Source organism: Tenrec ecaudatus, chromosome 15, assembly GCF_050624435.1.
Source record: "Tenrec ecaudatus isolate mTenEca1 chromosome 15, mTenEca1.hap1, whole genome shotgun sequence".
Lineage (NCBI taxonomy): Eukaryota > Metazoa > Chordata > Mammalia > Afrosoricida > Tenrecidae > Tenrec > Tenrec ecaudatus.
The window spans coordinates 71,125,484-71,197,572 of NC_134544.1; positions in this window are offsets into that span (position 1 = coordinate 71,125,484).

Consider the following 72,089-nt stretch of genomic DNA (forward strand, 5'->3'; position numbering starts at 1 on the left):
GCTGCCAATTTTTTGCTGCCCTTCTACAGTACCAAGATTTGTGTCTTCCTCTAGGGCAGGGGTTCTACATCTTCCTAAAGCAACAACCATTTCATACCGACCCTCATGTAGTAATGATCACCCAAACATTAAATTATTTTCATTGCTACTTCAAAACGGTAATTTTCCTACTGTTAGGAATGAGCCACCCCTGTTAAAGCATCATTCAATACCCCGAAGAGGTTGCGACCAACAGGTTGAGAATTGCTGCTCTAAACTAATAGGAGTTTCACTTAAGGTCTTCTGCAGCATATTATTAGAAGAACAAATCCTTTTGTTGTTGTTGTTAGGTGCTGTCGGGGGCGCGGGAGGTTACTCATTGCAGCTCTATAACCAATATAATGAAAGGCCACCTCTCCTCTGCCATCCTCGCAGTGGTTCATTTGCTTGCACTCATTGCTCTAGCCACTGTGCTATTCCATCTCATTGGGACTGCCTCCTTTTTGCTGCCCTTCTACTGTACCAAGCTTTCTGTCTTCCTCCAGGGCAGGGGTTCTCTTCTTTCCTAATGCCACGGCCCTTTCATACAGTTCCTCATGGAGGGGTGATCACCCAACAATAAAATTTTGTTCATTTCTACTTCATTAACTAAGTTTCTACTGTTGTCAATTGGCCCACACTTGTGAATGGATCATTAGTCCCCCCAAAGTGGTCGCCGCCCACAGGTTGAGAACTGCTGCTGTAAACTAAGAGGAGTTTTTCTTAAGATATAGTTCAGCACTTTGTTAGGCGCATAAGTCATTTTGTTATGGTTTTTAGGTGCTGTCGAGTGGGTTTAGGCTCATAGCAACTCTGCGTACAATACAATGAAACACTGCCCCATTCTGTGCCATTCTCACAGTGGTCCTTTGCTTGCGCTCACGGCTGCATCTATTCCATCTTATAGGGGCTGCCTAAATTTTGATGCCCTTCTGCTGTACCAACATTTGTGTCTTCCTATAGGACAATGTTTCTCAAACATCCTAATTCCATGGCCATTTCATACAGTTCCTGGTGTAGTAGTGGACCCCAATCATAAAATTATATTCTTTGCTATTTCATAACTGTAATTTTGCTATTGTTATGAATCAGAGCATCACTGTGACAGGGTGTTTCTACACACTCCCCCACCCGAAAATGTTCGCGACGCAAGGTTGAGAACCCTGGTGTAAACTGAGAAGAGTCTCTATTAAGATCTACTTCAGCATATTGTTAAACACATAAGTCCTGATGTTATGGTTATTAAATCCCATCGAGTGGGTTTTGGCTCATTGCATCTCTATGCACAATATAATGAAACGCTGCCCAGACCTGTGCAATCTTGACAGTGGTTCTTTGCTAGTCCTCATTGTTGGAGCCAATATTGTAACCATATTTTGGGGTGCTGGCTCTTATTTGTTGCCTTTCTACTCTACCAAGATTTGCATCTTCCTCTAGGGCAGTGGTCCTCAACCTTCCTTTTGCCACGACCCTTTCATACTGTACCTCTTATAGTGGTGACTGCTAAATCATAAAATTATTTCCATTGCTACTTCATAACTCTAATTTTTCTACTGTAATGACTGGGCCACCACTATGAAAGGGTCGTTAATCCCCCAAAGGGCTCATCACCCACAAGTTGAGAACCGCTGTATTAAACTAATAGGAGTTTCTCTTAAGGTCTACTTCTGCATATTGTAAGAAACACAAGTCATGTTGTTTTGTTGTTAGGTGCTGTCGAGTGGGTTTGACTCATAGCAACTCTATGCTCAATATAATGTAATGCTGACCATCTTGTGCCATCTTCACAGTGTTCCCTTAGCTGTGCTCACTATTGCAGCGACTGCTATTCCAATAATTCGGGCTGACTATATTTTGCGGCCCTTCAACTGCATCAAGATTTGTGTCTTCCTGAAGGACTGTGGTTTTCAACATTACTAATGCCATTACCCTTTCATACAGTTGCTCATGTAGTCTTGACCCCCAACCAAAAATTATTTTGTTGCTACTTCACAACGTAACTTTACTACAGTAATAAATTGGGCCACAGCTATGAAAAGGTTGTTTGGCCCCCTAAGAGGTCATGACCCACAGGTTGAGGACCACTGCTCTAACTAAGAGGAGTTTCTCTTAAAGTCTACTTCAGCATATTGTTAGAAACACAAGTACTGTTGTTATTGTTGTTGGGTACTGTTGAGAGGGTTTTGCTCATAGCCACTCTATGCACAATGCAATGAAACGCTGCCCCTCCTCTGCAATACTCACAGTGCTTTATTTGCTGGTGCTCATTATTGCAGCCACTGTGCATATCCATCTTATTCGGGCTGGCTCTCATTTGCTGCCCTTTTACTGTACCATGAACCCTTCATACAGTTTCTCATGTAGTGGTGAGCCCACAAATGTAAAATTATTTTCATTGCTCTTTCATAACTGTAATTTTGCTACTGTTATGAATTGGGTCATGCCTATGTGAGGGTCACTTGACCCCCCAAAGAATTTACAACTAACAAGGTGAGAACCGCTGCTCTAAGCTAAGAGGAGTTTCTCTCAAGGTCTAGTTCAGTATATTGTTAGATGCATGAGTCCCCTTATTGTTGTTCGGGCCGTCGAGTGGGTTTTAGCTCATAGCAACTCCATGCACAATATAATGAAACCCTGGCTAGTCTTGCGCCATTCTCACAGTGGTTCTTGCTTGTGCTCACTGTTGCAGCCACAGAGCTAATCCATCTTACTGGGGACTGCCTCTCTTTTGCTGCCCTTTTCCAAGTTTTGTGTCTTTCTCTAGGGCAGTGGTTATCAACCTTCCTAATGTCAGAACCCTTTAATACCATTCCTCATGTAGTGGTGACCCCAATCATAAAAGTAATTTCATTGCTACTTTATAAATCTTATTTTGCTCTTGTTATGAATGGGCCACACCTGTGAGTGTCGTTCAACCTCCAAAATGGTTGTGACAGAGTTTGAAAATTGCTGCTCTAAAAGAGAAGTGTTTCTATGAAGATGTAGTTCAGCACATTTTGAGAAGCACACGTCCTGTTATTATTTTTAGGTGCCTTCGAGTGGGTTTTGTTTCACAGCAAACCTGTGTACAATATAATGAAACACTGGTCAGGCCTGTGCCATCCTCACAGTGGTTCTTTGCTTGCAGTCATTGGTACAGCCATTGTGCAAATCAATCTTGTTGGGGCTTCCTCTCTTTGGCTGCCCATCTACTGTTCTTGTGTCTTCGTCTAGGGTGGTGGTTCTCAACCTATTTCTATGACCCTTCCATATATTTCCCAATGTGTAGTGGTGGTCCACAAATCATAATTTTTTTCTACTGCTATTTCATAATTATAATTTTGCTACTGTTATGAATCCATCCACCGCTGTGAAAGGGTCGATCGACCAACCAATGTGGTCACGACCCACAACTTGATAACTATTTCTCTAAACTATGAGCAGTTTCTCCTATGGTCTAGTTGAGCATATTGTTAGATGCACGGGTCCTGCTCTTACTGTTGTTAGGGGCTGTCGAGTGGGTTTGGCTCATAGCAACTCTATGCAAAATATCATGAAATGCTGTCCTGTCCTCTGCCATGCTCACAGTTTTCATTTGCTTTCACTCATTGTTGCAGTCACTGTGCTAATCCATCTTTTAGGGGACTGGCTCTCATTCGCTGACCTTCTACTCTACCAAAGTGTTTTTTCTTCCTCTAGAGCAGTGGTTCTCATCCTTCTGAATGCCACGACCTTTTCAGACTGTTCCTCATGTGACTCCCCAGTGATAAAATCATTTTAATTGCTTCTTCATAACTTTAATTTTGCTACAGTTATTTACTTGGCCACCCCTGTGAAAAGGTTGTGTCCCCAAAGGGGTCGTGACCCATAGGTTCAGAACAACTGCTCTAAACTAAGTGGAGTTTTCTTAAGATATAGTTAGGCACATTGTTAGATGCACAAGTCCTGTTGTTATTATTTTTAGGTGCCCTGGAGTGGTTTTCGGTTCATAGCAACCCTGTGAACAATATGATGAAATGCTGCCCAGGCTTTGGACAGCCTCTCAGTGGAACTTAGCTTGAGCTCATTGTTGCAGCCACTGTGCAAATCAATTTTCTGGGCTTACTCTCTTTTGCTGCCTTTCTACTGTACTTGTGTCTTCCTCTAGAACAGTGGTTCTTAACCTTCCTATTTCCACGATCCTTCCGTACACTTCCCAATGTGTAGTGGTGGTCCCCAAATCATAATTTTTCTATTGCTGTTTCATAAATGTATTTTCTATTGTTATGAATCTGGCCACCGTTGTAAAAGTGTCTTTGACCAACCTTGGTGGTCAGGACTCAGAGGTTGTGCACCACTGCTCTAAACTAAGAGTAGTTTATCTCATGGTATAGTTCAGCATATTGGTAGATGCACAAGTCCTGTTCTTATTGTTGTTAGGGGCTGTCGAGTGGGTTTGGCTCATAGCAACTCTATGCACAATAATATGAAACACTGTCCCATCCTATGCCATCCTCGCAGTTTTCATTTGCCGTCGCTCATTTTTCCAGTCAATGTTCTAATCTACCTTTTAGGGGACTGCCTCTTGTTTGCTGCCCTTCTACTCTACAAAGATTTCTTCCTTCCTTTAGAGCAGTGGTTCTCAACCTTTCGAATGCCACGACCTTTTTAGACTGTACTTCATGTATTGGTGATCCTCCAGTAATAAAATCATTTTCATTGCAACTTCATTACTTTAATTTTGCTACAGTTTTGAACTGGGCCACGCCTGTGACAAGGTCGTTTTTTCCCCAAAGGGGTTGCAAACCACAGGTTTAGAATTGCTTCTCTAAATTAAGTGGAGTTTTCTTACGATATAGGTAGCCACAGTGATCGACACACAAGTCCTGTTGTTAATTTTAGGTGCCAAGGAGTGGGTTTCGGTTCATCTGCAACCCTACGCACAATATAATGAAACGTTGCGTTGGCTTGTGCCATCGTCACAGTAGTTCTTTGCTTCTGCTCATTGTTGCCGTAACTCTGCTAATCAATCTTGTAGGGGCTCCCTCTCTCTTGCTGCCCTTCTACTGTACTTGTTTCTTCTTCTAGGACAGTGGTTCTCAACCTTCCTCTTTCCACCACCCTTCCATAAACATCCCAATGTGTAATGGTGGTCCCCAAATCATAAAATATTTTCTATTGCTACTTCATAACTGTGATTTTGTAATTGGTATGAATCTGGACACCACTGAGAAAGGGTCATTCAACCAACAAAGTGGTCATGACTCAGGTTGAGAACTGCCGCTCTAAATGAAGAGTAGTTTATCCTGTGGTGTAGTTCAGGCCATTGTTAGATGCACGAGTCATGTTCTGATTGTTGTTAGTGGCTGTCGAGTGGGTTTGGCTGAAAGCAACTCTTTCAACAATATCATGAAACGCTGTCCCATCCTCACACTTTTCTTTTGCTTTTGCTCATTGTTGCACTCACTGTGCTGACCCATCTTTTTATGGACTCCCTGTCGTTTGCTGACCTTCTATTCTACCAAGATTTCTTTCTTCCATTACAGCAGTGGTTCTCAACCTCCTGAAAGTCATGACGTTTTCAGACTGTTCCTCATGTACTGCCGACCCCGGTCATAAATTTATTTTCATTGCAACTTCATAATAGTAATTGTGTTACAGTTTTGAACTTGGCCACCCTTGTGAAAAGGCAATTTGTCCAACCCAAAGTGGTCACGACCCACAGGTTCAGAACTGCTGTTGTAAACTAAGTGAAGTTTCGCTTCAGATAGATTTAGACACATTGTTAGATGCATAAATCCTGTTGTTATTATTTTTAGGTATCCTGGATTGGGTTTCTGTCCATAGCAACCCTGTGAACAATATAATGAAACGTTGCCCCGGTTTCTGACATCCTTGAAATGGTTCTTTGCATATGCTCAATGTTGCAGCCACTGTGCTAATAAATCTTGCAGGGGCTTGCTCTTTTTTGCTGCCCTTTTACTGTACTTGTGTCTTCCTCTAGAACAGTGGTTCTCAACCTTCCTGTTTCCACAATCCTTCCATACCCTTCCCAATGTGCAGTGCTGGTCCCCCAAACATAATTTTTTCTATTGCTATTTCAAAATTTTAAATTTGCCACTGTTATGAATCAGGCCATCCCTTTGAAAGGGTTGTTCGACCAAACAAAGTGGTCTAGACACACAGGTTGAGAACCGTTGGTCAAAAAAAAGTGTAGTTTCTCCTATGATCTAGTTCAGAATTTTGTGAAGTGCACAAGACCTGTTCTTATTGTTGTTAGGGGCTGTCAAGTGGGGTTGGCTCAAAGCAACTCTATGCACAATATCATGAAATGCTGTCCAGTCCTCTGCCATCCTCAGTATTTTCTTTTGCTTTCACTCATTTTTGCATTCACTGTGTTGATCCATCTTCTTGGGAACTGTCTCTCATTTGCTGACCTTCTACTCTACTGATATTTCATTCTTCCTCTAATGCATTGCTTCTCAACCTTCTGAATGCCACGACCTTTTCAGACTGTTCCTCATGTATTGGTGAACCCCAGTCATAAAATTATTTTCATTGCTACTTCGTAACTAATTTTGCTATAGTTTTGAATTTGGCCACCCCTGTGAAAAGATCATTTGTCCCACCCCACCCCCCACCCAAAGGGGCCGCGACACAGAGGTTCATAACTGCTCCTCTAAATTAAGTGCAGTATTACTTAAGTTATAGTTAAGCACATTTTTAGATACACAAGTCCTGTTATTATTTTTAGGTGTCCTGGCGTGGGTTTTGGTTCATAGTAACTGTGCACGATATAATGAAACACTGCCTGGGCTTGTGCCATACTCACAGTCGTTTTTGGCTTGTGCTCATTGGTACAGCCACTGTGCAAATCAATCTTGTTTGGGCTTCCTCTCTTTTGCTGCCCTTCTACTGTACTTGTGTCTTCCTATAGGACAGTGATTTTCAACCTTCCTATTTCCATGATGCTTCCATAAACTTCCCAATATGTAGTGGCGGTCCCCAAATCATAAATGTTTTTCTATTGCTATTTCATAACTGTAAGTTTGCTACTGTTATGAATCCGGCCACCCCTGTGAAAGGGTCAATCGACCACCCAAAGTGGTCATGACACACAGCTTGAGAACCGCTGCTTTAATCTAAGAGTTGTTTCTCCTATGGTCTAGTTCAGCATATTGTGAGACACAAGCGTCCTGTTCTTATTGCTGTTAGGGGCTGTCGAGTAGGGTTGGCTTATAGAAACTCTATGTGCAATATCATGAAACACTGTCCCGTCTTCTGCCATCCTCACAGTTTTCTTTTGCTTTCGCTCATTGTTGAAGTCACTGTGCTAATCCATCTTCTTGGGGACTGCCTCTTGTTTTAGGACCTTCTACTCTACCAAGGTCTTTTTCTTTCTCTAGAGAAGTGGTTCTCAACCTTCCGAATGACACGAACTTTTCAGACTGTTCCTCATGTATTGGTGAGCACCCAGTCATAAATTTATTTTCATTGCTACTTCATATCTGTAATTTTGCTACAGTTATGTACTGGGCCACCCCTGTGAAAAGGTCATTTTTACCTCCAAAATTGTCGCAAGCCACAAGTTCAGAACAACTGCACTAAACTAAGTGTAGTTTTTCTTAGGATATATTTAGGCACGTTTTTAGATGCACAAGTCCTGTTGTTGTTATTATTTTTAGGTGACCTGGATTGGGTTTCGGTTCATAGCAACCCTGTGCACAATGTAATGAAATGTTGCCCCGGCTTCTGACATCCTAGCAATGGTTCTTTGCTTATGTTCATTGTTACACCCACTGTGGTAATCAATCTTGTGGGGACTTGCTCTCTTTTGCTGCCCTTTTACTTTACCTGTCTTCCTCTAGGATAGTGGTTCTTAACCTTCCTATTTCCACAACCCTTCCATACACTTCCCAATGAACAGTGGTGGTTCCCCAAACATAAAAATTTCTCAATTTCTATTTCATAACTGTAATTTTGTTACTGCTATGAATCCGGCCACCCCTGTAAATGGGTTGTTCGAGCAAACAAAGTGATCTAGACACACTGGTGGCAACCACTGCTCTAAAATAAGAGTAGTTTCTCCTATGGTCTAGTTCAGCATATTGCGAAATGCAAGAGCCGTTCTTATTGTTGTTAGGGGCTGTCGAGTGGGACTGGCTCTAAGCAACTCTATATACAATATGATGAAACTTTGTCCCATCCTCTGCCATCCTCACAGTTTTCTTTTGCTGTCTCTAATTGTTGCAGTCACTGTGCTAATCCATAGTCTTGGGGCCTGCCTCTCAGTTGCTGATCTTCTACTCTACTGAGATATCATTCTTCCTCTAATGCAGTGCTTCTCAACCTTCTGAATGTCACGACCTTTTCAGACTCTTCCTCATGTATTGGTGAACCCCCAGTCATAAAATTATTTTCATTGCTATTTCATAACTGTAATTTGCTACAGTTCTGTACTGGACCAACCCTGTGAAAATGTTGTTTTTTCCCCCCCAAAAGTGTCACGAGGCACAGGTTCAGAACTGTTGCTCTAAAGTAAGTGGAGTTTTTCTTAAGATATACTGAGGCACGTTCCTAGATGCACAAGTCTTGTTGATACTATTTTAGGTGACCTGGAGTGGGTTTCAGTTCATAGCAATCCTGTGCACAATATAATGAAACGCTGCCCTGGCTTGTTCCATGTCACAGTGGTTCTTTGCTTGCACTCATTGTTGTAGCCACTGTGCTAATCAATCTGTTGGGGTTTCCTCTCTTTTGCTGCCCATCTACTGTACTTGTGTCTTCCTCTAGAACAGCAGTTCTCAACCTTCCATTTTCACAACCCTTCCATACACTTCTGAATGTGTAGTGGTCATCACCAAATAATCAATTTTTCTACCGCTATTTCATAACTGCATTTTGCCACTGTTATGAATTCATACTCCCCTCTGTAAGGGTCGTTCAACTAACCAAAGTGGTCATGACTCACAGGTTAAGAACTGCTGCTCTAAACTAAGTGGGGTTTTTCTTAAGATATAGTAAGGCACATAGTTAGACGCACACAAGTCCTGTTGCTATTATTTTTTAGGTGACCTGGAGTGGGTTTGAGTGATTAGGACCACTGTGCACAATATAATGAAACACTGCCCTGGCTTGTGCCATCCTCACAGTGGTTCCTTGCTTGTGCCATAGTTGAAGCCACTGTGCTAATCAATCTTGTATGGGCTTCCTCTGTTTTAATGCCCTTCTACTGTACTTGTGTCTTCCTCTAGGACAGTGGTTCTTAACCTTTCTATTTCTACGACCCTTGCATATACTTCCCAATGGGTAGTGGTGGTTCCCAAATCATAAGTGTTTTTCTATTGCTATTTCATACCTGTAACTTTGCTACTGTTATAAATCCGTCCACCCCTGTGAAAGGGTCATTCGACCAACCAAATTGGTGAGGACTCACAGGTTGAGAACTGCTGCTCTAAACTAAGAGTAGTTTCCCTATGGTCTAGTTCAGCATATTATTAGATGCAGGAGTCCTGTTCTTATTGTTGTTAGGGGCTGTCGAGTGGGTTTGGCTCATAGGAACTCTATGCACTATATCATGAAATGCTGTCCCGTCCTCTGCCATGCTCACAGTTTTCATTTGCTTTCATTCATTGTTGCAGTCACTGTGCTAATCCACCTTTTTCGGGACTGCCTCCTGTTTGTTAACCTTCTACTCTACCACATTTCTTTCTTCTCCTAGAGCAGCAGTTCTCAACCTTCTGAATGCAATGGTTATTCAGAGTGTTCCGCATGTATTGGTGAACTCCAAGTCAGAAAATTATTTTCACTGCTTTATAGAATGTAATTTTGCTACAGTTTTGGACTGAGCCATGCCTGTGAAAAGATCGTTTGTCCCTCCAAATGGTCACACCCCACACGTTCAGAACTGGTGCTCTAAACTAAGTGGAGTTCTTCTTAAGATATAGTTAAGCACATTGTTAGATGCACAAGTCCTGTTGTTATTATTTTAGGTACCCTGGAGTGAGTTTAGGTTCATAGGAACCCTGTGCACAATATAATGAAAGTCTGCCAAGGCCTGTGCCATCCTCACAGTGGTTCTTTATTTGCGCTCATTGTTGCAGCCACTGTGCTAATCAATCTTGTAGGGGCTTCCTCTCTTTTGCTGCCCTTCTACTGCACTTGTGTCTTCCTCTAGGACAATGGTTTTCAACCTTCCTAATTCCATGACACTTCCATACACTTCAAAATCTATAGTGGTGGTCCCCAAATCATCAGATTTTTTCTATTGCTATTTCATTACTGTAAGTGTTCTACTGTTATGAATCCGGCCACCCCTGTGAAAGGGTCATTTGAACAACCAAAGTGGTTACAACTCACAGGTTGAGAAACACTATTCTAAACTAAGTGTTGTTTCTCCTATGGTCTAGTTCAGCATACTGTGAGACACAAGAGTCCTGTTCTTATTGTTGTTAGGGGCTGTCGAGTGGGTTTGGCTCATATCAACTCTATGCGCGATATCATGAAATGCTGTCCCGTCCTCTGTCATGTTCACAGTTTTCATTTGCTTTTGCTCATTGTTGCAGTCACTGCGCTAATCCATCTTCTTGGGGATTGCCTCTCGTTTGCTGACCTTCTAATCTCCCAAGGTTTCTTTCTTGCTCTAGAGAAGTGGCTGTCAAACTTCTGAAAGCCATGACTTTTTCCGACTGCTCTCATGTATTGGTGACGTCCTAGTTTAAAATTCTTTTCATTGCTACTTCATAACTGTAATTTTGCTACAGTTTTGAACTGGGCCAGCACTGCGAAAAGGTCATTTGCCCTCATAGCAGTTGCGACTCACAGGTTTGGAACTGCTGCTCTAAACTAAGTGGAGTATTTCATAAGATATATTTAGGAACATTGTTAGATGCACAAGTCCTGTTGTTATCATTTTTAGGTCTCCAGAAGTGGATGTCGGTTTATAGCAGCTCCGTGCACATTATATTGAAAACTGCCCAGGCTTGTTCCATCCTCGCAGTGGTTCTTTGTTTGCACTCATTGTTGCTACCACTGTGTTAATCACTCTTGCAGAGGCTTCCTCTCTTTTGCTGCCCTTCTACTGTATTGTGTTTTCCACTAGGACAGTGGTTCTCAACATTCCTATTTCCAGCACCCTTCTATTTACTTTCCAATGTGTAGTGGCGGTCCCCAAATCATAAATTATTTTCTATTGCTATTTCATAGCTGTAATTTTGCTATTGTTATGGATCAGGCCACCCTTGTCAAAGGATCATTTGATCAACCAAATTGGTCATGACTCTCATGTTGAGAACAGAACAGCTGCTCTAAACTATGTGTAGTTTCTCCAAAGATCTAGTTCAGCATATTGTTAGACATATGAGTTCTATTGTTGTTAGAGGCTGTCGACTGGATTTGGACATAGCAACTCTATGCACAATATCATGAAATGCTGTTCCATCCTATGCCATCCTCACAGTTTTCTTCTGCTTTCGCTCATTAATTCATTCACTGTGCTAATCCATCCTTTTGTGGACAGCCTTATGTTTGCTGACCTTCTACTCTACCAAGACTTCTTTCTTCCTCTAGAGAAGTAGTTCTCAACCTCCTGAATGCTACGACCTTTTCAGACTGTTCCTCCTGTATTGCTGACCCCCCCAGTCGTAAAATTATTTTCATTGCAACTTTATAACAGTAATTTTGCTATGGTTTTGAACTGGGTAACCCCTGTGAATAGGTCGTTTTACCCCCCAAGTGGTCGTGATCCACAGGTTCAGAACTGCTGGTCTAAACTAAGTAGAGATTTTCTTAAGATATAGTTAGGCACATTGTTAGATGCACACGTCCTTTTGTTATTATTTTCAGGTGCCTTGGAGTGGGTTTCGGTCCATAGCAACTCTTTACACAATATAATGAAACGCTGTCCAGCTTGTGCCATCCTCGCAGTGGTTGTTTGCTTGCGCTCATTGTTGCAGCCACTGTGCAAATCAATCTTTTTGGGAATTCCTCTCTTTTGCTGCCTTTCTACTGCACTAGTTTCTTCCACTACGACAGTGGTTCTCAACCTTCCGATTTCCAACACCATTCCATATACTTCCTAATGTGTACTGGTCGTCCCCAAATCTTTAAATTTTTTTTCTACTGCTACTTCATAACTGTAAATTTGTAAATTTTATGAATCTGGACACCACTGTGAATGGGTCGTTTGGCCAATGAAGTGGTCACGACACCCAGGTTGAGAACCGCTGCTCTAAACTAAGAGTAGTTTACCTATGGTCTAGTTCAGCATATTGTTATACACAGCAGTCCTGTTCTTATTGTTGTTAGGGGCTGTCGAGTGGGTTTGGCTGAGAGCAACTCTATGTACAATATCATGAAACGCTGTCCCGTCCTCTGCCATCCTCACAGTTTGCTTTTGCTTTTGCTCATTGTTGCACTCACTGTGCTAATCCATGTTTTGGGGGACTATCTGTCACTTGCTGACCTTCTGGTGTACCAAGATTTCTTTCTTCCTCTAGAGCAGTGGTTCTTAATTTCCTGAATGCCACGACCTTTACAGATTGTTCTTCATGTATTGCTGACCCCCCAGTCCTAAAATTATTTTCATTGCAACTTCATAACTCTAATTTTGCTACAGTTTTAAACTCGGCCACCCTTGTGAAAATGTCCTTTGTCCCCACAAAGTGGTCGCGACCCACTGTTTCAGAACTACTATTCTAAACTAAGTGGAATTTTTCTTAAGATATAGTTAGGCACATTGTTAGATGCAGACGTCCTGTTGTTATTATTTTTAGGTGCCCTGGAGTGGGTTTTGGTCCATAGCAACTCTGTGAACAATATAATGAAACGTTGCCATGGCTTGTGCCATCCTTTCAGTGGTTCCTTGAACCACTGTGCTAATTGTTGCAGCCACTGTGCTAATCAATCTTGTAGGAGCTTGCTCCCTTTTGCTGCTCTTTTACTATACTTATGTTGTCTTCTAGGATACTGGTTCTCAACCTTGCTATTTCCATGACCCTTCCATACACTTCCCAATGTATAGTGGTGGTCCCCAAAACATAAAATTTTTTCTATTGCTATTTCATAAGTGTGAGTTTGCTACTGTTATGAATCCGGCCACCCCTGTGAAAGGGTCATTTGAAAAAACAAAGTGGTCTAGATTCACAGGTTGAGAACTGCTGCTCTAAACTAAGATTGGTTTCTCCTATTGTCTAGTTAAGCATATTGTGAGATGCACGAGTCCTGTTCTTATTGTTGTTAGGGGCTGTCGAATGGGTTGGCTCATAGCAACTCTATGCGCGATATCATGGAACGCTGTCAAGTCCTCTCCATTCTCACACTTTCTTTTGCTTTCGCTCATTGTTGCACTCACTGTGCTAATCTATCTTCAGGGGACTGCCTCTCATTTGCTGACCTTCTCCTCTCCTGAGATTTATTTCTTCCTCTAGAGCAGTGGTTCTCAACCTTCTGAATGCCATGACCTTTTCAGAGGGTTCCTCATGTATTTTTGACCCCTAAGTAATAAAATTATTTTCACTGTTACTTCATAACTGCAATTTTGCTACAGTTTTGAATGGGACCACTACTGTGAAAGTTCGTTTATTCCCCCAAAAGGGTCCAAGACCCACAGGTTTAGAACATCTGCTCTAAACTATGTGGAGTTTTCCTTAAGAGATAGTTAGGCACATTTTTAGATGCACAAGTCCTGTTGTTATTATTTTTAGGTGCCCTGGAGTGGGTTTCAGTCCATAGTAACCCTGTGGAAAAGATAATGAAACACTGCTCAGGCTTGTCCCATCCTCGCAGTGGTTGTTTGCTTATGCTTATTGTTGCAGTCACTGTGCAAATCAATCTTGTTGGGGCTTCCTCTCTTTTGCTGCCCTTCTACTTTTCTTGTGGTTTCCGCTAGGATAGTGGTACCCAACCTTCCTATTTCCACAACCCTTCCCTACATTCCCCAATGTGTAATGGTGGTCCCCCAAATATAACTTTTTTCTATCACTATTTCCTAACTGTAAGTTTGCTACTGTTATGAATCCGGCCACCCTTGTGAAAGGGTCATTCGACCAAACAAAGTTATCTAGACTCACAGGTTGAGAACCGCTACTCTAAACCAAGAGTAGTTTCTCCTATGGTCTAGTTAAGCATATTGTGAGACACACGTGTCCTGTTATTATTTTTGTTAGGGTCTGTCAAGTGGGGTTGGCTCATAGAAACTCTATGCACAAGATCATGAAACACTGTCTTGTCCTCTGCCATCCTCAGTTTTCTTTTGCTTTCGCTCATTGTTGCAGTCACTGTGTTAATAATTCATCTTCAGGGGACTGCCTCTCATTTGGTGACCTTCTACCCTACTGAGATTTCTTTCTTCCTCTAGAGCAGTGGTTTTCAACCTTCTGAATGTCACGACCTTTTCAGACTGTTTCTCATATATTGCTGACCCTCAAGTCATAAAATTATTTTCTTTGCTACTTCACAACTGTAATTTTGCTATAGTTTTGAACTAGGTCACCCCTTTGAAAAGGTCGTTTGACCACCCCCCCCCCCGCCCAAGGGGTTCCGGCCCATAGGTTCAGAATTGCTCTTCTAAACTAAGTGGCGTTTGTCTTAAATATAATTAGGCACATTGTTAGATGCATAAGTCAAGTTTTAAATTATTTTTAGGTGCCCTGGAGTGGTTTCTGTTGATCACAACCCCGTGCACAATATACTGAAGTGCTGCCCAGGCTTGTGCATTCCTCGCTGTGCTTCTTTGCTTGCGCTCATTGTTACCTCCACTGTGCTAATCCATCTTATGGGGAATTGCTTCTCATTTGCTGCCCTTCTACTCTACCAAGATTTCTGTTCCCCTAGGGCAGTGGTTCTCAACCTTCCTAATATCACACCAGTTTCATACAATTCCTAATGTAGTCGTGAATGTCCAACTATAAATTTTTTCTTTGCTATTTCATAACTGTAATTTTTCTACTGTTATGCATTGGGCCAAGACTGTGAAAGGGCCATTCGCCCCACACACCGCCTCCCACCCAAAGGTTTTCGGCCCATTGTTTAAGAACTACTGCTCTAAACTAAGAGGTGTTTCTCTTAAGGTCTCTGTCAGTATATTGTTAAAATCACAAATCCCTTGTTATTTGTGTTAGGTGCCCTCGAGTGGGTTTAGGCTCATAGAAACTCTATGCTCAATATAAGGAAACGCTGTCCCCTTTATGCCATCTTCACAGTGGTTCTTTGCTTGCGCTCCTTTTTGCAGCCACTGTGTTAAACCATCATTCTGGGGGCTGTCTCTCGTTTGTTGCCCTTCTCCTGTACCAAGATTTGTGTCTTTCTCTAGGGCAGTGGTTCTCAAATTTTCTAATGCTATGATCCTTTAATACCTTTCCTCGTGTAGTCGTGAATGCCCAGTCATAAAATTATTTTCATTGCTACTTCCTAAACCTAATTTTGCTACAGTTATGAATGGGCCATCCCTGTGAAATTGTTGTTCGACCTCCAAAAGTTTGTGTCTCAGAGTTTGAGAACCGCTGCTCTAAACGAAGAGGTGTTTCAAGTAAGATGTAGTTCAGCACATTTTGTAAAGTACAACCTGTTGTTGTTAGATACCGTGGAGTGGTTTTTATGCATATCAAACCTATGCACAATATATTGGAATGCTGCCTCATACTTACCACCCTACTATGATTTTTTGCTTGCTCTCATTGTGGCAACCACTGTGCTAATCATTCTTGTCAGGTCTGCCTCACTTATGCTGCCCTTGAACTGTACTTGTGTCTTCCTCTAGGTGAGTGGTTCTCAACCTTCTTATTTCCATGTCCTTTTCATAGAGTTCCCAATGTAATCATGATACCCTGATGATAAAATTATTTCCATTGCTATTTCATAACTGTGATGTTGCTACTGTTATGAATTGGGCTATTCCTGTGAAAAGGTCATTTGACCACGCCAAGTGGTCACAACTCACGCGTTGAGAACCGCTGCTCTAAACTAAGGAGTTTCTCTTAAGGTCTAGGTCAGCATATTGTTGGATTCATGAGACCGTTTGTTATTGTTGCTAGGGGTCATCGAGTGTGTTTGGCTCACAACAATTCTATACACAATATAATGAAACGATGCCCCGTCCACTGCCATCCTCATAGTGGTACCTTTGCTAGTGTTCAGTTTTGCAGGCGCTGTGCTAATCCAACTTTGGGGGGCTGCCTCTCATTTGCTGCCCTTCTACTCTACCCAGGTTTCTGTCTTCCTCTAGGACAGTGGTTCTCAACCTTGCTAATGCCACGACCCTTTCATACCTTTTCTCAGGAGTGCTGACTGCCAAATCATAAAATTATTTCATTGCTACTTCATTACTCTAATTTTTCTACTGTAATGCACGGGCCGCCGCTGTCAAAAGGTCATTTGTCTCCTGAAAGGGGTCACGATCCACAGGTTGAGAAGCGCTGTTCTAAACTAAGAGGAGTTGCTTTAAGGTCTATTTAAGAACAATGTCAGAAGCACAAGTCCTTTTGTTTTTTTGTTAGGTGCTGTCGCGTGGGTTTGACTCATAGCAACTCTATGCAAAATATAATGAAATATGTCCCTTCCTCTGCCATCCCGACAGTGGATCTTTGGTTTCTCCTTACTGTTGCAGCCACTGTGCTATTCCATGTTGTTGGGAGCTGTGTCTCATTTGCTGTCCTTCTACTCTACCAAGACTTCGGTCTTCCTCTAGTGGAGTGGTTCTCAAACTTCCTAATATCATGCCTCTATAATGCAATTCATAATGTAGTCGTGAATATAGAACAATGAAATTATTTTTGTTGTTATTTCATAGCTGTAATTTTGCTACTGGTATGAATTGGGTCACACATGTGAAAGGTTCATTCACCCCTACCACGAAAGTGGTCACGACCCACTGGTTGAGAACCGCTACTCTAAACTAAGAGTATTTTCTCTTAAGGTCTTCTTCCGCATATTGTTAGAAGCACAAATCCTGTTGTTATTGTTTTTAGGTGCCATCATGTGGGTGTTGGCTCATAGCAACTCTATTCACAATATAATGAAACACTGTGCCGTCCTCTACCATCCTCTCAGTGGTTCTTGGCTTGCGCTAACGGTTGCACCCACTGTGATAATACATATTTCTGGGGGCTGCCTCTCTTTTGCTCCCCTTCTACTCTACCAACATTTCTGCCTTCCTTTAGGACGGTAGTTCTCAACCTTCCTAATGCCACAACCCTTTAATACCATTCCTCATATAGTGGTGACCACCCAATCATAAAATTATTGTCATTGCTACTTCATAAATCTAATTTTGCTACTTTTATGAATGCGCCACCCCTTTGAAAGTGCCTTTTGACCCACAACAAGGTTCATAACCCAGAGTTTGAGAACCGCTGTTCTAAATGAAGATTTGTTTCTTTTTTTAATTTCATTTTTTAATAAATCTTTTTATTGGGGCTCATACAACTTTCATCACAATCCATACATACGCCAATTGAGCAAAGCACCCTTATACATTTGTTGCCCTCGTCATTCTCAAATTTGCCTTCCACTTGTGTTCCTGGAATCAGCTCGGTTTCCTTTTTTTCCAGCTCTCCCCTTCCCCCTGCTCCCCTAATAGTTTATAAATAATTATTTTATCGTATCTTACATTGCTCGGCGTGTCCCGTCACCCACCTCCCCATTGCCCATCTCCCAGAGAGAAGGTTACACATAGATCTCCAAGATCGGTTCTCCCTTTATGCACCTCCCTCCCTTCTGATGTCGCCCCTCCCACCGCTGGTCTGTCCTAGATTCCCTGTGTTTCCAGATCCCTACTGCACCGCTGTACATCCTCTGGTATAATCAGGTCCACAAGGTAGAATTGGGGTCATGATAATTGGGAGGGGAGGAAGCGTTCAAGAACTGGAGGAAGGTTTTGAGTTTCATTGTTGCTACACTGAACCCTGAGTGACTCATCTCCTCCCCGCTACCCTTCTGCAGGGAAGATTTGTTTCTTGTAAGATGTGCTTCAGCACGTTTTAGGAAGCACAAGTGCTGTGTTTTTTGTTGTTGTTAGGTGGCATCGAGTGGTTTTCGATGCAAAGCAACTTTATGCACAATATAATGAAATGCTGACACAATCTGTGCCATCCTCACAGTGTTTCTTTCTTGTGCTCATTGTTGTAGCCACTGTGCTAATCAGTCTTTTGGGGGCTGTCTCTCTTTTGCTGCCCATCTATTGTACTTGTGTCTTCTTCTAGGAACGTGTTTCTCAACCTTCATATTTCCATGACCTTTCACACATTACCTACTGTGTAGTGGCGGTCCCTCAATCATAAACATTTTTCCCTTGCTATTTTATAATAGTAATTTTGCTACTCTTATGGATCTGGACACCCCTGTGAAAGGGTTGTTCCACCAACCAAAATGGTCACGACTCACGCGTTGAGAACCACTGCTCTAAAGTAAGAGGAGTGACTCTTAAGGTCTAGTTCAGCGTATTGTTAGATGCACGAGTCCTGTTCTTATTGTTGTTAGGGGTTGTTGATTGGGTTTGGCTCATAGCAACTGTATGCACATTATCATGTGCATCCTATGCACACTATCCTCTCCTCTGCCATTCTCACAGTGGTTCTTTTGCTTGTGCTCATTGTTGCAGCCACTGTGCTAATACATCTTTTTGGGGACTGCCTCTTGTTTGCTGCCCTTGTACTCTACCAAGATTTCTGTTCATCTAGGTCAGTGGTTCTCAATTTTCCTATTACCGTGCCACTTTCATACAATTGCTAATGTAGTCATGATGTCGAAATATAATTTTTTCATTGCTATTTCATAACTGTAATTTTGCTACTGTTATGAATCTGTTCAACCCTCTGAAAGAGTCGTTTACCCACACCCACACCCACCTACATCCCCGCCCACCTCCCACCAAAATGGGTTTGCGACCCACTGGTTGAGAGCCGCTGCTCTATACTAAGAGTGTTTTCACTTAAGGTCTTCTCCAGCATATGGTTAGAAACACAAATCCTGTTGTTAGTGTTGTTACGTGCCATCGAGTGGGTTTTGGCTCACAGCAACTCTATGCACAATATACTGAAGCACTGCCCCATCCTGTGCCAACAGCATAGTGGTTCTTGTCTTGCACTCATTGTTGCAGCCACTGTGCTAATTCATCTTTCTGGGGGCTGCCCCTCTCCTGTACCAACATTTATGCCTTCCTCCAGCGAAGTGGTTCTCAAACTTCCTAATGCCATGACCCTTTAATACCATTCCTCTTGTACTGGTGATTTCACAATCATAAAATAATGTTCAATGCTGTTTCATAACTATAATTTGCCTCTGTTATGAATCAGGTCACCTCTGTGAAAGGTAGTTCGACCCCCCCACCCCAAAGAGGTCGTGGCCCATGGGTTGATAACCGCTGCTCTAAACTAATAGGGTTTTATCTTATTGTCTTCTTCAGAATATTGTCAGAAGCACAATTCTGTTGTTGTTTTTTTAGGTGGTGTCGTGTCGATTTTGACTCATTGCAACTCTGTGTCCAATGTAATTTAAGGCTGCCCCCACCTCTGCCATCCTCAAAGTGGTTCATTTGATAGTGCTCATTGTTGCAGCCACTGTGCTATTCCATCTTGTTGGGTCTGCCTCTTTTTGTTGTCCTCCTAGTGTATGAAGATTTGTGACTCCCTCGAATGCAGGGGTTCTCAACTTTTCTAATGTCCTGACCCTTCCATACAGCTCCTCATGTACTGGTTACCCCCAGCCATAAAATTATTATCCTTGCTACTTCATGACTCTACTTTTGCTACTGTTATGAATCAGGCCACCCTTATGAAATGGTCATTCGAGCCCCAAAGTGGTTACTACTGACAGGTTGAGAACCGATGCTCTAAACTAAGAGGAATTTCACTTAAGGTATAGATCATTATATTGTTAGACTCATGAGTCCTATTCTTATTTTTGTTAGGGGCAGTCGCGTGGGTTTGGCTCACAGGAATTCTATGCATAATAAAATGAAACACTGACCCGTCCTCTGCCATAATCACAGTGGTTCTTTTGCTTGAGCTCACAGTTGCAGCCACTATGCTAATCCATCTTTTAAGAGGTTTCCTCCTTTGCTGCCCTTCTGCTGTACCAAGATTTGTGTCTTCCTATCGTGCAGTGGTTCACACCCTTCCTAATGCCATGACCCTTTCATACAAAATACAAATTAATTTTTGATGCTAATACATAACTGTAATTATTCTATATTAATCAGGTCACCCCTGTGAAGGGGTCATTCAACCTTCTAAAAGGGTCGAGACACAAAGGTTGAGAACCTGTATCTAAACTGCGGATTTTCTCTTAAGATCTACTTCACTATATTTTTAGAAGCACAAGTCCTGTAATTATTGTTTTTAGGTGCCGTCCAGAAGGTTTTGGATCAAAGCAACTCTATGGCCAATAAAATGAAACTCTGCCTGGTCCTGTGCCATTCTCACGGTGATTCTTTCTACCTCTTATTGTTGGAGCCACTGTGATAACCATCTTTTGGGGAGCTGCCTCTCATTTGCTGCCCTTCTACTTTACCAAGATTTGTGTCTGCCTCTAGGGCAGTGGTCCGCAACAGTCCTTATGCCATGACCATTCCTCATGTAGTGGTGACTACCAAATCCTAAAATTATTTTCATTTCTACATCATACCTCTAATTTTGCTATTGTCACAAATGAGCCACCACTATGAAAGGGTCTTTTGCCCCCCCAAAGGACTTGTGGTCCACATGTTGAGAACCACGGCTCTAAATTAATAGGAGTTTCTCTTAAAATCTACTTCAGCACATTGACAGAAGCACAAGTCCTGTTGTTTTTTGTTAGGTGATGTCGGGTGGGTTTTACTCAGCAACTGTACACACAATAGAATGAAATGCTGCCCCTTCGTGTGCCATGCTGGCCATGGTTCTTTTGCTAGCGCTCATTGTTGCAGGCACTATGATAATCCACCTTTTCGGGGACTGCCTCTCGTTTGCTGCCCTTCTACTCTACCAAGATTTCTGTCTTCCTCTAGGGCAGTGGTTCTCAACCTTGCTAATGCCACGACCCTTTCATACCATTCCTCATGTAGTGGTGATGCCCCAATCATAAAATTACCTTCATTGCTACTTCACAATTGTAATTTTGTTACTGTTTTGAACTGGGCCACCATTGTGAAATGGTCATTCATCCCCCCAAGTGGTTGTGACCCACAGTTTTATACCTGCTGCCCTAAACTAAGAGGAGTTTTTATTAAAGATATAGTTCAGCACATTGTTGATGCTATTTTTAGGTGCCTTTGAATGGGTTTCTGTTCATATTAATACTGTGTACAATATAATGTAATGCTGCTCCGTCCTATAACAACCACTCAGTGGTTCTTGCTTGCGCTCATTGTTGCTGCCACTGGGCTAGTCCATCTTTCTGGGGGCTGCCTCTTTTTTGCTGACCTTCCACTGTACCAACATTTCTGCCTTCCACTAGGGCAGTGGTTCTCAACCTTCCTAATGCCACGACCCCTTCATACAGTTCCTCATAAAATTATTTTTGTTGCTACTTCATATTGGTAATTTTGCTACCGTTATGAATCAGACAACCCCAATGAAAGGGTCCTTCGAACCCCCAAAGAGGTCACGACTCACAGGTTAAGAAACGCTGGTCTAAACTAAGAGGAGTTTCTCTTAAGTTCAGTATATATTGTTAGATGCACGAGTCCTCTTTTTATTATTGTTAGGGGCCGCTGAGTGGGTTTGGCTCATAGCAATTCTATGCACAATGTCATGAAACCCTGTCATGTCCTCTTCCATCCTCACAATGGTTTTTTTCTCGCACTTGTTGTTGCAGCCACTGTGGTAATCCACCTTTTTGGGTACTGCCTCTTGTTTGTTGCCCTTCTACTCTACCAAGATTTCTGTCTTCCTCTAGGGCAGTGGTTCTCACCCTTGCTACTGCCACGACCCTTTCATACCATTCCTCATGTAGTGCTGATTGCCAAATCATGAAATTATTTTCATTGCTACACCATAACTCTAATTTTTCTACTCTAATAAACAGGCTACTGCTGTCAATGGTTGTTTGTCTCCCAAAAGTGGTCGCAACACACGGATTGAGAACTGCTGCTCTAAACTAAGAGGAGTTTCTCTTACGGTCTCATTCAGCATATCAGAAGCACAAGTCTTGTTTTTGTTGTTGTTAGGTGCTGTTGAGCGGTTGTTCACTCAAAGAAACTTTATGCACAAGATAATGAAACGCTGACCCCTCCTGTGCCATCGTCACAGTGATTATTTCTGATGCTCATTGTTGCAGCCACTGTGCTAATCAATCTTGTGAGGACTGCCTCTCTTTTGCTGCCCTTCTACTGTACTGTGTCTTCCTCCAGGACAGTGGTCCTCAACCTTCCTATTTCCAAGACCCTTTCATATATTTCCTAATGTGTAGTGGTGGTCCCTCAATCTTAAAATTTTTTCCTTGCTATTTCATAACAGTTATTTTGCTACTCTTATGAAACCAGATACTCCTGTGAAACGGTCGTTTGACCAACCAAAATGGTCGCAACTCACAGGTTGAGATCCGCTGCTCTAAAGTAAGTGGTGTGTCTCTTAAGATCTAGTTCAGGATATTGTTAGATGCACAAGTCCTGTTCTTATTGTTGTTAGGGGCTGTTGATTGGATTTGGCTCATAGCAACTCTATGCATGTTATCATGGCACGCTATCCTGTCCTCTGCCATTCTCACAGAGGTTCTTTTGTTTGGGGTCATTGTTGTAGCGTCTGTCTTTATCCCTTTTTGGGGACTGCCTCTCGTTTGCTGCTCTTCTATGCTAAACCAAGATTTCTGATCCTCTAGGGCAGTGGTTCTCAACCTTCCTAATATCACACTACTTTCATGCAATTCCTAATGTAATCGTGAATGTTCAACTATAAACTTGTTTTCATTGCTATTCCATAACTGTAATTTTGCTACTGTTATGAATCGGGCCAACCCTGTGAAAGGGGCATTCACCCCCACCCCACCCCCATTCCACTTCCCCAACCGAAAGGGTTGCAACCCATTGGTTGAGAACCACTGCTCTAAACCAGGAGGAGTTTCTCTTAAGGTCTTCTTCCATATATTGTTAGAATGACAAATCCCTTGTTATTGTTGTTAGGTGCCCTCGAGTGGGTTTTGGCTCATAGCAACTCTGTGCTCACTATAAGGAAACACTGCCCCCCCCTACCCCCCCCAGTAGAATCCCCACAGTGCTATTTTGCTTGTGCTCATTGTTGCAGCCACTGTGCTAATCCATTTTTTCTGGAGGCTGTCTCTCTTTTGCTGCCCTTCTCCTGTACCATTGTTCATATCTTTCTCTAGGGCAATGGTTCTAAACCTTCCTAATGCAACAAATTTTTAATACCGTTCCTCATGTTGTGGTGAGCGTCCAGTCATAAAATTATTTTTGTTACTACTTCATTAATTTAATTTTGCTACAGTTATGAACAGGCCACCCCTGTGAAAGTGTCTTTCAACCCCCAAATGGGTTCGTGATCCAGAGTTTGAGAACCACTGCTCTAAAGGAAGAGGTGTTTCTATTAAGATGTCATTCAGCATATTTTGTAAAGCACAAGTCCTGTTGTTGTTAGTTGCCTTCGAGTGGTTTTGTACTCATAGCAAACCTATGCACAGTTTAATGAAACGCTGCCCCGTCCTGTGCCATCCTCACAGTTTTTTTGCTTGTCCTCATTGTTTCAACCACTGTACCAATCATTCTTGTCCGGCTGCCTCTCTTATGTTGCCCTTCTACTGTACTGTGTCTTACTCTAGGAGAGTGTTTCTCAACCTTCCTATTTCCACGACCCTTTCACACATTTACCAATATGTAGTTATGGTCCCCCAATCATAAAATTTTTCCTTGATATTGAATAACAGTTATTTTGCTACTTTTATGAATCCGGACACCCCTGTGAAAGAGTTGTTTCACCAACCAAAATGGTCACGACTCACGCATTGAGAACCGCTGCTCTAAAGTGTAAGGTGTAGTTCAGCATATTGTTAGATGCACAAGTCCTGTTCTTATTGTTGTTAGGGACTGTAGAGTGGATTTGGCTCAAAAGTACTCTATATACATTATCAAGAAATGCTGTCCTGTCTTCTGCCATCCCCACAGTGGTTCTTTTCCTTGTGCTTATTGTTACAGCCACTGTACTAATCCAACTTTTGGGGGCTGCCTCGCGTTTGCTGCCTTCCTACTCGACCAAGATTTCTGTTCCTCTAGGGCAGTGGTTCTCAACCTTCCTAATACCATGCCACTTTCATACAATTCCTAATGTACTCGTGAATGACCAACTCTAAATTTGTTTTCATTGCTATTTCATAACTGTAATTTTGCTACTCTTATGAATTTGGCCAACCCTGTGAAAGGGGCATTCGCTGTCCCTGCCCTCCACCGTGGTGAGTGCCCAGCCATAAAATTATTGTCGTTGCTACTACATAAGTCTAATGTTGCTACTCTTATGAATGTGTTGCCTCTCTGAAAGTGCCATTCAACCCCCAAATGGGTTTGTGACCCAGAGTTGTACTCTAAACAAAGAGATGTTTCTATTAAGATGTAGTTCAGCACATTTTTTTAAAGCACAAGTCCTGTTGTTGTTTTTAGGGGCCGTCAAGTGTTTTATTTATTCATAGCAAACCTAAGCACAATATAATGAAACGCTGCCCCATCCTGTGTCATCCTCACAGGGATTCTTTGCTTGCCCTTATTTTGCAACCACTGTGCTAATCATTTTTGTTGGGGCTGCCTCTCTTATGTTATCCTTATACTGTACCTGTGTCTTCCTCTAGGTGCGTGGTTCTCAACCTTCCAATTGCCACGTCCATTTCATACAGTTGCAAATGTAGTGATGGTCCAACAATCACAAAATGATTTCCATTGCTAGTTCATAAGTGTGATTTTGCTACTGTTATGAATTGGGCCATTCCTGTGAAAGGGCCGTTCAACCCCCCAAAGTGGTCACGACTCACAGGTTGAGAACCACTGCCCTAAACAAAGAGGAGTTTCACCTAAGGTTTAGTTCAGCATATTCTTAGATGCAGGAGTCCTGTTTTTATTGTTTTTAGGAGCCATCAAGTGGGTTTGTCTCAAATCAATGCCATGCACAATGATATACTGAAATGATGTCCCATCCCCTGCCAACCTCACAGTGGTTCTTCGGTTAGTGCTCATTGTTTCAGCCACTTTGCTAATCCATCTTATAGGGGCAGCCTCTCTTTGGATGTCCTTCTACTGTACAAAGGTTTCTGCCTTCCTCTAGGGTAGTGTTTGTCAACCTTCCTAATGCCACGACCCCTTCAAAAAGTTCCTCATGTAGTGGTTACCCCACAACCATAAAATTATTTTCACTGCTACTTAATAACTCTAATTTTGCTACTGTTATGAATCAGGCCACCCCCATGAAAGGGTCGTTCAACCCCCTCAAAGAGGTCATGACTCACAGGTTGGGAACCCCTGCTCTAAAATAAGAAGTTTTCTCTTAAGTTCTAGTTCAGTATATTGGTAAATGCATGAGTCCTCTTGTTATTGTTAGGAGCTTTCGAGTGCGTTTTTGCTCATAGAAGTTCTATGCACAATATCATGAAATGCTGTCCTGTCCTCTGCCATCCTCACAGTGGTTCTTTTGCTAGTTCTCATTGTTGCAGCTACTGTGCTAATCTATCTTTTTTGGGGACCACCTCTTGTTTGCTGCCCTTCTACTCTACCAAGATTTCTGTCTTCCTCTAGGACAGTGGTTCTCAGCCTTGGTAATTCCACGATCCTTTCATACCATTTCTCAAGTAGTGTTGACTGCCAAATCAAAAAATTATTTTCATTGCTACATCATAACTCTAATTTTTCTACTTTAATGAACAGGCCACCACTGTGAAAGGGTTGTTTGTCTACCAAAAGAGGTTGCAACACACAGGTTGAGAACCTCTGCTCTAAACTAAGAGGAGCTTCTCTTAAGGTCCTGTTCAGCACATTCTTAGATGCACGAGTCCTGCTGTTATTGTTGTTAGGGGCCGTCGAGTGGATTTTGGCTAGTAGCAAGTCTATGCACAATATAGTGAAACCGTGACCCATACTGTATCATCTTGACAGTGGATCTTTAGTTTGCCCTCACTTTTGCCACAATTGTGTTATCAGTCTTGGCAGCTGCCTCTCATTTGCTGCACTTCTACTCTACCAAGTTTGTATTTTCCTCTAGTGTAGTGGTTCTCAACTTTCCTATCACCATGCCTCTTTCATACAATTCCGAATGTAGTTGTGAATGTCCAACTATAAAATTATTTTTGTTGCTGTTTCAAAACTGTAATTTTGTTACTGGTATGAATCTGGCCACCCCTGTGAAAGGGTCATTTGCTCCCCCATTGCCCACTATACCAGAAAGGGTCACGACCCACTGGCTGAGAACCGCTGCTCTAAACTAGAGGAGTTTCTCTTCAGGTCTTCTTCAGCATATTGTTAGAAAAACAAATCCTGTTGTTATTGTTTTTAGGTGTCATCGAGTGGGTTCTGGCTCATAGAAACTCTGTACGATATACTGAAACACTGCACCTTCATGTGCCATCCTCACAGTGGCTCTTTGTTTGCGCTCATTGTTGCTTCCACTGTGCTAATCCATCTTTCTGGAGGCTTCCTCTCTTTTGCTGACCTGCTACTATACCAACATTTCTGCCTTTCTCTAGTGCAGTGCTTCTCAAATTTCTTAATGCCATAACCCTTTAATACAATTCCCCATGTATGTAGTGGTGATCCCCCAATCATAAAATTATTTTCATTGCTGTTTCATAACTGTAATTTTGCTGCTGTTATGAATCAGGTCACCTCTGTGAAAGGTAGTTCACCCCCCAAAGAAGTTGCGACCCATGGGTTGAGAACCGCTGCTCTAAACTAATAGGATTTCTCTTATTATTATTTTTATTCTAGAATTTTACTTTGATGTGTATCCTCCATATAAATGAATAATTGCATTTTACAGCACTCTTTAATTTCCCTGAAAACTACCTATTCGGTCGTTCAGTTTAGCTCAATTTCCTTCGGGGATCTAAGAGGGTCAGGATCTTCTTCTTTTATTTTAACTTTTTTTGGCGTGTGTGATTTGGGTAAAAGTTTATAAGGCAGGTTGGTTTTTCATACGAGTTTGTATATATTTTGTTTCTTGACATTAATCACAATAGCCACAATGTCACAGCACGCTTTCCACTTCTTCCCTGTGCTTGAATTTCCATTTGTCCTTCTTTGTTATCCCTTCCTGGCTTCTGAAGTTTGTTGCTTGGGAAATGCTGCACCTTTGATCTCCTAGAGTCAATTTTTTATGGGATGTGTACCGCCCTGTTGTTATTGTTTACCTTAGCGTCTAGGCTATTATTTGGTTTGAAGTTGAGCCATAGAGGAAAGTTCAGTGCCAGGGTTGATGGGTATCAAAAGATCATAGTTTCAGGAGTTGTGCTCTCTATCAGACCTATAAGGCTAGTCTGAGTATTTGAGTTTGGTTCCCCATTTTTGTCCAATTCTATGCAGAATCCCCTAGTATGATCCTTTTCAGAGTGGTTAGTAGTGGTTGTCTCAGGATCATGGAGACTGGAGTTTATGTTGTCCAATAGTCTTTAGACTAACAGTTGAATAGGTTTTTGATATTTTTATGATTCTTTGTTTCTGATAGGGAGAGACCAATGGTGGCAGCTCAGATGGACACTCATGTAGCAGATCAGCAGATCTTTTTTTTTTCTTGGCCATTGGTAACATTGAGTTAACTTTATTTGTTATTCATTTTCTTTTCTTTCCCTTTTTTAATTAAATCTTTTTATTGGGGCTCACACACCTCTTATCACAATCCATACATACAGCAATTGAGCAAAGCACCCTTATACATTCGTTGCACTCGTCATTCTCAAAATTCACCTTTCACTTGGGTTCCTGGAATCAGCTCGGTTTCCCTTTTTCTCCCCTACCCCTCCCTCCCCGCTCCCCCCTTCCCCCTGGTCCCTTAATAGTTTACAAATAATTATTATATCTTACACTGCCCGGTGTCTCCCCTCACCCACCTCCCGATTGCCCATCTCCCAGAGAGGAGGTTACACATAGATCTCCAAGATCGGTTCTCCCTTTCCACACACCCTTCCCTCCTGGTTTCGCCACTTCTACTGCGGGTGTTGAGGGGTTAGTCTGTCCAAGATTCCCTGTGTTTCCAGATCCCTACTGCACCGCTGTACATCCTCTGGTATAACCAGGTCCGCAAGGTAGAATTGGGTATAGAAGCACAATCCTGTTGTTGTTTTTCTTAGGTGGTATTGAGACAATTTTGACTCATAGCAATTCTATGTCTAAGATAAATTAAGGCTGCCCCGTCCTCTGCCATCCTCACATCTTTTGGGAGGCTGACTCTATTTTGCTGCCCTTCAACATATCAATATTTGTTTGTTCTTCTGGGGAAGTGGTTTTTAACCTTCCTAATGCCAGGACCATTTCATACAGTTTGTCATGTAGTGGCGAATCCACAACCCTAAAATTATTTTGGTTCATAATTATAAATGTAATTTTGCTACTGTTTTGAATCGGGCCAGCCCTGAGAAAAGGTCGTTTAACCACCCAAAGGGGTCATGACTCACAGGTTGTGAACCGCTGCCCTAAACTAAGAGAAATTTCTTTTAAGGTCTAGTTCAGAATATTCTCAGATGCATGAGTACTGTTTTTACTGTTGTTAGGGGCCATCAAGTGGGTTTGGCTCATAGCAATTCTAGGCACCATAATATACTGAAACGATGTCCTATCCTCTGCAACTCACAGTTGTTCTTTGGGTAGTGCAAATTTTTCCAGTCACTGTGCTAATCCATCTTATAGGGCTGCCTATCTTTTGCTGCCCTTCTACTGTACCAAGATTTCTGCCTTCCTCTAGGGTAGTGGTTGTCAATCTTCCCAATGCCACAACCCCTTCATACAGTTTCTCATGTAGTGGTAACCACACAACCATAAAATTATTTTCGCTCCACTTCATAACTGTAAGTGTGCTACTGTTATGAATCAGGCCACCCTTATGAAAGGGTCATTCAAACCCCCAAAGAGGTCATGACTCACAGATTGAGAACTACTGCTCTGAACTAATAGGAGTTTCTCCTAAGGTTTTGTTCAGTATATTGTTAGATGCATGAGTCCTCTTGCTATTGTTGTTAGGGGCTGTCGAGTGGGTTTGGCTCATAGTAATTCTATTCACAATATCATGAAACACTGTCCCATCCTCTGCCATCCTCACAGTTGTTCTTTGGCTAGTGCTCATTGTTGCAGCCACTGTGCAATTCCACCCTTTTTGGTGACTGCCTGTTGTTAGCTGCCCTTCTACTCTACCAAGATTTCTGTCTTCTTCTAAGGAAGTGGTTCTCAACCTTGATACTGCCATGACCATTTCATACCATTCCTCATATAGTGCTGACTGCCAAATCATAAAATAATTTTCATTGCTACTTCATAACTCTAATTTTTCTACTGTAATGAATGGGCCACCGCTGTGAAAGGGTCGTTTGTCTCCCGAAAGTGGTCGTGACCCACAGGTTGAGAAAAGGTGCTATAAACTAAGAGGAGTTTCTCTTAAGGTCTACTTAAGCACACTGTTAGAAGCACAAGTCCTGCTTTTTTATGTTGGGTTGTGTCACGTGGGTTTGACTCATAGCAACACTATGCACAATATAATGAAAGGCTGCCTGTTCATGTGCCATCTTGACAGTGGATCTTTGGCTTGCCCTCACTGTTTCAGCCACTGTGCAATTCCTTCTTTTTGGGAGCTGCCTCTCATTTGGTGCCCTTCTACTCTACCAAAACTTGTGTCTTCCTCTAGGTCAGTGGTTCTCAACCTTCCTAACGCCACGCCTCTTTTATGCAATTCCTAATGTAGTCGTGAATATCCAAGTATAAAATTATTTTTATGCTATTTCATAATTATTTTTGCTACTGTTATGAATCGGACCATCCTTGTGAAGGCGTCATTCCCCCCTCCAAAAAAAAGGGGGGGTGGCGATCCACTGGTTGAGAACCGCTGCTCTAAACTAAGAGGAGTTTCTTATAAGCTCTTCTTCAGCATATTATTAAAAGCAGAAAACCTGTTGTTATTGTTCTAGGTGCCGTCGAGTGGGTGTTGACTCATAGCAACTCTGTGTACAATATAATGAAAGACTGCCCCCACCTTGTGCCATCGTCACAGTGGTTCTTTGTTGCCCTCCTTGTTGCAGCTACTGTGCTAATCCATCTTTCTGAGGGCTGCCTCGCTTTTGCTGCCCGTCTCCTTTACTAATATATGTGTCTTCCTCTAGGGCAGTTGTTCTCAAACTTCCTAATGCCACAACCTTTAATACCGTTCCTCATGTAGTGGTGACTGCCCAATCATAACCTTATTTTCATTGCTACTTCATAAATCTAATTTTGCTACTGTTATGAACAGGCCATACCTGTTAAAGTGTCGTTAGACCCCAAAATGGGTTCGTGACCCGGAGTTTGAAAACCACTGTTCTAAACTAAGATTTGTTTCTTGTAAGATGCAGTTCAGCACATTTTCAGAAGCACAAGTCCTGTTTTTGTTGTTGTTAAGTGCCATCGAGTGGTTTTTGATTCATAGCAACTGTATACACAATATCATGAAGTGCTGCCCCATCTTGTGCCATCCTCACAGTTATTCTTTGCTTGCGCTCATTGTTGCATCCACTGTGCTAATCAATCTTGCAAGGACTGCCTTTCTTTTGCTGCCCTTCTACTTTACTTGTTTCTTCCTCTAGGACAGTGGTTCTCTACCTTCCTATTTCCATGACCCTTTCATACAATTCCCAATGTGTAGTGGTGGTCCCCCAATCATAACATTTTCCCCTTGCTATTTCATAACTGTAATTTTGCTACTGTTCTGAATCTGGCCACCCTAGTGAAAGGCTCATTCGACCAACCAAATGGTTCACGACTCAAAGATTGAGAACCGCTGTTCTAAACTAAGAGTAGTTTCTCTTATGGTCTAGTTCAGCACATTGTTAGACACCCCAGTCCTGTTCTTATTGTTGTTAGGGGCTGTTGAGTGGGTTTGTCCCATAGCATCTCTATGCACAATATCATGAAACGCTGGCCTGTCCTCTGCCATCCTAACAGTGGTTCTTTTGCTAGGGATCCTTGTTGCAGCCACTGTGCTAATCAATCTTTTTGGGGACTACCTCTCATTTTCTGCCCTTCTACTCTACCAAGATTTCTGAATTCCTCTAGGGCAGTGGGTCCCAAACTTCCTAATGCAACAATCTTTTCATACCATGCCTCATACAGTGCTGACTGCGATATCATAAAATTATTTTCATTGCTACTTCGTAACTATAATTTTTCTTCTGTTTTGAACTGGGCAACCCCTATGAAAAGGTTGGTTGTCCCCCCAATGGGTTCGCGACCCACAGGTTGAGAACTGCTGCTCTACACTAAGAGGATTTTTTCTTCAGTTATTGCTAGGCACATTGTTAGACACACAATTTCTGTTGTTATATCTAGGTGCCTTCGAATGGGTTTCATTTCATAGCAACTCTGTGCACAATAAAATTAAATGCTGCCCAGGCCTTTGCCATCCTTGCAATCATTCTTTGATTGCACTCATTGTTGCAGATACTTTGCTAACCCTTCTTGGATGGGCTGCCTCTCTTTTGCTGCCCTTGTACTGTACCAACATTTCTACCTTCCTCTAGGGCAGTGATTCTCATCCTTCTTAATGCCATGACACTTTAATACCATTCCACCAGTAGTGCTGAACGCCCAATCATGAAATAATTTTTGTTGCTATTTCATATCTGTAATTTTGTTATTGTTATGAATTTGGCCAACCATATGAAAGAGTGGTTCTATGCCCCCAAACTGGTCACAACTCACAGGATGAGAACTGTTGTTCTAAACTAAGAGGAGTTTCTCTTAAGATCTAGTTCAGTATGTCATGACATGCACGAGTCCTCTTGTTATTGTTGTTAGGGGCCGTCTAGTGGGTTTTGGCTCACAGCAACTCTATGCACAATATAATGAAATCCTGCCCCGTCAAATGCCATCCTCTCAGTCATTATTGGCTTACGCTCATTGTTGCAGCCACTGTGCTAATCCATCTTTCTGGGGGCTCCCTCTCTTTCGACGCCCTTCTCTTGTACCAAGATTTTGTCTTTATCTAGGGCAGTGGTTCTCAACCTTCCTAATGCCACGTCCCTTTAATACTGTTCCCAAAGTAGTAGTCATCCCCCATTCATAAAATTATCTTCATTGCTGTTTCATAACTGTAATTTTTCTACTGTTAAGAATTTGCCCCCCTGTGAAAGGGTCGTTTGACTCCTCAAAGAGGTCGCGACCCACAGGTTGAGAACCGCAGCTCTAAAATATTAGGAGTTTCTCTTAATGTCTTCCTCAGTATATTGTTAGAAGCACAATACTGTTGATTTTCTTAGGTGCTGTTGAGTCGGTGTGACTCATAGCAACTGTATGCCCAATATAGTCAAAGGCTGCTCCCTCCTCTTCCATCCCAGCATTCGTATTTGCTTGTGCTCATTGTGGCACATGAGCCACAATCTTATAGGGACAGCCTCTCTTTGGCTTCCAATCTACTGTACCAATATTTCTGTCTTCCTCTATCGCAGTGGTTCTCAATCTTCCTAATGCCACAACCCTTTGATACCATTCCTCATATTGTGGTGACCACCCAATCATAAAATTATTTTAGTTGCTACTTCACAAAACTAATTTTGCTACTGTTATAAATGGGCCACCCCTGTGAAAGTGTCATTTGACCCACAAAATGGTTCGTGACACAGAGGTTGAGAACCGTTGTTCTAAACGAAGATTTGTTTCTTTTAAGATGTAGTTCAGCACATTTTGAGAAGCACAAGTACTATTTTTGTTGTTGTTCAGTGCCATCCAGTGGTTTTTGACTCATAGGATCTCTATGCACAATATAATGAAACGCTGCCCCATCTTGTGTCATACTCATAGTAGTTCTTTGCTGGTGCTCATTGTTGCACCTACTATCCTAATCCATGTTGTAGGTGCTGCCTCTCTTTTGATGCCCTTGTACTGTAGCAACATATCTGCCTTCCTCTAGGGCAGTCGTTCTCAACCTTCCTAATTCCACGTCCCTTTAATGCCATTCACCATGTAGTGGTCATCGCCCAATTATAAATTTATTTTCATTAGTATTTCATAACTGTAATTTTGCTACGGTTATGAATCGGCACACTCGTGAAAGGTTCCTTTGACCTACCCCACCCCCAGCCCACCCAAAGAGGTCAAGACCCACAAGTTGAGAACCGCAGCTCTAAAACAATAGGAGTTTCTCTTATTGTCTTCCTGAGTATATTGTTAGAAGCACAATACTATTGTTTTCTTAGGTGCTGTGGAGTCGGTTTTGACACATAGCAACTGTATGCCCAATAAAATCAAAGGCTGACCCCTCTTCTTCCATCCTCACACTGGTGTTTGCTTGCGCTCATTGTGGAGCCACAGTGCTAATCCATCTTATTGGGGCAGCCTCTCTTTGGATGTCCTTCTACTGTATCAAGATTTCTGTCTTCCTCTAGGTTAGTGGTTCTCAACCTTCCTAATGCCATGACCCCTTCATACAGTTCCTCATGTAGTGGTGACCCCACACCATAAAATATTTTTCATTGCTACTTCATGACTGTAATTTGGCTACTGTTGTGAATCAGGTCACCCCTGTGAAAGGGTCGTTCAATACCACCAAGAGGTCACAACTCACAGGTTCAGAACCACTGCTCTAAACTAAGAGGAGTTTCTCTTAAGGTCTACTTCAGTACATGGCCAGAAGTATAAGTCCTGTTTTTTTGGTGGGTTTTTTTGTTTGTTTGTTTGTTTGTTTGTTTGTTTAGGTGATCTTGAGTGGGTGTTACTCAAAGCAACTCTGTGCTCAATACAATGAAACGCTGCCCCTTCCTGGGCCATCCTGACTGTGGATCTTTTGCTTTCCCTCACTGTTTCAGCCAGTGTGCTATTCCATCCTATTGGGAGCCGCTCCCATTTTCTGCCCTTCTACTCTACCAGGACTTGTATCTTCCACCAGGGCAGTACTTCTCAACTTTCCAAATGCCACACCCCCTTCATAAAATTCCTAATGTGCTCATGAATGTACATATATATAATTGTTTTCGCTGCTATTTCATGACTGTAATTTTGCTACTGCTATTAATCTGGCCACCCCTGTGAAAGGGTCATTCGGCCAACAAAACTGGTCATGACTCACAGGTTGAGAACCGCTGTTCTCAATTAAGAGTAGTTTCTCTTACAGTCTAGTTCAGCATATATTTGATGCATGAGTCCTGTTCTTATTATTGTTAGGGGCTGTCGAGTGGGTCTGGCTCATAGCAACTCTATGCACAATATCATGAAATGCTGTCCTATCCTCTGCCATCATCATAGTTGTTCTTTTGCTTGCGCTTATTGTTGCAGCCACTGTGCTAATACAACTTTTTAGGGACTGACTCTCATTTGCTGCCCTTCTACTCTTCCAAGATTTCTGTATTTGCCTAGGCCAGTGGTTCTCAACCTTCCTAATGCTAGGACCTTTTCCTAATGTTCCTCATGTATTGGTGACTCCCCTCACAATCATAAAATTATTTTCACTGCTACTTCTTAAGGTTACTGTTTTGAACTGGGCCACCCCTGTGAAAAGGTCGTTTGTCCCCCACAAAGGGGTCATTATCCAAACATTGAGAATCGCTGCTCTAAATTAAGAGGCCTTTCTCTTTAGTTCTTCTTCAGCATATTGTTATAAGAACAAATACTGTTGTTATTGTTGTTAGGGGCCATCGCGTGGGTTTTGGCTCATAGCAACTCTATGCAAAATATAATGAAATACTGCCCCGTCCTGCACCATCCTCACAGTATTTCTTTGGGTTGTGCTGATTGTGGCTGCCACTGTACTATTCCACTTTAGGGGGGGCTGACTCTATTTTGCTGCCCTTCAACTGTATCAAGATTTGTATCTTCTTCTAGAGCAGTGGTTTTCACCCTTCCTAATTCCATGACCCTTTCATACCATTCTTCATGTAGCAGTGAACCCCCAACAATAAATTTCTTTTCATTGATAATTATAACTGTAATTTTGCTACTCTTATGAATCAGGGCACCCCTATGAAAGGGTTGTTCGATCCCCCTCTGTTGTCACGACCCATAGTTTGAGAACTGCTGCTCTAAAAAAAAGAGGAGTTACTCTTCGGTCTTCTTTAGCATATTGTAAGAAGCACAAGTCTTGTCCTTTTTTGTTAGGTTCCCTAGAGTGGGTTTGGCTGATAGCAACTCTGTGCACAATATAATGAATCAATGTCCCGTCCTTTGTGATCCTCACAGTGGTTCTTTTCCTTGTGCTCATTGTTGCAGTCACTGTGCTTATCCACCTTTTGGGGGCTGTTCACTTTTGATGCCCTCCTATTTACAAAGATTTTTGTCTTCCTTTAAGGCAGTAGTCCTCAACCTTCCTCATGCAAAGACCCTTCCATCCAGTTCCTCATGTAGTGGTGTTCACCCAATAATATAACTGTACTCATTGATATTTCATAACTGTTATTTTGCTACTGTTCTGAATAGGGCATCTTCTGGGAAAGGGTTGTTCAAAGCCCAAAAGGGTTCACAATTCACAGGTTGAGTAACGCTGCTCTAAACTAAGGAGTTTCTCTTAAGGTCTTGTTCAGGATATTGTTAGAGAAAAATCCTGTTTTTATTGTTAATTGCTGTTGAGTTGGGTTTTCTCATAGCAACTCTATGCACAATATAATGAAACGCTGCATTGTCCTGTGCCATACTCACAATGGTATTTGCTGGCATTCATTGTTGCAGCCTTTGTGCTAATCAAACTTGTAGGGGCTGCCTCTCTGTTGCTACCCTTCTTCTCTACCAAGACTTCTGTATTCCTCACGGGCAGTGGTTCACAACGTTGCTAATCCCACGATCCTTTCATACCGTTCCTCATGTAGGGGTGACTGCCAAATCAAAATTATTTTCATTGCTACTTCATAACTCCAATTTTGGCACTGTAATAATCAGGCAACCACTGTGAAAGGGTCATTTGTCTTCCAAAATGGGTTGTGACCCACACGTTATGAACCGCTGCTCTAAACTAAGAGGAGTTTATCATAAGGTCTACTTCAGCACATTGTCAGAAGCACAAGTCCTGAAGTTTTTTTTGCTGTGTGCTGTCGAGTGGATTTGACTCATAGCAACTCTATGCTCAATATAATGAAATGTGCCCCTTTCTGTGCCATCCTTACAGTGGATCTTTGGCTTGCCCTCAATTCTTTCATCCACTGTGTTATTCGCTTTTTTTGGGAGCTGGCTCTCACTTGCTGCCCTTCTACTCTACCAAGATTTGTGTCTTTGCTAAGGCAGTGGTTCTCAATCTTCCTAATGCCACGCCCCTTTCATACACTTCCTAATGTAGTGGTGAATATCCAACTATAAAATTATTTTCATTGCTATTTCATAACAGTAATTTTGTTACTGTTATAAATCGGGCCACCTCATTCCGGCACATGAAAGGGTTCTCGACCTACTAGGTGAGATCCGCTGCTCTAAACTAAGAGGAATTTCTCCTAAGGTCTTCTTCAGCATATTGTTAGAAGCACAAATCTTGTTGTTATTGTTGTTAGGGGCTGTCGAGTGGGTTTGGCTCATAGCAACTCTATGCACAATATAATGAAACTCTGCCCCATCCAGTGCCATCATCACAGTGTTTCTTCGCTTGCGCTCATTGATGCAGCCAATGTGCTAATACGTCTTTCTGGGTGTGCCTCTCTTTTGCTATCCTACACCTGTACCAAGATTTGTGTCTTCCTCTAAGGCAGTGGCTCTCAACCTTACCAATGCCACAACCCTTTAATACCAATTCTCATGTAGTGGTGACTGCCCAGTAATAAAATTATTTTTGTTGCTACTTCATAAATCTAATCTTGCTAGTGTTATGAACGGGCTGCCCTTGTTTAAGTGTCGTTTGCCTACCAAAAGGGTTTGTGACCCAGAAATTGAAAACCGCTGTTCTAAATGAAGATTTGTTTCTATTAAGATGTAGTTGAGCACATTTTGGGATGCACAAGTCTGGTTTTGGTTGTTGTTGGTTGCTGTTGAGTGGTTTTTGACTCATTGAAACTCTGTGCACAAATAATGAAACGCTGTCCCATCCTCTGCCATCCTCACAGTGGTTCTTTGCTTGCGCTCATTGTTGCAGACACTGTGCTAACCAGTTGTGCAGGGGCTGCCTTTCCTTTGCTGCCCTTCTACTGTACCACATTTCTGCTTTCCTCTAAGGCAGCGCTTCTCAAACTTCCTAATCCCATGTCCTTTTAATACCATTCCCCATGTAGTGGTGACACCCCAATCATAAAATTATTTTCATTGCTGCTTCATAACTGTAATTTTGCTGCTGTTATAAATCGGGCCACCCCCGTGAAAGGGTCATTTGACCCCAAAAGTGTTCACGAACCAAAGCTTGAGAACTGCTGCTCTAAAATAATAAAAGTTTCTCTTAATGTCTTCCTCAGCCTATGGTTAGAAGCACAATCCTGCTGTTTTTGTTAGGTACTGTTGAGTCAGTTTTGACTCATAGCAACTGCATGCCCAATATAATAAAAGGCTTCCCCTCCTCTGACATCCTCACAGTCGTATTTGCTGGCACTCATTGCTGCAGGCACTGTCCTAATAATCCATCTTATTGGGGATGCCTCTCTTTTGCTGCCCTTCTACAGTACCAAGATTTCTGTCTTCCTCTAGGACAATGGTTCTCAACCTTCCGAATGCCACGACCCCTTCATACAGTTCCTCATGTAGTGGTGGCCCCACACCCATAAAATTATTTTTGTTGCTACTTCATAAGTGTAATTTTGCTCGTGTTATAAACTGGTACACCCCTATGAAAGGTTCGTTCGCCCCCCCACCCCCAAAGATGTAACAACTCACAGGTTGAGAACCACTGCTCTAAACTAAGAGAAGAAACTGACAAACTTCCTCTAGCACTTAAATGCTGCCTCCCCCCACCTATAATCATCCCAATTCTACCATGCAAACTTGGTTAGACCAGAGAATGCACAGCGGTACACATGGGAACTGGAAACACAGGTAATCTAGTCAAAATTAACCCCTCAGGACTAGCGGGGAGAGTGGTGATATCGGGAGGGAAGCAGGGATAAAAAGGGCAAACCGATCTCAAGGATCTACATATAATCTCCTCTCTGGGGGATGGGTAACAGAAAAGTGGGTGAAGGGAGACTCTGGGTAGTGTAAGATAAGATAAAATAATAATTTATAAATTATTAAGTGCTCATGTGGGAGGGGGAGGGGGAAAGGGGAGACAGGAGAAAAAGGAAAATGAGGAGCTGATTTCAGGATCCCAAGCAGAAAGCGATTGATTCGAGTGATGAGCACAATGAATATATAAGTGTGCTTTAAACAGTTGATGTGTGTATGGATTGTGATAAGAGTTGTATGAGCTCCAATAAAATGACTTTTTTTAAAAAGGTGAAAATAAAATAAAATTAAACTAAAAGGAGTTTCTCTTAAGTTCTAGTTCAGTATATTGTTACATGCATGAGTCCTCTTGTTACTGTTTTTACTGGCCATCGAGTGGCCTTTGGCTCCTAGCAACTCTAGATACAATATAATGAAACCCTGCCACATCCTGTGCCATCCTCACAGTGGTTCTTTGCTTGCGCTCATTGTTGCAGACACTGTGCTAATCCACCTTTTTTGAGGACTTCCTCTCGTTTGCTGCTCTTCTATTCTACCAAGAGCTCTGTCTTCATCCAGGCAGTGGTTCTCAACCTTGCTATACCATGATCATTTCATACCGTTGCTTATGTAGTAGTCACAGCCCAATCATAAAATTATTTTCATTGCTACCACATAAATCTAATTTTTCTACTGTAATGAACGGTCCACCGCTGTGAAAGGATCATTTGTCTCCTGAAAGGGGTCACAACCCACAGGTTGAGAAGTGCTGTTCTAAACGAAGATTTGTTTCTTTTAAGATGTAGTTCAACACATTTTGAGAAGCACAGGTTTGGTTTTGGTTGTTTTTAAGAGCTGTCGAGTGGTTTTTGACTTATAGGAACTCTATACACAATATAATGAAACACTGTCCCATCCTGTGCCATCCTCACGGTGGTACTTTGCTTGCACTCATTGTGGCAGCCATTGTGATAATCAGTCTTCTAGGCTGCCTCTGTTTTGCTGCCCTTCTACTGTACTATGTGTTCCTTTAGGGCAGTAGTCCTCAGCCTTCATATTTCCACAACCCTTTCATATATTTCCCATTGTGCAGTGGTGGTACTCCAATCATAAATTTTCCCTTGCTGTTTCATAACTGTAATTTTGCTACTGTTATGAATCCGGCCACCCCTGTGAAAGTGTCATTTGACCAACCAAAGGGGTCAAGACTCACGGGTTGAGAACCGCTGCTCTAAAATAAGAGTAGATTCTTTTACATTTTAGTTCAGCATATTGTTAGGCACACGAGCCCTGAACTTATTGTTGTCAGGTGCTGATGAGTGGGGTTGGCTCATAGCAACGCTCTGCAAAATGTAATGTAATGCTGCCCAGGCCTGTGCCATCCTCGCAGTGGTTCTTTGCTTATGCTCATTGTTGCAGCTACTTTGCTAATCCATCTTGTAGGGGCTGCCTCTCTTTTGCTGCCCTTCTACTGTACCAACATTTCTGCGTTCCTCTGGGGAAGTGGTTCTCAACCATCCTAATGCCACGTTCCTTTTATACCCTCCCCCATGTAGTGGTGATCCCGCAATTATAAAATTATTTTAATTGCTGTTGCATAACTGTAATTTTGCTACTATTATGAATCGGGCCACACTTGTGAAAGGGTCGTTAGACACCCCAAAGAGGTCACAACCCACAGTTTGGGAACCGCTGCCCTAAAATAATAGGAATTTCTCTTAATGTCTTCCTCAGAATATTGTTAGAAGCACAATCCTGTTGTTTTTGTTAGATGCTGTCGGGTCGATTTTTGATTTATAGCAACTGTATGCGCGATATAATGAAAGTTTGCCCCCTCCTCTGCCATCATCACAATGGTATTTGCTGGTGCTTATTGTTATAGCCATTATGCTAATCTCTCTTACTGGGCTGCCTCTATTTTGCTACTCTCTACTGTACCAAGACTTCCTCTAGGGCTGTGGTTCTCTACCTTCCTAATGCCACGACCCCTTCACACAGTTCCTTATGTAGTGGTGACCCTACAATCGTAAAATTATTTTCATTACTCCTTCATTACTATAATTTTTCTACTCTTATGAATTGGACCACCTCTATGAAATGGTCATTTGACACACACACACACACACACACACACACACACACACACACACACACCCCAAGGGGTGACGACTAACAAGTTGAGAGCTGCTGCTCTAAACTAAGAGGAATTTCTCTTAAGGTCTAGTTAATTATATTGTTAGATGCACGAGTCCTGTTTTTATTGTTTTTAGGGGCCGTCGAGTGGGTTTGGGTCAAAGCAATTCTTTGCACAATATAATGAAATGCTGTTTCATCCTCTGCCATCCTCACAGTGGTTTTTTTGCTAGTGCTCATTGTTGCAGCCACTGTGCTAATCCACCTATTATCTCCCATTGCTGCCCTTCTACTCTACCAAGATTTCTGTCTTCCTCTAGGGCAGTGATTCTCAACCTTGCTAATGACACAACCCTTTCATACCATTCCTCATGGTACTGGTGACTGCCAAGTCATAAAACTATTTTGATTGCTACTTCATAACTCTAATTTTTCTACTATAATGTACAACCCACAACTGTGAAAAGGTCTTTTGTCTCTGAAAAGGGGTCGCGACCCACAGATTGAGATCAGCTGCTCTAAAGTAAGAGGAGTTTCTCTTCAGCACCTTTTTCAAAAGCATAAGTTCTGGTTCTCTATGCACAATATAATGAAAAGCTGCCCCTTCTTGTGCCAGCCAGACAATGGACATCGGCTTATCCTCATTGTTGCAGCCACTGAGCTAATCCATCTCATTCATAGCTGACTCTCATTTGCTGCCTTTTTATTCTACCAAGACTTGTGTCTTCCTCTAGGGAAGTGGTTCTAAACCTTACTAATGCCACGCCCCTTCACACAATTCCTTATGTAGTCTTAAATGTCCAACTATAAAATTATTTTCATTGCTATTTCATAACAGTAATTTTGCTACTGCTATGAATTGGGCCACCCCTGTGAAAGGGTCATTTGGCCCCCTCCAAATGAGTCGCGAACCACTTGTTGAGAAACACTACTCTAAGCCAAGAGGAGTTTCTCTTAATGTCTTCTTCAGTTTATTGGAGAAATACAAATCCAGTTGTTATTGTTTTTAGGTACTGTCATGGGTTTTGGCTCATAGCAACTCTATGCACTATATAATGAAATGCTCCCTCGTCCTGTACCATCCTCACAATGGTTCTTTGTTGTGCTCATTGTTGCAGCCGCTGTGATAATCCATCTTTCTGGGGGCTGCCTCTCTTTTGCTGCCCTTCTCCTGTAGCCTGATTTGTGTCTTTCTCTAGGGCAGTGTTTCTCAACCTTCCTAATGCCACAATTCTTTAATACCATTCCTCAAATAGTGGTGAACACCCAATCATAAAGTTATTTTTGTTGCTCCTTCATGAATCTTTTTGCTACAGTAATGAATGGGTCGCTACAGTAATGAATGGGTCGCCCCTGATTTTGCTACAGTAATGAATGGGTCACCCCTGTGAAAGTGTCATTCAACCTTCAAAAGGGTTCAAGACCCAGACATTGAGAACCATTGTTCTAAACGAAGACTTTTTTCTTTCAAGATGTAGTTCTGCCCATTTGAGAAGCAGAAGTCTTGTTTTTGTTGTTGTTAGCAGCCGTCGAGCGTTTTTTTACTCATAGGAACACTATGCACAATGTAATGAAATGCTGCCCCATCCTATGCTATCCTGACAGTGGTTCTTTGCTTGCACTCATTGTTCCAGCCACTGAGCTAATCCATCTTGTAGTGGCTTCCTCTATTTTGCTCTCCTTCTACTGTACCTTCGTCTTCCTCTAGGACAGTGATTCTCAACCTTCCTAATTCCACAACACTTTCATACACTTCCCAATGTGTAGTGTGGTACCCCAATTATGAATTTTTTCCCTTGCTGTTTCAGAGCTGTAATTTTGAGACTGCTATGAATCCGGCCACTCTTTTGAACGCATCCTTCTACCAACCAAAGTGGTCATGATTCACAGGCTGAGAAACGCTATTCTCAACTAAGTAGAGTTTCTCTTAAGGTCTAGTTCAGCATATTGGTAGACGCACGAGTACTGTTCTTCTTGTTGTTAGGGGCTGTCGAGTGGGTTTGGCTCATAGCAACTCTATGCACAATATCATGAAAAGCTGTCCCATCCGCTGCCAACCTCACAGTGGTTCCTTTGCTATGACTCATTGTTGCAGCCTTTGTGCTAATCCATCTTTTGGGGGCCTACCTCTCATTTGGTGCCCTTCAACTCTACCAAGAGTTATGTCTTCCTCTCAGGCAGTGGTTCTCACCCTTCTTAATTCCATGAGTTTTTCATACTGTTTCTCGTGTATTGATGACCCCCAGTCATAAAATTATTTTCATTGCTACTTCATAACTGTAACTTTGCTACTGTTGTGAATGGGCCCCCGCTGTGAAAAGGTCTTTTGTCACACCAAAGGGCTTGCGACCCACAGGTTGAGAATTGCTGCTCTAAATTAATAGGCATTTTTCTTAAGATATCATTAGGCACATTTTTAGATGCACAAGTCCTGTTGTTATTCTTTTTAGGAGTCTTCGAGTGGGTTTGTGATCAGAGCAACTCTCTTTAAACCATATTGTAATGCTGCCCAGGCCTATCCCATCCTCACAGTGGTTCTTTGCTTGCGCTCATTGTTGCAGCTACTTTGCTAATCCATCTTGTAAGGGCTGCTCCTATTTTGCTGCCCTATTACTGTACCAACATTTCTGGCTTCCTCTAGGGCAGTGGTTCTCAACCTTTCTAATGCCACATCACTTTAATACCATTCCCCATATAGTGGTGATACCCCAATCATAAAATTATTTTCATTGCTGTTTCATAGCTCTAATTTTGCTACTGTTATCAATCAGGCCACCTCTGTGAATGAGTCATACAACGCCCCCAAAGAAGTCACGACCCACATGTTGAGAACCGCTGCTCTAAAATAACAGGAGTTTCTCTTAATGTCTTCCTCAGCATACTGTTAGAAGTACAATAATTTGATTTTGTGTTTTTGGGTGCTATTGAGTCGATTTTGACTCATAGCAACTGTATGTCCAATATAATGAAATAATGCCCCTCCTCTGCCATCGTCACAGTGGCATTTGCTGGCGTTCATTGTTGTAGGCACTGTGCTAATCCATCTTAATGGGGCTGCCTCTCTTTTGCTGCCCTACTGTACTAAGAAATTTGTCTTTCTCTACAGCAATGGTTCTCAACCTTCCTAATGCCACGACCCCTTCATACAGTCCCTCATGTAGTCATGACCCTGCATTCATAAAATTATTTTCATTGCTACTTTGTAACTGTACTTTTGCTACTGTTATGAACAACTCTACCCCTATGAGAGGTTCATTTGACCCCTCCAAAGATGTACCAACTCACAGGTTAAGAACTGCTGTTCTAAACTAAGAGGAGAAATTGACAACCTTCCTGTAGCTTTTAAACGCTGCCCCCACCCTCCTATCATCATCCCAATTCTACCTTGCAAACCTGGTTATACCAGAGGATGCACAGCGGTACAGATGGGAACTGGAAACACAAGGAATCCAGGACAGATGAACCCCTCCAGAGCAGCAGGGAGAGTGGCGATACCCGGAGGAAATTGTGGATAGAAATGGAGATGAAGGGACCAGTCCTGCCACATGACGTCGAAGACAGAGTCGAATGACACCTGGTCCGGCATCAAAGGAGCTGGACAGTGGGAGTTGGCTGCCCAAACCCACTCTTGACATGTATTTGGACTTGCGTGATTGGCCTTGCCATAATTATTTGGAGTTCTTTTGTGCAAGATTCTTAAAAAAGTTTATCATCCTTTTCCCATGTTTTTTCCCTTTCCTTATCTTGGTTACCACATAGGAGGCAGAATACAGCATCCCCCTCCAGGAAATAACCCAAAGAGAAATAGAGTTTCTGGCCCTGATTTACCTTATACAGGGACTTACAATGAAAATGGCATAAGAATAGTTAACAAAGAAAGGTGTACACATTCCTTTTAGTAGTTTAAGTTTTATGCAATGGTTAGCAAGAAGAGGGCCTCCGTAATGTTTGAAGTCCACTGAAGCAAAGCTACCTATCGTGAGGCAACTCATACCGTGGTACAGAAAGACTTTTGGGAGTTTAATTTATGGAAACTTAGTGGAAAAGTAAGAACAAGAAATGAAAGCCCTAGAGGAACAGCCCAAGAAGGAACAGAAAGAACAGCCAAAGCTTGTCAAGTATTTTTTTATTATGAAATGTAATAATGCTTTATTGATTTCCTAGTTAGAACAATGTGCCCTAGTTAAATGAAGTATGCTCAGTTACTGTTAGAAGATTTGTTTATCACCCTCGTATGAGAAAGTTTTAGTTTCAAGATGTCCTAATTTTTAACCAAGAATCATGATGTGATTAATGTAACTTGTTACGGTGTTGTGGCCTGAGAATTTCCTAATGTATGATCTTAGGCCATAAGCTTTAAGCCATAAATTGAAGCTTTGCATGAATAAAATTGGAACAGTCACCCACAACCTTTGAGTCGTGTGGTTTCTGTCTCCCACTCGTTGACACCTTACCCACCTAGCGGGGGACACAAACCCGCTGTGGCTGGACCACGGCAGGGAGAACCAATCACAAGGTTCTATATATAATCTCCTCTCTGGGGGATGGGCAACAGAAAAGTGGGTGTAGGGAGACTCTGGGCAGTGTAAGATAAGATAAAGTAATAATTTACATATCATTAAGTGTTCATGTGGGAGGAGGAAGCGGGGAATGAGGGGCAGGAGAAAAAGGAAAATGAGGAGCTGATTACAGGAACCCAAGCGGAAACCGAATGTCGAGAATGATGAGGGCAGTGAATGTATAAGTGTGCTTTAAACAATTGATGTATGTATGGATTGTGATAAGAGTTGTTTGAGCTCCAATGAAATGATTTTTTTTAAGTTGAAAAGAATAAAAAAATAAATTAAGAGCAATTTTCCTTAAGGTCTAGTTCAGCATATTGTTACATGCATGAGTCCTCTTATTAAGTTTGTTAGTGGCTATCGAGTGATTTTTGGCTCTTAGCAACTCTAGGCAGAATATTATGAACCCCTGGCCAGTCCTGTGTCATCCTCATAGTGGTTCTTTGCTTGCGCTCATTGTTGCAGCCACTGTGCTAAACCATATTTCAGGGAGCAGCCTCTCTTTTGCTGCCATTCTACCGTACCAAGTTTATGTCTTTCTCCGGGGCAGTGGTTTTCAACCTTCCTAATACCACAACCCTTTAACACCAATCTGAATGTAGTGGTGACCGCCCAGTCATAAAATGATTTTCGTTGCTACTTCATAAATCTAACTTTGCTACTGTTATTAACGCCCACACCCTGTGAAAGTGTCGTTCTCCCTCAAAAGTGTTTGTGACCCAGAGATACAGATTCAATGTTCTAAAGGAAGATGTTTCTTTCAAGATGTAGTTCCGCACATTTGCCAAGTACAAATCCTGTTTGTTTTTTAGGTGCCGTCGACTGGTTTGTGACTCCTAACAACTCTATGCACAACATAATGAAACACTGTCCCATCCTGAGCCAGCCTGACAGTGGTTATTTGCTTGCGCTCATTGTTCCAGCCACTGTGCTAATCAATCTTGTAGTGGCTTCCTCTCTATTGCTCTCCTTCTACTGCACCTTCGTCTTCCTCTAGGACAGTGATTCTCAAGCTTCCTAATTCCACAACCCTTTCATGCACTTCCCAATGTGTAGTGGTAATACCCCAATCATAAATGTTTTCCCTTGCTATTTCAGAACTGTAATTTTGCTACTGCTATGAATCCTGCCACCCCTGTGAAAGGGTCTTTCGACAAACCAAACTGGTCAGGATGCCCAGGTTGAAAACCACTGCTTTCAACTAAGTGGAATTGCCTTAAGTTCTAGTTCAGCATAGTGTTAGACGTTAAACACAAGAACACATTGGCATACCCACACTTATTTCTGACCGATGAGGTCATCAAAAAAATGATTATAGGAAGAAACCGATTGAAGAGCAACAATCCGATACTCTGTTTCGTAAGATTTCTAGAAGCAGAAAGGGGGATCCAGTGAACAAAATGACCTTTGGAAATTTCTGGGCCTGATCATTACTTCAGGAAGTGGTGGCTCAACTCTTGCACAAATGGTACTGGACCAGGAATAAATTACTTCCAACTCGGTTTTCCAGAGCCGTCATATTAGAATAGAGATATTTGTTGCTTATGAAATTATTTTACTTCACAAATAATGAAGAATTTGGGTACAAAACTACTGGTATTATAAGACAGCCAAGGAGGTTAACTGCTCCCCTTTCAAATGTTGTACTCCCAGTGGAGGATAGCGACAGGAGGGCGAGACTGGGCAGAAATTCAATAGGGCAATCTTTAAAGAGGCATACACACATAGAGTGGTACTGTGTAATCTTTGAGGATTATATTGTATCCCAGCAAAGCACCACATATTTATCCATAGAGTAGTCTCCAGTGCCTGATTGCCCTTTTAATGATATTGGGAAAATCTTCTGACTGGAAATTTTAGTCCATGGCATCAAAAAAGTTTAGATTTAACCCAAAAGGTACTTTAGACCAGCGAACAAACAGCGACACTGACTCAACATTATGCACAGAATTGCGCTTTAGTGTTCCTTGGGAAATTACTAATCCGACACTGACACTGCTCTGAGAAAGGATGACAGTGAGAAAGGTTCCGAACCTGAGCTCTGCAATGGGCAATCAGGGTGCTCTATTGTCTTTGGCTATGGATGGGCCTTCTCAACCAATATTCCCATTTACTGGAGCACCTGTTATGTTTGCAGACATTGAACACAAGAAAGCTTTGGCGTACTTACAATTATTTCTGACCGATGAAGTCATCGGGAAAAAAATGATTACAGGAGACTTCCGGGAAGATGGCGACGGAGTGACACACACCAGAGGGACTCCGCAGAATCTAGCCCAGGAGAGTTGCTCAGGGTGAAATTCAACGCCACTGGACCGCAGGAGGTGCATCATAAAGATAAGTAGGCACAGATCCACGGGGTTTTAAGGGGCTGGGGGCTTTTGGCTTACCTCAGTGGAAGCCGGCTGGGGCTCGACCGTAGTCCAGCTGCCGGATCTTCCCAAGGCGGGACCATTTGGAGCCTGTAGCAGGGCTTGGTCTCAGCACAGCCACAGTTTTCCCCTGTTTGCCTCAGGGCAGGACAGGATGCTTGCGGCTCCACTGGCAGGGATAGGGGTTCAGCTACATTGTTGCTTCTGTTTGCTTCTCTGCTTTATATTCCCACACAGCCTTGGAGGGCTGCGCAGGGTCTTTTTCAAGGCACAGCCGCAGCCGCACCGCGTGGTCTGAGCAGGGACTAAAAACAAACCCCCACAGCTCCATAGGCAGGGATCAAGCTTCAGCTACACGGTGGCGTCTGTTAACATCTCTGCTCTCTGTCCTCTGGGGGCGGCTCAGCAGTTTTCTTGCGACCCTTCTTGGGGCTCAGCTGTGGACTACCGCTGGGGCTTGAGGCAGGGAGTAAGCCCTTGTAGATCCACAGGCAGGGAGTGGGGCTCAGCTACATCGTTTCTTTTGCTTCCTTCGCTTACCTGTACCCCTGCACAGTCTAGTCTCACTTTTTGATTTTTCTCCCCCCCTTGTTCCTGCCCAGCTCTCTCACACTCCATTGCGGACTTACGGGGCACTCCCATTGCCCTAGGGCATTTGCGCCTGGGCCACACCCAGCTAGGTGAGCTCCACCCTGCATAGGTAGCCCAAGGCTAGGGTAAGGCCTGCTTGCTCTCCAGGGGATACTCCTCAGACTTCTCACCAGGGAGTTCCTGCCTGTGTACCTGGGGACATAAGGCAGCTCAGCCAACACTTATCAATATTCAAACCAATAGCGGGAACTTCAGCCCAGCCTCTGCAACACTGGGGCAGGCAGTCGATCTACCATCTGGGGCACTCCCCTGATAGGGAAACCACAGGAAGATAAAGTGGTAGGTTATTCCCATAGCAAAATCAGCTGTAGGCAGATCGAAGAAGAATTCCTATAAGTCTTCCAGGGAGAGACTAGAAAATGGCACCTGGTCCCTCAAAAACAACTCAACGCAAACAGCCATCACCCCCAACGACCTCAACGAAAAAACATGAGAAACAAAAGGCAAAGGAAGAAGATGTCCTGAACATAACAACATAAATAGAAGAAGCAGACATTGAGATGCCATACAAAGAAGCTCTCAGAATGATGCTTGGAGCCATGCAGGATATGAGGGAAACACTACAGAAAAAGGATGAAATGATAGAGGAGATAAAAGACATATACCAAAGGAAAATACAGGAGATTAAGGAGCAGATAACGAAAAACAATAGCAGAATCATGTTCCTTGAGAATCGATTGGAGGAATCAGAGAACCGCATCAGTGTTGTGGAGGACAGCCAAGCAGTCTTTAATAAACGTGAACAAAAATCTAATAAGAGCATCAGAGAAGCCAAAGAAAACCTAAGAGCTATGTCTGATGCTATGAAGCAGAACAACATTAAAATTATTGGCCTACCGGAGGAAGACACAACAAAGAAGTCATCTGCAACATTAGCGAGAGAATTGTTGGAGGAAAACTTCCCCAGCCTAATGAATGAAAACCAAGCAACCATCCAGGAGGCTGAAAGAACACCAGCACAACGGGACCTTAAGAAGAAATCACCAAGGCACATAATAGTTAAACTTTCAAACTTTGAGGAAAAGGAGAAAATCATGAGAGCAGCTAGGGAAAAGCAAGCAATCACATATAAAGGTTCCCACATATGGATATGCTCAGACCTATCAGCGGAAACTATGAAAAAAAAGGAGAGAGTGGAGTAACATATTCCAAAAATTGAAAGAAAACAACGCAAATCCAAGAATACTCTACCCAGCCAAATTATCGATCAAGATCGATGGAGAAGTAAAAGTCTTCCCAGACAAGGAAAAACTCAAAAAATACGTTACAACAAACCCAGCCTTTCAAAAGATCCTCGCCGACTCAGTATGGGCAGAAGAACAACACTCACCAAGCACAAATAAGAGACCAACACATAGAACAACCTCACCCAGAGAACAACAAAGAGAAAACAGACCCCAAGATAGCAATGGCTTAAGGATGGAAAGAAGTCAAGAATGATACACACACAAAACACACACTAATGGGAAAGGAAAGTAGGAAAACTCCCAACACAAAAGGTATAAAATGGCATCACAGAGTCCACACATGGAGATAATAACCCTGAATATCAATGGCCTGAACTCAGGCATTAAAAGACTGAGACTAGCAGAATGGCTTAGAAAACACAACCCATCAATTTGCTGCCTACAGGAGACACATCTCAAGGCTACAGACAAAAATAGTCTGAAAATCAAAGGCTGGATAAGGACCTACCAAGCAAACAGCAATACAAAAAAAGCAGGGGTTGCAATCCTTATCTCGGATAAAATTGACCTCAAAGTGCAAACCATAAAAAGAGATAAGGAGGGACACCATATAATGCTCAAGGGAATGATAGACAATGAACCACTAAGCATTGTAAACATATATTCCCCGAATGAGAGACCAGCTCAATACGTCAACTAAACACTCCAAAAGATTAAGAAAGAAATCAGACTCGACAATTATAGTGGGTGATTTCAACACACCACTCACTGAGAAAGATAGATCATAGGCAAAGAAATTCAACAAGGAGACTAGAGAGCTAAACTCCACAATTACACAATTTGACCTAATAGATATTTACAGAGCTTTTCATCCAAATAAAAAAAAATTCACATTATTTTCAAGTCCCCATGGCACATATTCGAAGATAGACCACATGCTGGGGCATAAGGCAAATCTACATAAATTTAAGCACATTGAAATAATACAGACCTCTCTCTCTGACCACTGTGCCATAAGACTGGAAATCAACAAAAGGAAGACAAAGAAAATAAGAGCAAATAATTGGAGGATGAATAACTCTCTACTGCAAAAGGAGTGAATACTGGTACAGATCCGAGACAAAATCAGGAAATTTCTCAAAACCAACAAAAATGAGCACACGACGTACTAAAACTTATGGGACACAGCAAAGGCAGTCATCAGAGGAAGGTTCATAGCAATACAAGCACACCTAAGAAAGGAAGAGAGACTCATGACGGATACGCTGACACAAAATTTACAAAAAATAGAGCTGAGTCAGCAGGACAACCCTACTAATAGCAAAAGAAAAGAAATTATAAAAATCAGAGCTGAGATTCAGGAGAGGGAAAATAAAAAATTATGGAAAAAATTAATATCGCTAAAAGTTGGTTCTTTGAAAAGATAAACAGGATCGATAGACCATTGGCAAACCTAACCAAAGAAAGGAGGGACCAAATCTCAATAGCAAGTATAAGGGATGAAAGAGGGGTCATTACAACAGACCCTAATGAAATCAAAATGAGAGTTACACAATACTATGAAGGATTGTACTCCAATGAATTCAACAATTTGGAAGACATGGACAAATTCCTGGAAAAACAATCCCGCCCTAGACTATCCTCGGTGGACATCAAGAATCTCAACAAACCCATGGCAATAGAAGAAATAGAAAAGGTTATCAAGGGATTACCAACAAAAAAATCCCCTGGACCAGATGGCTACACTGGAGAATTCTACCAAGCATTCAGGGAAGAACTAATACCAATCCTACACAAACTTTTCCAGAACATAGAAAAAGATGGCAAACTCCTTCTATGAAGCTAGTATAACTCTGATACCCAAACCGGGCAAGGATCCCACAAGAATCGAGAACTACAGACCGATATCCCTAATGAACATTGATGCAAAAATCCTTAACAAAATACTAGCCAACAGAATACAAAAGTATATAAAACAAATAATTCACCATGACCAAGTGGGATTCATACCAGGGATGCAGGGATGGTTCAACATATGAAAGACCATTAGTATTATTCGTCACATTGACATGAAAAAGTGTAAGAATCACATGATAATATCAATAGATGCAGAAAAAGCATTCGACAACATCCAACACCAATTCCTGTTTAAGACACTAGTGAAGATAGGAATGGAAGGAAAGTTCCTCAAGACAATACAAGGTATATATGAAAAACCAACAGTCAAAGTCGTAGTCAATGGAGAAAAGACTAACACAATTCCACTGAAAAAGGGGACCAGACAAGGATGCCCCTTGTCTCCACTCCTATTTAATATCGTGCTGGAGCTTTTAGCTAACAGCATAAGGCAAAGAAGTGACATCAAAGGTATTCGTCTGGGGAAGGAAGAGGTGAAACTATCGTTATTTGCAGATGATATGATTTTATATATGGAAAATCCCAAAAGTTCCACAAGGGGAGTACTGGGAGCAATAGAGGAGTTTGGCAGAGTGGCAGGATACAAGATCAACAAACAGAAGTCCATCGGACTGTTATACACATCAGATAAGACCACAGAAGAAGAGATCAAAAAGGTGGTACCCTTCACAATAGCCAAACACAAACTGAAATATCTAGGGATACACCTGATTGAAAAATCAAAAGATCTATATAGGGAAAACTATAGAACACGATTGCAAGAAACCAAGAGTGACTTCAACATATGGAAGAATATTCCATGCCCTTGGTTTGGGAGACTTAATATAGTTAAGACGTCAGTTCTGCCAAAAGCACTATATAAGTTTAATGCAATCCCGATACAATTACCATCATCTTTCTTCAAAGAAATGGAAAAACTCATTACCAACTTCATATGGAGAGGGAAGAAGCCCAGAATTAGCAGAGAACTCCTCAAGAAGAAGGACACCATGGGAGGGCTTGCTTTACCTGACTTTGGCACATACTATACAGCCACAGTTCTCAAAACTGCATGGTATTGGTACAATGACAGATACTCAGACCAATGGAAAAGAACTGAAAACCCTGAAATAAAAGCATCAGCATACACACAGCTGATCTTTGACAAGGGCCCCAAAAATATCAAATGGAAAGCAGATGCCCTCTTCAACAAGTGGTGCTGGGAAAAATGGATATCAACATGCAGAAAAATGAAGCAAGACCCTTATCTCACTCCATGCACAAGAATAAACTCAAGGTGGATCACAGACCTTGAAGTTAAACCGCAAACTATTAGGGCCATCAATGAGGGAATTGGGACCAACTTGACAACTTTGGCTCAGGGAATACACAGGCTATCAGAAATAGGGAAGGACACAAACACAGAGGAGGCACAAATCGACAAATGGGGTATACTGAAGATAAAACACTTGTGTACATCTAAAGAATTCACTAAGAGAGTAATAAGAGAGTCCACAGACTGGGAAAACATCTTTAGCAATGACACATCAGACAAAGGTCTTATTACTAAAATCTACAATACTCTGCTAGCTTCCAAGAAGAAAAAAACCAATAGCCCACTTGAAAGGTGGGCAAAGGACTTGAGCAAAAGTTTCACAGGCACAGAAATCCGAATGGCCAACATACATATGAGAAAATGTTCCCGATCTTTAGCCATAAGAGAAATGCTAATTAAAACAACAATGAGGTACCACCTGACATCCTCAAAGGTAGCCCAATTCAAAAAATCAGAAAGCAACAAGTGTTGGAGGGGCTGTGGGGAGACAGGAACTCTCATCCACTGCTGGTGGGCCTGTAAGTACGTACAGCCACTATGGAAATCAATCTGGCGATACCTAAAACAGATGGAAATAGAGTTACCATATGATCCAGCAATCCCCCTACTGGGCATATACCCAGAAGAGGCAAGAAACAAACCAAGACCAGACATCTATGCTCCAGTGTTCATTGCAGCACAGTTCACAATTGCAAAGAGTTGGAAGCAACCCAAATTTCCATCAACTGACGATTGGATTAAAAAACTGTGGTATATACATACAATGGAGTACTACGCATCACTAAAAAGCAGTGATGAACGTATGAGGCACATAGCGGCATGGGAAGAACTGGAGGAAATCATGCTAAGCAAGGTAAGTCAGGCACAAAAGGACAAGTACAACAAGAGCCCGCTGAGGTAAGAATTAAAAAAAAAATTAAAGCAAAAGTGGCATAGGGAGAAAAGCTACTGTATACAAACATTTTAGGGGTGAAGACTTTGTAGTATGGAAGAGACTAGACCAAAACCAGGGATGTACATGGTAGACAGTGGTGGAGGAGGTGGGGAAAGGAAAACAAAAGGATGAATTCAAGTAAGAAAAGGGTAGTGGGGTCATGGGGCATTAATCCACCCAAGGGGAGGGTATTGTTTATATCTCCACTGGGAAAGTGGGACCAGACTTCAACCCAGTGTCGCAAGGTGTGAATGCAATATCGCGGCGTGGAGTAGGGAACCAGTGGAGAGGTCTGGGACGCTGGCCCCAGCACCATAAATTAAGTGGATTCCTGCCCCTCCCCCGAAAAGAATTTGTTCCAAAGGACGACATTGACTCTGCAGCTCCGGGAGATGAACATATCTGATCAGAGCACACGGGAGATGATGAAGGGGCAGGAGGAGAGAGTGGAGCACAGCCTGGCCCACTAGGCCGTGATGATGATGTTCCTGAGTAAAGCAGCCAGTCCACAGAGAGAACAACATGGCTGGCCCCACTATGAGAAATGATGCCAATCAGTGACTAAGGGCGATACAGGGGACTGCACCGGAGACACAGCGTGGGAATTGCACCTGACCTGATCCCACCACACCGAGGCAAATCACTGGGGGAGTGCAGCGGAACAGCAAGGGAATGAAGTGGCAAGGTTCCCAGGGAACGCTGGAAGTGGACTTTGGGGCCAGGGCGTGGTGCCCCAACAGACTGGATTGGAAAACGCTCCTAAGGGCCAGCAAATAATCCCTGAACTTACTACAAGCTTTTCTCTTGTGAACTGTTTTGTTCTGTTCTTTGTCAGTGGTTTATTTTTGTTGTTTTGCTGTCTGGTTGTATACTGTTGCTTTGTTTTCTTCTGTCTTGTTTTCGTGCATGTTAGTGTCTCCACAGGTCTGTCTGAATAGGACAGGCTGGATGAACTATCTGGAGGAATAACAACGGGACCGACAGTTCCGGGGGTACTTGGGGTGGGGGGGGAAGGGGGGGTAAGGAAGTGGTGTTAACAAACACAGGGACAAGGGAAAAACATGGGACCCCAAATGGTAGAGAAGGGGGAGTGGCAGGCCTGGTGGGAAATGATCAAGGGTAAGGTTGCTTAGAGAAGAGGTATACTCTAGCCCAGGTGGCGACGAAGCATGGTAGTAGGGCAGGAGGAAAGTCAAGGGAGATGGAGGAAAGAGCAAGGGTCAAAGGGCATTTATGGAGGTCTAGACAAAGACATGTATATGCAAATATATATAGGAGGATGGGGAAATAGATCTATGTGTCTATATTTATAGGTCAAGTATTAAGGTGGTGGAAGGACCTTGGGCCTCTACTCAAACACTCCCTCAATGTATGAATACCTTCTTTTATTAAATTGGAACTCTATGATGCTCACTCTCCCGACACAATGGCTGGAGCCAATGTGGATAAACAAGTAAATGTGGTGAAGAAAGCTGACGGTGCCCGTTTATCAAAAGAGATAGTGACTGGGGTCTTAAAGGCTTGAAGATAAACAAGCGGACATCTAGCTCAGAAGCAACAAAGTCCACATGGAAGAACACACCAGCCTGTGTGATCGAGTGGTCCCGAAGGGATCAGTTTCCAGGCATCAAAGAACATATCATATCATATCATATCATTGACTACACACCTCCATGATAGGATCGCTGGAGACAAATGGGTGCATAAGCACAAATGTGGTGAAGAAAGCTGATGGTGCCCGGCTATCAAAAGAGATAGTGTCTGGGGTCTTAAAAGCTTGAAGGTGAACAAGCAGCCATCTAGCTCAGAAGCTAAAAAGCCCACATGGAAGAAGCACACCGACCAGTGCGATCACGAGGTGCCAAGGGTCCATGTATAAGGCATCATGCAAAAAAAAAAAAAGATATAAGTGTGTGTAAGTATGTGTATATGTGTGTATATGTATATATATATATATATATATATCATATTAAATGAAGGGGGAAGTGCAGAGTGGAGACCCAAGGCCCAAGTGTCGGCCAATGGAGATCCCCTCATAGAGGGGTTTAGGAGAGGAGATGAGTTAATTAGGGTGCGAGGTAGTACCGATGAAGAACACAACTTTCCCCCAGATCCTGGATGCTTCCTCCCCCCAACTACCATGATCCGAATTCTACCTTGCAGGGCTGGATAGGGCAGAGGTTTTACACTGGTACATATGAGGGCTGGAGGTACAGGGAATCCAGGGTGGATGTTACCTTCAGGACCAAGGGTGTGAGGGACGATGCTGGGAGAGTGGAGGGTGAGTAGGTTGGAAAGGGGGAACTGATAACAAGGATCCACATGTGACCTCTTCCCTGGGAGAGGGACAGCAGAGAAGGGGGGAAGGGAGACTCCGGATAGGGCAAGATATGACAAAATAACGATGTATAAATTACCAAGGGCACATGAGGGAGGGGGGAATGGGGAGGGAGGGGAGATAAAAAAAGAGCACCTGATGCAAGGGGCTTTAGTGGAGAGCAAATGCTTTGAGAATGATTGGGGCAGGGAATGTATGGATGCGCTTTATACAATTGATGTATGTATATGTATGGATTGTGGTAAGAGTTGTATGAGTCCCTAATAAAATGTAAAAAAAAGAAGGAAAAATGCTGAAGAGCAGGGAAGTCACTCTGAGGACTAAGGTGCACCTGATCCAAGCCATGGTGTTTTCTTTTATTTAATATCTTCCAAAAATTAAAACAATTATTTTTTTAAATGATTACAGGGAGGAACCAGTCGAAGAGCAACAATCCGATACTCTGTTTCATAAGATTTCTAAAAGTAGAAAAATGGATCCAGTGAACAAAATGACCTTTGAAACTTCTGGGCCTGATCATTACTTCAGGGAGTGGGGGCGCAATGCCTGCAGAAATGGTATTGTACCAGGAATAAATTACTTCAAACTCGGTTTTTGAGAGCCGTCATATTAGAATCCTGATATTCATTGATTATGAAATATTTTCAGTTCACAAATAAGCAGGAATTTGGGTACAAAATTAGTGATATTATTAGACAGTCAAGGCGGTTAAATGCTCCCCTTTCCAGTGTTGTTCTCCCATTGAAGGATAGTCACAGGGGGGCAAGAGTGGGCGGGATATTCAATAGGGCACATTTTAAAGAGACATACACGCATAGAGTTTTACTGTGTAATCTTTGAGGACTATATTGTATCCAAGCAAAGCACCTCAGATTTATCCATTGAGCAGTCTCCAGTGCCTGATTGCCCTTTAATGACACTGGGAAAATCTTATTGGAAATTTTAGTCCATGGCATCAAAAGAGTGTAGATTTAACCCAAAAGGGGTTTTAGACTAGAGAAAAAACAGCGAGAGTGACTTAGCATTATGAACAGAATTGTGTTATAGATCCTCGGGAAATTCCTAATCCGACACTGACAGCAGTCAGAGAAAGGATGAGTGAGGAAGATCCCGAACCTGAGCTCTGCGATGGGCAACCGTGGTGCTCTATTGTCTTCGGGTATGGATGGGCCTTCTCAACCAAGATTCCCATTTACTGGAGCTCGTGTTATGTATGTAGACGTTGAACACAAGAAAACTTTGGTGTACCTACAATTATTTCTCACCGATGAGGTCATTCAAAAAATGATTATGGGAAAGAACCAGCCTAAGAGCAACAATCCGATACTCTTTCATAAGATTTCTAAAAGTAGAAAGAGGGATCCAGTGAACAAAATGACCTTTGAAATTTCTGGGCCTGATCATTACTTAAGGGAGTGGGGGTGCAATGTCTGTAGAAATGGTATTGAACTAGGAATAAATTACTTGCAACACGGTTTTCAGGAGCCGCCATTTTAGAATTCTGATATCAGTTGATTATGAAATTTTTTACTTCACAAATAATGAAGAATTTGGGTACAAAATTAGTGATATTATTAGACAACCAGTGAGGATAACTGCTCCCCTATCCAGTGTTGTTCTCCAAGTAGAGGATAGCACTGGGGGGCGGGTGAGACTGGGCTGGGAATTCAAGAGGGAAACTTTAAAGAGACATATACACATAAAATGGAAATGTGTAATCTTTGAAGATTATATTGCATACAAGCAAAGCACCTCATATTTATCCATAGAGAAGTCCCAGTGCCTGCTTGCCCTTTTATGACATTGGGAAAATCTCCTGACTGTAAATTTTGGTCCATGGCATCAAAAAAAGTGTCATTTTAACCCAAAAGGGGTTTTAGACCAGAGAAATTAACAGCGACAGTGACTCAGCATTATGCACAGAATTGCACGATAGAGGTTCCTTGGGTAATTTCTAATCCGACACACACACTGCTCAGAGAAAGGAGGACAGTGAGGAAGATTCCGCACTTTAGCTCTGCGATGGGCAAATGTGGTGCTCTATTGTCTTTGGTTATGGATGGGCCAGCTCCACCAAGATTCCCATAGACCGGAGCAGCTTTTATGTAGGTAGACGTTGAACACAGGAACGTTTTGGCGTACCTAAAATTATTTCTGACTGAGGAGGTTATCAAAAAATGATTACAGGGGAAACCTGTCGAAGAGCAACAATCCGATACTCTGTTTCATAAGATTTCTAGAAGCAGAAAGAGGGATCCAGTGAATAAAATGACCATTGGAAATTTCTGGGCCTGGTCATTACTTCAGGAAGTGGGAGCACAACACCTGTAGAAATGGTATTATACCAGGATTAAATTACTTGCAACTCGGTTTAGGAGTCGTCATTTTAGAATTCTGATAGCCGTGCATTATGAAAATTTTTCACTTCACAAGAAATGAAGATTCACGTACAAAATTAGTGATATTATTAGACAATCAGAGAGGTTAACTGCTCCATTTTCCAGTGTTGTACTCACAGTGGAGGATAGCCACAGGTAGGGGGGTGGGGTGGGGCGAGACTGGGCATGGAATTCAATAGGGCAAGTTTTCAAGAGACATACACACCTAGATTGGTACTGTGTAATCTTGTATCCAAGCAATGCACCTAAGACTTATCCATTGAGCAGTCTCCAGTGCCTCCTTGGCCTTTTAATGTCATTTGGAAAATATTCTGACTGGATATTTTAGTCCATGTCATCAAAAAACGTGTCATTTTAACCCATAAGGGTTTTAGACCAGAGGCCACACAGAATATTCGCAAGAAAGTCAAAACCTATTGCAAAAGCCTGAGGGAGCTACCCTAGAGGAGATGGTGGCTTGTGTCAATACAACTTTTTACAATAGGGAGCAAGAAAGCAAGGCTCAAGCCCGGGAAAAGGAGGAAAGAAAGGACATTAGGCATGCCCAGCTATTGGCTGCACTCAATAGCAGACGCCCGTCGAATGCCTCCCAGGTTACCCAGACTTTTGAACCAGGTACCAAGTGCTACATTTGCTGGCGACCAGGTTATTGGGCTAGGAACTGCGCTGACCAGAACGAGCCTCCTCAGGCGCCATGCGTCTATTGCGAGCAGACTGGCCACTGGGCTGGCCTCTGTCTTAAGGCCCAAAACCTGGAGGGGAGGCACCCACAAGCCAGCTGGCAGCTGGCAACAGTGGAGGAGGATTGAAGGCGCCCAGTCTGGATGGCCCAGCAGCAAATGTTAACTATTGCTGGTCTGAAACCTAGTGTGGGCATCAGCGTGGCAGGAAGGTCGGTGAACTTCCTTTTAATACTGGAGCAGCCTCTGCCCTTATTTCCTTCTCTAGACCTCTGGCACCCCACACCTGCTCCATCCTGAAAGTGTCAGGAAACCCTGTAAACATTTTACTGAACCTCTCAGATGTTTTTGCGATAATTTCTATTTTTCTCATAGTTTTCTACTATTACCTGAATGTCCAGCTACTCTCATAGGCCGAGACCTGCTGTCCAAGCTGCACACCTGCATAGTCATTGGGCCTCATCCAGGTCCCTCTACAGCTTCCAGTTGTTCCTCACAGTGGAAGAGACTCAGATTCCCCCACAGAAACCGTGGGAGCAGATGAATACTCCTGTGAGCCACCGGACGGTCTTGAGATGATATTTTATCACCGCTCCAGGTCAGAGGAGGGCTGCACAGATGATTCTACCTCAGACCCCTCATAGCCTTTTGGCCAGGGAATACCTTTCCCTCTGTTCCTGTGTTTACAATGACCAAACTCTGTGACACTAACCTAACTTGAAGGGCACTGCCACCTCACAATCTTACCCATGTCTCAAGCTGTTCACCTGTTTGTTTCTTTGTTTTCCAGTTTTCAGGTTACTAAGTCCACTAACCAAATGTGCCAGCTACAGGACCTCCATCTTCTAAACCCAACTCGATCTTATCTATCCTGGGCTCTAAATGGAAAACCCTTTTAATAGAGTAGGAAGGTTATGGACTCAAAGCCTCACTTCACCCCCTTTGCCACCAGGAAGTAGTTATAGATGTTGTTGTCCAGTACCCTAAAGATTTGGGTCCATATCTCTTCAGGGGGAAATATTAGGCAGATAGGCAGGGATTGGATGTCCATTGACGCAAGCCCATGAGATCCAAGCACGAGAACAAAGGGCGGCGCACTGTACATGCTCAAAGGAGGCCTAGGTGTCCCACAGTGGGCATGGGTGGGCATTATTGGCCCACATGGGCCAGGTGATTGCAATTCAGCCAATGGGGTCGATCTGGGGTCGTCCACCATGCCTCTCCCTGGAATCCTTGAAAAGGCAGGAACCAGGCGGGGAGAGGAGGAACTGGGGAAGAGAACATGAGAAAGAACTTGAGACAGGACTTTTGGAGGAGAACTTGGGAAACAGATCTTTGTGTGACACTGAGCAGTCTCTGCCAGGCTGCATGGTTGGGAAGAATCCAATGGGTGTCTCATACACCTGGAACTTCTAACACCCATTAAACTCACTTGGATCACGAGCCAGGCTTCGGCATGAATTCTTTCTCGTGCAGAGCCAAGGACCGAGGTGTAACTCTACCCCCAGAGAGATCTTAAAGCATCAAAAACAGTATCATTTTAATCAAAAGAGGTTTTAGACCAGGAATAAATTACTTGCTACTCGGTTTTCCGGAGCCCACATGTTAGAATACTGATATTCGTTGATGAAGAAATATTTTCACTTCACAAAAAATGAAGAATTAGGGTACAAAATTACTGATATTTTAGACAGCCAGGGAAGTTAACTGCTATCCTTTCCAGTGTTGTTCACAAGAGGAGGATAGCCACAGGGGGACTACACAGAGAGGGAAATTCAATAGGGCAAGCTTTAAAGAGACATACACACATAGAGTGGTACTGTGTCATCTTTGAGGATTATATCCAAGTAAAGCTCCTCAGATTTATCCACAGAGCTGTCTCCAGTGACTCCTTGCCCGTTTAATGTCATTAGGAAAATATTCTGACTGGAAATTTTGGATCATGGGATCAAAAAAGTGTCATTTTAACCCCAAAGGGCTTTTAGACCCAAAAGAAAACAGTGACAGTGACTCAGCAATATGCACACAATTGCACAAGAGTTGTTCCTCAGGAAATTCATAATCCGACACTGACACTGCTCAGATAAAGGATGACAGTGAGGAAGATTCTACACCTGAACTCTGTAATGGGAAAACGGGGTGTTCTATTGTCTTCAGTCTTTGGGTATGGTTTAGCCAGCTCCACCAAGATTCCCATTCACTGGAGGAACTGGTATGCAAATAGAGCATGACCACTACAAACTTTTGGCATAACTACAATTATTTCTGATTAATGTGATCATTGAAAAAATTATTATGGAGACAAACCAGTTAAAAAGCAACACTCTGCTACTCTGCTTCACAAGTTTACAAGAAGCAGAAAGAACTATCCAGTGAACAAATATGACATTTGGAAATTTTGGGGCCTGATCCTACACCAGGGACTGGTGGCACAATGCCTAATGAAATGGTATTGTACCACCAATAAATTACTTGGAACTCCATTTTTAGAAACATTCATGTTACAATACTGATACTCATTGATTATGGGATTTTTAACTTCAAAAATAAAGAAGAATTTGGGCATAAAATCTGGACAAAATTAGACAGCCAGGGAGGTTAACTCCTCCCCTTTCCAGTGTTGTTCTCTCAGTGGAGCATAGCAACAGGGAGGCAGAAATGGGACAGAAGTTGAATAGGGCAAATAAAAAGATCATAAAACCTAAAAATATATATCTGGGCAGGGGCTCATGCAAAGATGGTCTCAGACTGGATTAGAGCAGTAAAAATGGCTACTGGAGTAGCATCATCCTGTGTCTATTCCTGAGTCAGGCATGAAGCTTAGGGCCCACAGCCCCAGCAGCTGGACAGTGAGGGAGGCGGGGCTCTGAGGCCATTCCACAGGGGGAATGGCCCTCCTGTCCTGCAGGGCCCACCCTCCTCTGTAACCCTGTTGTGTGGGGAATGACTTTCATGGAGTCCACACCATGGGAGCTCTACTATTCACTAGGAATTAGAAGGAAGCCTCTGCTCATGCACACACACCACCACCTAGATGGAGGACCTCGTTGAACAAAGCCTGAGGCAGTCAACAAACCCACTAACTGATCCTGTAAGAGATACAATTAGCTTCCAGAAACCGGCAACTTGGAGTAAGAGGAAGCATACCTTGGTCCCAGCCCCTCCCAATGTAATCTTCAAGGAGTGACATTCCAAACCAGAGGGTTTTCAAAAGGCACTGCCAGGACTGTGGAATGAGCAGCTCATTTGTGGACATGGATACTATGTGATCCAGATGTACTACCTCCTCCGTTCCAGTCAGCTGAGACAAAAACCCTTCCAAGCAGAAAGCCATGCATCTGAACAGTATCCACCAGCCACTCATGTCCAGTCCTGCTACCTCCAAAGAGCCTTCCTGGGTTTGTCAGATCTCTCTGGGGAGAGACAAACCTCGGTCTTTGGCTCTCCATGAGAAAGAATGCACGTGGAAGCCTTGTCTGTGATCCAAGTGAGTTTTCAGAGAGTTAGGGAGACATGGTGGGCAACCCTGGTTGACCCCAGTGGCTGAACTGAATTTACTTGGCCTAGGTGGGTCAATTCAGGTACAGCACTCACCCAGGTGTACCTCCCCTTCCTGGCCAGAAACCTGAACCTCTGGGCATGCTCAGGGTGCCACTCCTACGTGAGCTCTTAGCTTGGCCCTTGGGCATGCATAATGGATGCCCCAGTCCCTAGGCTAGCTACCTAACATTTAGCCCCTGAAGAGATATGGACCCAAATCTTTGGGGTACTGGGCGACGACTTCTCTAGCTACTTCCTGCTGGCAAATGGGGCGAAGTGAGGCTTTGGGTCCATACCCTTCCTACACTGCTGGGAGGGGTTGTCCATTCAGGGCAACTTTATCCAGGATGGATAAGGTTGAGGTGGTCCAGGAGATGATAGTCGTGGAGCTGGCACACTTGGTTCAGTGGCCTTGGTAACCTGAGAACTTCTGGAAAAACAAACGGTGAAAAGGGTGAAATGTTTGACTAACACAAGGCTAAGCTTGTGAGGTGGAAGTGCCGCCCTTGAAGTTAGGTGAGTGAACAGGAAATTAAAAAAAAAATCTTAGGATTGTCAGGCATGTGTGTTTGTTCACTGTAAGTACAGGAACAGGGATAAAAGCATTCACAATTTCCCCTAGGAGGGCACAGGGTTTTAGCACTACTAGGTGCAGTGGGATCACTGCTTCATTTATGATCCTAAGGTCTTGGACCCGCTGATAAGACCCATCTTCTTTTTAACCCTATAACGCTTCAATTTTAATTTGGGGGAATTTTTTTTGTTCTTTACTTTCATAGTTATCAATATATCTATATTAATATATACATTTTAGTGTTATGAAAACATCATGCTCGGTGTTATAGAGTTAAATGGCAATAATGGGTACTACAGGGGGAGTCAACAGGGATCAAAAGTAGAGTAACTGCCTAAGTCATTTTTAATTTGCTTGGGTTCAATTGGAGTAAAAGGCTTGTAAATTGCCCGGGCACCAAATTACCCTGGTGCCTCCTACTACGGGTGGAATGTTCAGGGGTGTTTCAGGGCTGGGAGATTAGTAACCCCTAAGTCCAGGATCCCTTAGGGCAGGTTTCCTCAACCTGTTTACACAGGGGGATAGTTCACTGTCCCTCAGACCATTGGAGGGCCAGACTATAGTTTTTTAAAAACCTATGAACTAATTCCTATGCACACTGCACATCTTATTTTGAAGTTAAAAAAAAATGGGGCACAAAGATGCAGCAGACAGGATCAGTGGCCTTGGCTGTCTGCATGTGGCCGACAGGCTGTATTTTGTGGATCCCTGACTGCTCTAGGCGCTCATGAAGAGGATGTGGTTTCAACCCAAAAGCTTGGAGACTCCGCAATTTGTTTAAAGGTGATTGGGAAGAAGGAGTCCCTGATTGACCCACGCAAGACTTGTTTTCCTTCCCCTATTACTCAGAGTTCATAGTTATGTTTATGGGGAACCAGGACATCCCAATCTGATCCCTTAAATTCATGTGTGGATTGACATTTCCACTAATAAGCCAGCACATATAGAAACTTACTCCCTCCCCCAACAGAAAGGGTTCCTGTTTCCAAGATTTCAGGAAACATGGCAGGACCGGAAAAACAACCGCTCCAAGTTCCTAAAACCACCAAGATGGAGGCCATCCCTCCTCCAGCCCTGCCCATCCCCTAACCACCGGCTTTATCCCATTTTGCAGGAGGACTCTGGGAGTGGGGAGCTGACTTCCGACCCTTTGATACCGCTGCCACCTGACAGGTTCCCGGGGGCCGGAGAGAGAGAAAAAGACTCACAACCCATTTTTGAGCCCCCCCAAACCCACAACATACACTAGGGCTGGCATGTCTTAGCACCCCCGAAAAGGATGACTTGGCAGTAGCAATTCTCCCCTTAAGGCAAGCAGCCCCAACACCCTTTTTGGGTTTAGATCATCCCCTTTTATTCCAGGGATTTGTATAATTGGAAACAATAAAATCCCTTTTTCTGACAAACCACAAGGTCTGGTTACTTTGCTAGAAACAGGTTTCCATACTCATCAGCCAACCTGGGACTGATTGCCAACAACTTCTCCAGGTGCTGTTCACAAAAGAGGAACGGGAGCCCTTCCAGAGAGAGGCCCAGAAGACAGTCAATGGACCTGATGGTCAGCCAGCGGGCACTCCCCCCTTGAGAGAAATTCTTTTTGCCACTGCACAAACAATGTGGGATCCAAACTCCTAGCAAGGCCAGGAGGGCTTAAGCAAGTATCACCAGTTGCTCTTGCAGGGCCTCCACGGGAGAACTAGGAAACCTATGAATTTATCTAAGGTCAGTGAGAATTTTCAGGCTCTTACAAGAGAATGTCCACCTGCCTTTTTAGAGTGGCTGATGGAAGCCTATGGAATTCGTACCCCTATTGACCTGGAGGCCCCCGAGAACAGGCGGGCAATAAGTACTGCCTTTAGTACTCAGTCTGCCTCAGACATGAAAAAGAAGTGGGAAGGTTTTGAAGGGGAAAATCTTAATGATTTGGTAGAAGTGGCTCAGTGGCTAATAAGAACAGAGATGACCCAACCACGACAGAGACATAGAATCTAGCTAAAATACTAGAAGTTGCCATGAGAGACCCCAGAGGCTCAGGAAAAGATCAGGGCCCACTCACGGAGAGAGTGACCTGTGGGCACCGCCAAGGCCTGGGGAAGGGTCAATGTGCCTACTGCAGAAAAGAAGGACATTGGAAAAATCAGTGGCTTGAAAACCCCTGGAGAGGCGGACGACCCTCAACTAGAGAGGACGGGCCTCATCCTGACCTAGAAAAACCCAAGCAAGCAACAATAATGCTTGAAGAAGCTGAATGAAGGTGTCAGGGCTCTGTGTCTCTTGGTCCCCAGGATCCCAGGCTAACTCTCCAAGTAGGAGGCCAGCCAGTAAATTTCTTGGTGGACACAGTGGACACCTTCTCAGGTTCAGAAAAGAATATGGGCACAATGTCAAAAGGAAAGATTTGAATTACTGTCAGCATATGATTGCTTCCAAAAATTACTCACACCAGAATGTTTGCATGGAGGTTAGGTGGGCTTCCCAAGACATCAAGATAAAAAATATCTATTTGCCCTTTGTACCAGTTAGCAACATGATTTTGATGGCACTGGCTCCTGGTTCAGCTGCTGAGCCAGTGAAGCAGTTATAGCAGGAGAAGATTAGGTGGCTGGTGGCCATCAACGGAAGGACAACATCTCGACAGTGGGCTTCCTGTTTCAATATGGAGCCACGTATGTCACCTGCTGAACACTATCTCTATCCTGGACTCAGAATCGCTACCTCCAGTTCTAGAATGTGGCTAGGAGGTACGCACTATTTGAAACAGTCTCTGGTTAGCCCCTCTCGATAACTTTTTGACAACGGAGTCTGGGCAATGGAGTACATTTACTTTCCAGATGAGAAAACTCACTCAAAAAGACACAGGTGCAGACCCAGAGGCACACACTGGTTATCAACAAAGCCATATTCACAACCAGTGTCGGAGCCATAGCTCTGAGCGACAAATTCCTGTACCCAGCCAAGCAGTCACTCTTTCCTGGACCCTCAAAGATCTGAGAAGACGCCCCCTCCCCGCACGCCCCCCCCAAAGATTTTATTTCAGAGGATGCAACTGAATCTGAAGCTCCCGGAGAGGCACATATCTGATCAGAGCACACGGAGCAGAAGAAGAGGGAGGAGGGGAGAGTGGAGCACATCCTGGCCCACTAGACCTTGAGGATGATGTCCCACTCAGAGAAGGCAGTCCACATCGAAGACCACATGGCCAGCCCCTCGATGAGACACGACACCCCTCAAAGACCCATAGCCCTAGAGGTGACAACATTGGAGGCACAGTGTGGGAATTGCACCCGAACTTATCCCACCACACCGAGGCATAACACTAAGGGGGGTGCAGAGGAGCAAGGAAACGGAGCAGCAAAGTCCCCAGGGAATGCCAAAGGTGGACTTTGGGCCAGGACTTGGTGCCCCAACAGACTGGACTAGAAAACACTCTTAAAGGCCAACACACAGTCCTTGAACTATGAACTTTTCTTTCTTGTTGAGTTTTGTTTTCGTTTATTGTCATTGGATTTTTATTGTTTTGTTTCTTTTGGTGCTTGTGTTGGTGTTGAGCATGTTATTACCTCTACAGGTCTATCTAAATAAGATAGGCTGGATGAACAATCTGGAGGAGAAAAAAACGGGACCAACACTTCCAGGGGGACGTGGGAGTAAAGGGAGCTGTGTTAAGAATCCCAGAGACAAGGGAACAAGTGATGCAAATCCATGGTGAGGGTGATATAGGAGGGTTGGTGTAGGGCGTGATCAAGGATAATGGAACTAAGAGGAATTACTGACACTCAAATGAAGACTGAGCATGGCTGAGGGCACAAGAGGAAAATGAAAGGGAATAGAAGAGCAAGCTAGGAAGAAAGGGACAGTTATAGAGGTCTAAAAAAAGGCATGTACATACGTAAATATATTTATATGTAAGCATGGGGAAATAGACCTACGTCCATATAATTATAAGTTTCATATTAAGGTAGTACATGAACTTTGGGCCTCCACTCAAGTACTCCCTCATTGCAAGAATACTTAGTTCTACTAAATTGGCATTCTATGATGCTCACCTTCCCCACAGGTTCGCTGAAGACAAAGCGGGTGCATAAGCAAATGTGGTGAAGAAAGCTGATGGTGCCCAGCTGTCAAAAGATATAGCTTCTGAGGTCTTAAAGCTTGAAGGTAAACAAGCGGCCATCTAGCTCAAAGCAACAAAGCTCACATGGAATAAGCACACCAGCCTATGTGATCACGAGGTTTCAAAGGGATCAGGTGTCACGCATCATCAGAACAAAAAATCTTCTCGTTGTGAATGTGAGGAGAGTGCTGGGTAGAGACCCCAAACCCATTTGCAGTCCACTGCACAATACCTTACAGAAGGGTCTCAGAGAGGAGATAAGCCAAGACAGGATACGAGTTAGCAACGATGAAACACAACTTTCTTCTAGTTCCTAAATGCTTTCTCTATCCTCACTATCATGATCCCAATTCTACCTTACAAATCTGGCTGACCAGAGAATGTACACTGGTACAGATAGGAAATGGAAACACAGGGAATCCAGGGTGGATGAGTCCTTTAGGACCAGTATTATGAGTGGAGACACTGGGAGGGTGGAGGGAGGGTAGGTTGGAAATGGGGAACTGATTACAAGGATCTACATTCTAATTCAACAGAAAAGTGGTTGAAGGGGAACATCGGACAGTGCAAGATATGACAAAATAATTAGTGAGTTACCAAGGATTGATGAGCGAGGGGTAGCTCACATGGTGGAGGGGGGGAATGAGGAGCTGAGACCAAGGGCTTGGGTGGAGAGTGGATATTTATTGAATGAGGGCAATGAATGTACAAATGTGCTTTACACACATGTATGCATGGAATGTGGTTAGAGTAGTATGAGTCCCTAATAAAACGATTTAAAAAAAAAAGATCTGGGCAGAGGGCTCATGCAAGGATCATCTCAGGCTGGATTAGACCCTTCCAAATAGAAAGCCATGCATCTGAACAGTATCCACCAGCCACTCATGTCCTGTCTTGCTGCCCCCAAAGAACCTTCCTGGGTTTGTCAGATCTCTCTGGGGACAGATATACCTCGGTCCTTGGCTCTGCATGAGAAAGAATACACGCGGAAGCCTGATTTTGATCCAAGTGAGTTTTATGAGAGTTAGGGAGGATTGGTGGGAAACCCTGGTCGACCCCAAGAATGAATTGAATTTACTTGGCTTAGGTGGGTCAAGCAATTTGCAGCACCGACCGAGGTGTACCTCCTCTTCCTGGCCGGAAACCTGAACCTCTGAGCACATACAGTGTACCACTCCTACTTGGGCCATTACCTTGGCCCTCTGGGCATGCATAATGGACACTCCAGTCCCTATGCTAGCTACCTAACATTTACCTCCTGAAGAGATATGGACCCAAATTTTGGGGTACTGGGCGACAACAGCTCTAGCTACTTCCTGCTGGCAAAAGGGGCGAAGTGGGGCTTTGGGTCCATACCCTTCCTACTCTGTCAGAAGGGATTGTCCATTCAGGTCCCAGAATGGATAAGGTTAAGGTTGTACAGGAAATTGTGGTCCTGAAGCTGGTACACTTAGTTCAGAGGCCTTGGTAACCTGAGAATGTCTGGAAAAATAAACAAAAAGACAAAAGGGTGAACAGTTTAACTGAGACAGGACTAAGATTCTGAAGAGGTAGTGCCCTTCAAGTTAGGTGAGTGTCACAGGAAATAAATAATCTTAGGATTATCAGGCATGAGTGTTTGTTCACTGTAAGTACAGGAACGGGGATAAAAGCATTAACAATTTCCCTAGGAGGGTACAGGATTTGGGCACTACTAGGTGCAGTGGGATCACTGCTTCATTTATGATCCTAAGGTCTTGCACCCACTGATAAGACCCATCCTTTTTAACCCTATAACGGCTAATTTTTTTAATTGGGGGGAAATCTTTTTTATTTTTATTCTTTAAATTCATAGTTTATATCTATATATATTAATATATGCATTTCTTTAAATGTTATGGAAATATCATGCTCAGAGTTATACGGCTAAGTGGTATTATTGGGGTACTACAGGGGGAGTCAATAGTGATCAAAAGTAGAGTAACTGCCTCAGTCAGTTTTAATTTTCTTGGGTTCAATTTGAATAAAAGGCTTGTAAATTACCCGGGGACCAAATTCCCCTCGTGCCTCTATTATGGGTAGAATGTTCAGGGGTATTTCAGGGATGGGAGAATTATAAGCCCTAAGCCCAGGATCACTTTAGCAGGGGTCCTCAAACTGTTTACACAGGGGGCCAGCTCTCTGTCCCTCAGATCCTTGGAGGGTCAGACTATAGTTTTTAAGAAACCTATGAACAAATTCCTATGCACACTGCATGAATTGGCTGCTAAGCAGGACAGGCAGTGGCAGCAAACACACCCTGAGGACGGGATAAATATCCTCGTCAGGCCGCATGGGGCCACAGGCCACAGTATGAGGACGCCTGCCTTAGGGAGTCCTGGGTGCACTGGGGATGAAGGTGTCTACTGCTCCTCAAAAGGAGAAATGCTCTAACTTATGGCATCTCTGCCCACTTTCCCATCACTCTATAGAACTGTTGCAGCTGAATCAGGGTTGGAAGGGAAAGTGTACCATTCTCTGGCCACCATTCTCCTTTCTCAAAAAGATACTGTGGCCAAATAGAGTTGCAAAGTGTATCAGATTTTGTTTGTCAAGTCTCTCTGTATCAAATCTATCCCAATTGGACAGGATTCATGCAAGGGGGCAATTCCTAAGTATCAAGCTGCTAAGTCCCATCTAGAAAGCAAAAAACAAGGAGCCTATTGAGAGCTTGCTGCCTCAAGGTCAATAACCCCGCTTGAGAGCACATCCCTGGTGTGCTATTAAACTGATGCCTCCAACAGGTGCCCCCACACTAGTGAAAGGGTCAAAAGCAGTCCCTCTGCGCGACTTTAGGTCCAACCATTTTCTAGACAACAAACTAGGAGGACCACTGCTTGGTATGGCCCCACGGCCTTCCAAGATGCCTGCTGTCAGGAGCAGACTCTCAAATCTCTGAAGGGAAGAAACATCTGGCAGCTCAGGGAACCTTTAGGAAAACTGGAATTTCTGCCTGGAACCTCATGGCAACTGAGCTGTGTTAAGAGCTATTCACAAAAGTGCCTGAAGCAGCATCACTGAAAGCCTTGAAGCTAACAGTTACTCAGGCTAGGCTTCTGAATGCCATTAGCCTAATCCTGGGCAACGGAAACCCAGCCAGTAACAAGGAACAAATCTACACTGGTAGAACATTAACCCTACAACGCCTGAAGTTTTCAATTCAGGAAATAACTTTTTTGTTTTTATTCTTAACTTTCATAGTTATCAATATATATGACAACCAAAATATATTTTAAAAGTATAAAATTTTCAATGACTTTGAAATATAACCAAATTATCACATTTATGATTTATAATTTTGGTACCAGATTCATTTTAATTAAATGTTAAGAAAATGTTGTCCTCGGCGTTATAGGGCTTTTAAAGTAGCTTATTTTATAAACCAGGAGAAAGGCAAAGGGAATGGAGGGGGAAAGAGAAACATATGACTCCTGGGACAAGGCAGGACTGACTCCTACGTGTAATCAACCAGCTCCCTAGGCAGCACCCTTCCACATGTTTGGAGTGGTGGGCACCATCTTGGCCAGGGTCACAGGCCCTGTTTCCCCACGGCCACTATGGCGGCTAGGTAGGATCTCTGGGAAAACTTAAACAGCCTTGACAAGAGTGAATCCATTTTGAGCTGACAGAAGCTACCATGAAAGATAAATAAAGTAGCTATGAACTGTAAATGAACTAGCTGATATTGGGGAGGTAGGCTGTGCAGACAGCCCAAGGGAATGTCCCGAAGGAAATGGATGCTCAAAAGGCTTTTGAGAACAAGAGTAGTTTTTGTTCAACTAAGAATGGCTAACCGCAATACCCCACTTCCATACTCTACCTGCTTGCACACCTGCACATTGAAAAAGTATAAAAGCCTTTGGAAAATTAGACTGGGGGCTGCTCAGTCTCCTCTCAAGAGGGCTGACAGTCCCTGTGCAGGAAACAAAACTTTTTCTGTTGAACTTGCCACTGGTCTGAGTTGTTTTCTTTCTGGGAATGGACAGTAGCTACAACATTTTGAGGTGCACCGAAATCCGAGTGCCACTCTCTGAGTCTGTTTAGAAAGAAGACCTCCTTTCTAGGAGTGCTATCCCCAGAACTAGGGCATTTCTGATTTCCCTAGGCCAGAGGCCCTCAAACTCTTTAAACAGGGACCAGTTCACTGTTCCTCAGACCCATTGGAGGGCCGGACTATAGTTTTAAAAAAAATCTATGAACAAATTCCTATGCACACTGCACATATCTTATTTTGAAGTGAAAAACAAATGGGGCACAAACACCCGGTGGACAGGATCACTGTCCCGGGTGATCTGCATGTGGCCCGCAGGCTGTAGTTTGAGGACCCCTGCTCTAGGGGCTCATGAAGAGCATGTGGTTTCAACCCTAAAGCCTGGAGACTCCCTGATTTGTTTAAAGGTTATTGGGCAGGAGGAGTCCCTCATTGGCCTCCACAAGACTCATTTTTCCTTTCCCTATTACGCAGAGTTCATAGTTTTGCTTATGGGGAATCAGGACATCTGATCTGATCCCTTATATTAATGTGTGGATTGACATTGCCTCTAATAAGCCAGCATATATAAAAGACTTACTTCCTCCCCCAACAGAAAGGGTTCTTGTTTCAAAGATTCCAGGAAACACGGCAGGACCGGAAAAACAACCAGTCCAACTTCCTAAACCCAACAAGGTGGAGGCTGTCCCTCCCCTCCCTTCCCCCTTTCACACCCTGTCAGATTTATCCCATTTTGGAAGAGGACTCTGGGAGTGGGAGAGCTGGCTTCCGATTCTTGGTACCGCTGCCACCCTATCAGGTTTTAAGGGGCCGGAGAGAGAGGAATACTGACAACCCCTTTTTGAGCCCCCCCCCCCACATACACACACACACACTAGGGCTGGCATGTCTTCTCAACCCCCCGAGAAGGATCACTCGGCAGCAGCCATTCTCGCCTTAAGGTAAGCAGCCCCAACGCCTGGGGAGGACCCCCGAGTCCCTTTTTGGGTATATGTTCCCTTTTGTTCCAGTGATTTGTATAATTGGAACCAATAAAATCCCTTTTTCTGACAAAACAAATGGTCTGATTTCTGTGCTAGATATGGTTTTCCATACTCATCAGCCTACCTGAGATGATTGCCAGCAACTTCTCCAGGTGCTGTTCATGTGAGAGGAATGGGAGCCCTTCCAGGAGGGGCCCAGAAGACAGTCAATGGACCTGATGGTCAGCCAGCGGGCATTCCC